Genomic DNA, 72089 nt, shown 5'->3' on the forward strand with positions numbered 1-72089 from the left:
GGGTTTTCCCATGTTGGTGAAGTTGGTCTTAAACTTTCCTGACCTCAAGTGATCCACCCACCTTGGCCTCCCAAAGTTTTGTGATTACAGGTGTGAGCCACTGTGCCCAGCACAAATGTTTCTTATATAGGTCATGCCCATATGGTTTCCAGGAACAATTTCTTTTCTTTTTTTCTTTTTTTTTTCTTTTGCAGTAGTAAGCTTTATTTTTGAAATTATTGAAAGCAAATATATGAGATGTAATTCACTTTACAGCTTCAGCATGTTACAACTCAGAATTGATAATGAATGTTCAATTTGAATATAGGCTTTGTACAGCAAATCAGAGTTTTCCCAAATGTGTTCTGTGGAACATTAATTCTGTGAGGTGTTTCTGGAAAAGAGATCTGTGTTCAAAAAAGTGCAGTATACACTTTTTTTTTTTTGGTGATTAGGTTCTTAAAATAATTGTGGAAGGTAAAAATTATGTATACACAAAATTGCCCTTGAAAATTCCTTTGCTGTCCAAGAAAAATTTATTTGCTTCCCATTGGCCAGACAAGAAGCAAATGCCATACGTTGTCAGATTTCCCTTATGGCAGCTTTGCCCTACTCTTAGTACCAATTTCTGTGTTAGTCGGCTTAAACTAGGTTACAATATAGTAAAAACCTCAAAATTTTAATTGCTTAAAACAAAAAAGTTTCATGTCTTGCATATATATTTTAAACAAAATTCATCACATCTATTGATGGACTTTTAGATTACTTTCAATCTTCACATATTAGAAATCTGCATTGTATACATGTCATTTTGCAAATATACAAGCATGTGTGTAGCTTATATTTCTAGAACTAGAATTGCTAAGTCAAGTGATATATAAATTTAAACATTTGGTACAGATTTACTGATTTATATTTTCACTAGCTGTCTATGACACTGCCTATTTCCTCCTACCTGCAGCAATAGTGTCATTAACCCTTTTGATCTTTGTCTACCTGAGAAGTAAAAGTAGTATCCCATCATTGCTTTAGTCTTAATTTTTCAAGTTATATTAGATGTTTCCTTGCTTTTCATATGCTTTAGAACTATTTGTATGCTTTTCTGGGTTTATTTACATCCTTTTGTCTATTTGTCTGGTTAATTATGTCTTTTCTCATCCATTTCAAAGAACTATTTGCATATTAGGAAAAAATATTAAGTAAATTGGAAATAACTTTTTTTTTTTCTAGATCATTATTTCTATTTGGATGCTGTTTACTGCATTGCTGGCCAGGCAGAATTTTTTTTTCCTTTTTATGTAAATACAAATTTTTTCTTTTTGTGACATCTGGGTTTTGTTCTTACTGTAAAAATACCATTGCCATTAAAGCAACAGCTTATTTAAAGAATGTGTCAGCAAAAACTGTTTTCTTCTACTATCTTTATAGTTCCATATTATGCGCTTACAGTTTAAATCCAGATAAAATGAACTTCAGTGTAGACTGTGAGAGAAGGATATGCACTTGTACAATTTCTAACTGATAAAGTGGGTGCTTTTGTAAATAAGGATCGGTTAGCTGTAGAATAAGAATAGTTTGCTGAATATGCTTTTATAATTTTGAGTTTTCTATCCTGTTCATGTAAAATTTACCCAAATTTTATTAAAGTAAATAAATTATTGACTGTTACGCAAAAACCTCCAGAAAGCAGCTCCAGTTGAATGTGACTGCAGGAATACAAACCAGTGTTGTCAGATCTTCTCATTTTCCAAAGGAAGCTGAAATTTGGATTTCCATGTGAAATCCCCTGATGTTTAAATGTTGGCAACTAATTCAGAGTTACAAAAACAATGCATGCTCCAAACGAAACACATCTGCAGGCCAGATGGGGCCCACTGGGTGCCAGTTTGAGACCTGGGTTTTAAACCCTTCTTATCCTCAAAGATTCATTTAAGTGCCTCTTCTATAGCCTTCTGTTGCACAGTGTGTTCAGCCCCCATCGTGATGTTTTTTACCTGATTGTTGCTGGCTTATCCATTATAGATGCTCTAAGAGTGTATTTATGGATTTTGAAGTCCTGGGGCTTAAAACAGTGTCTTACACCTAGTAGACATTTAATATAAATGCTTGTTGAATGAATAAATAGATGAATGAATGAATGAACTCTGCTCCAAGCAGAATCTATGTCCTGAAAAACTGGACAAGGCAACTCAGGTCACAGAGATTACCTGGTTTGGACCGCTCCTTCTCCCGCTTCCTCCATTAAGTCCCTCAGTCGCATTCATGGTAAATTGAAAATGATTGTACCCCATAGTGATTTTGCAAATACGTGGCCTATACAACATTGTGAATATTGGCCACTAGATGTCTCTCTTTGCCTAGAGGACATTTGGAAATGCTGGCGTCAATCTGGGGTTTGTTGAAAAAATACTTATGTGGAAAATAATGTTCTAATCTCAGGTCACATCTTTAGATATTTGTCCTCACGAGGAAGTTGAGCATGACCACGACGTCAAAGTGCCCAGGGACGGAATCAGCTTAACTTTGTTCTAGGAGAGATTCTCATCCACAGGAATGGACTCTTCACACTCTGAGTCTGGTGGGTGTTAGCCTCTAATCCAGCAGACTCATGAGTGTTTTCCAGAAGCCTTGCTTTTGTTATTTTTCTCTGATGCTTTAGGCTGGTGGAGAAATGCAACTTACTGTAAGGGGTCTGGAACTCTGAAACCTGCATGGTAAAAAGGAGGATTCTTGTAATATGTAGCAGATTCTCCATTGAGGCTTCCCTGACCCTGTAGAATTCCTGTGAATCCTGTGATTGCAGGGCGTGTGTTCTTGTGCCTGCAGCTGTACATTTCCTGTGGCCTCAGGAGGATCTTTTGAGCTTGGAGAGGTGAACTTCTTGGTACTGTATAATTCTCATTTTAAACACAGAGTGGGGGGGAAAAAGCTTATCATTTATTATATAGGTTATAGCTTTCTCTTCTCGGTGCTATCTCTGGCATCCAAATACTGTACATTCTGAACTGATTAAAGGCCACAGATAGTGTTTTGACTGACTCTGCCAAATTTACCAAGGACCTTGAATTTAGTGACACTTTAAGCTTATTTCTTGAATAAAATGAAGTGTGGACTCTGCAGGACTTTGGTGGCTCTCTAATTTATTATGGAAGATTCAGATGATAAGAATGTTCTGTCTCACCAGTACCTGTGTTTGCCTTTGCTTTTTCTTTGGTTATTTAGCAAGGGTAGGACACGTCTATTTGTATTTTCCATCTGTCTTTAGGAAGCAGTAGAGAATTGGGTAACAGAACAGACTTTGAAGTCAGGTTGTGTGGATTTTCTGGCTCACCATTCACTTAACAGCTCTATGCCTTGACTCCCTTATCTATAAAATAGGGTTGCAGGGAGTATAAAACCACATGAAAGCTGATCACAACAGTACTTGGCACATAGAAAATATTCAGTAAATGTTGGCTGATCCATCACACAAAAAAAGAATGACATCCTGTCATTTGCAAAGAGGATGGAACTGGAGGACATTTAGTGAAAGGTGCCAGATATAGACAGACAAACTTCACATGCTCTCACTGTTTGTGAGAGCTAAAAATTAAAACAATTAAACTGATGGAGATAGAGAAAAGAGTAATGATTTCCAGAGGCTGGGAAGGATAGTGGGCAGTGGGGGAGTGGAGATGGTTAATGGGTACAAAAATATCATTAGAAGAAATATGATCTAGTATTTGATAGCACAACAGAGTGACCATAGTCAACAGCAGTTTATCAAACATTTTAAAATACCTTAAAGTGTATAATTGGAATGTTTGTAATACAAAGAAATGATATTGCATAACCTCAAAGGTTTGAGGTGATGATTACACACTGTATGCCTATATCAAAATATCTCATATACCCCATATAAATATACACCCACTATGTGCCCACACAAATCAAAAAAATAATTAAAAAATAGGATGTTGGCTGAGCCGGGCATGTGGCTTGCACCTGTAATCCTAGCACTTTGGGAAGCTGAGGCAGGCAGATTGCTTTGAGCTTAGGAGTTCGAGACCAGCCTGGGCAACATGGTGAAACCCTGTCTCTCAAAAAATACAAAAATTAGCTGGGCATTGGTGGCTCACGCCTGTGGCTCCAGCTACTTGGGAGGCTGAAGCTGGAGAATCACTTGAGCCCGGGAAGTGGAGGTTGCAGTGAGCTGAGATCATGCTATCTGTTACACTATTCTCTACTGCTTCCTAAAGACAGATGGAAAATACAAATAGAATGGAAAATACAAATAGACACTCCAGCCTGGGCAACAGAGTGAGACCCTGTCTCAATGAAAACAACAAAATGTTGGTTGATACTAAGTGCTTGATAGTTCTTTTCTTCCTTTAATTAGCTGGCCAGATCTCAATTATAACACAATGACACCCTACCCATCCAATAAAAGCAATTTCTCTTAAGTCACATTGTCCAACACGTGTCCTTAAATAGCTTCATAATTTCAAATCCCACCTCTCTTTATTTTAGGCCCGAATTCCAAATGTGAAGAGCCTGTATCAGCTTTTATAAGACTTTTACCATGGTAGTCAGAAAAACTTTCTTGCTGATGTTTACAGTTTATACTCAACTCTTCTCTTTTTTGCTCCTCCTTTTAGTTAAAAAGTTATACTTGCAACATATACATATACATATACATATATATTGCTTTCAAACATTTTGCAACTATGAAATAAAGCCACCTGAAACAGTCCAGGACCTTTTACACCCTTGCATCACCACATCACTCAAGTCTGCCATTTATGTTTGCAGCCCCTGGGGTAAAACTTCTCTATGACCAGGCTCAAAGAATGCCCAGCACTTTTGATGGATGGACATGGCCATCAGGGTCCTTCTCCTCTAATTGAATTCCTGTCCTTTCCTGGTCCACTTGCTGATCTGTCTAATTTAGATATTGTCTCACACCCGGTAGTCACTCAGGGAAAGTTTATTGATATATGAATTTAGATAACTGGTTCCAGTAGCATGATTCTGTTTGCCGTTTTTCTTCCTCCCAGGACTCAGGTTTGTTGCTCTTCATTTGTGTGACTCTGCTCTTTTGCTGGGAAACCAAGCCATTGAACTCCTCACTAAACCAACACAAACAGATGAAGTTAGAAGGCTCGAAGCTCTTCCTCAGCTCCAGGCCTTTCTTCTTGTTTTCCTTCAGCATTTGTGGAATGTAAAGTTGATCGGATGAACCAAAATACATTTGTTTACCTGTCTTCCTATGCTCAAGTGAACACCTTGTTCATGCCTGTGAAACATTACAATCAAACTAGAGGGGAAACAAAGCTCCACAGCTCTGCACTCAGAAGGTTAGCTTTAACCTGAGCTCTTAAGGTAATGAGATGTCTGAATGGGACCACAGTGCTTAAACTCATGCTGCTTCCTTTTGCACTGTGTCCTTTGCAAGGACCAGAGAGCTCCTTAAACTTACCAGGAAGTATGGAGGAATTTAGCATTGCACGCACTAACAGATGCTTAGGAGGAAATTAGAAGGGGTGAGTAAATTGCTTACTGGTGAGTCATCAGTTTCAAAAACACACCTTATTTATGAAACTTATTGGACATACTATAACTTCCTTCTATTAAACACAGAATTAAAAGACCATTAAATGCATTCATTTGTTTGGATTCAGATTTTCTCCAAAATCAATACACTCATGGAATCATTGAGGTCTACTGGTTGCCTTACCTACTAGTGTCTGCGAAATCGTTTTTGGTCTAATGAGACACTGTAGGGTTTCCTTTGGTTCTCAGGGCCATATTTTGGCCCCTAAGAAGGTATTGGGCTTCAATGACACAATGAACCGAAGGTGGGTAACAAAACTTCCATCTCAGCTTCAAGCCTTCACCAACTTAAACTCCACACTAGTCATTTTGTCTGACCTTTAGCTGCTTCCACCCAATTCCATGGCCACATTCTTGTCCAAGTGATTAGCAGATTATTAATTCCATTTTATAAACACATTTCTACTAAGATGCCAGTGAATTACTTCAAACACTTGCAATTTAATATAGATAATAGGAAAGCGATTATATTGAACTGAAAAGATGGCATCTCTTATTTTAAAACTTAAGACATTGAACCTGCTGAGTAAGAGTATATATTTCTGGAAGTCCTTGACCTTTTGGAATGGAAATTTGGTTTACAGTTATAATTGGTGGACTGTGAAACAGGCAAAACTCTGCAGAAAACAAGCAGAAGGAGAATGGAATTAACTTGACTAAATTATGAGATTAGTTTTTTTCCACCCAGGTTGATGGGGGACAAAGGAAAAATGGCTGAAATTTGAGTTTATCTGACAGTTGAGATTTGTCAGGTAAGCTCCATTCTCTTGATAACTTTTTCAATGGGCTAGACCCAGCTCCAATCATGATGAGTACGATATGGATCAGTGGTCCAGCTGGTGTGGAAGACAAGAGGGTCATACTGGGTTTAGGCTCGCATGGCACTAAATGTCTTCAACATGCAATTAGAAGCTCAAATGTTGAAGGGGAATATTATTCACTCTAAAAAATATGTTTCTATTAGAATTTACCTACTCTTTCATGAAAACATAGACGCTTCCTCTTTTCTTATTGTGAGAACAGTGTACTTGACTAGCTTCCCCTTTTATTTAACTGTTAGGAAGTTCTGTCCCTAAAGATAAGTTTCAAATTTATGAAACAATAATCTCAGGGATTACTATTTGCATTACTTTTCTTAATTGACTCTTTAGTTTTATAGTTTCCCTTTTCATAATGATTTTTACATTTTTGTTCTCATACTGTATTGTTTTGTGCATTTGCATTGTAAGCCAGCTCAAATCATTTGTAAAATATGGAGTGCTTAAAGGAAACAAAAGAAAATTAATAAATTGATTGAATTCAGAGATACCCTTTGCTTTCCTTTTGGTGGGATTTTTGAGAATTAACATAATATTATCCCCTTTATTATTCCATAACAGAATGACAAATTGCTAATTTAGACATGGTTGTTAGTATCTCATTACATTGACCAAAAATAATTTATGATCCAATGTGGCTAAAGATATAGCATGTAATAATCTTGACCTTTCATAGTTTTTAAACTGGATGACTCTTTGGAAAGAAAACAAATCTTTACTGAAGAAGTTAATCAGGTTTCACTCTAGGTTTTCTAAGGACAAAGAACATACCAAAAGCATTCACTCCAGCATCCACCTGTTGCTGTCTTTTGCCACAGACCCTGCTGTACTACCCCACCAAGAAGTCTGGCATTGTTTTATCTGGGAAAGTAGCTAGTTGATTCTTCAGCCTTAAATGAAAAAGTTGGAAAAGGAAAAAGAACATCTACCCCTAATTCTACCCCACAGGAATTGCCTATCTCTCCTCATTGGAATTATACATGAAGGGCTACATTCCTTCAGCTTTATAGGGTATGACCCAGTGTGTTAAGAAGCTGCACAGGAAGACTTGATGGAGTAACATTTTGCAGTAAACTAATCGAGGGCAAAAGTGTTCCATGTTCCCCCAGAGCTTTTCTCTCCCATTTCCCTTCTGTGATTTCAGACACTCATCTACATCTGCTGGGAGAATCATTAAGTCTTGAGCTCTGCACTCCTTCCTCTTACCAGACCTGATAGTGACTTTAAGGGGGAGGGGGAGCTAGCAGAAAGTATTTTGTTTCCTTCTTGAAGGGGGTGTGTCCCGGGCTTGTCTACCTGCACAGGCAGTAATGCCTGCCAGGAACTGCTGATGGATCAGTGAGCCTGTGTTCATGCCAGTGAGCTGCTTGGCTCAGATACTAATACTTTCTTTCCAAACATCATAAGAAGTGATTGAGCCACGAGTATACTGAAGGAAGGGCTCCTGGAGTTGTGGTGTGAAGAGACGGATCACCAGGTAAGCCCAATAACCATAGTTTGATTGCTAAGAATGTGTATTACTGTAACCAATACTACCTGTTAATCTGAGATTATTTTTTCTCTCCCTGAAAAAAACTTCTGATATTAATATCTCATTTCCCGAAGATGGTTAAATAAGGGAACAGAGTTGGATTTCAATCCTTTTACTAACTGTAATGAGGTGATTGGCTGAGGCTCAAGCTCCAGGTTTTCTGAATCAAAGCGTACTCTTCCCTCTGTGATAATGCAGGACCCCCATTCTTCTGATGTGCCAGGGAGGTAGATTGACTAGGATAAAAAGGGCTCCACCAAAGATACTTGTTAAAATATCAGTCGTATGGTTTTCACCAATCCTTAATATGTTAACCATAGCAATCTCTTAAAATAAAACTATACTTGAGAGAATTAAGCCTGTTTTTACGTTTGGGTGAATTAGTTTAAGCTTTGCCTGAATCCGTATATACTCAGGAAGTACTTCTCAATTTAACTCCTTCCCAGGACTTGAAAAAACCCTAGAATTGACCCTCTTAACCATTTCTTCTGCTGTTTCCCCAAATAAATATAAAATGATACATTATATTTTCTTAGTGCAGGCCTTGAAAATTTATGATTTTCCTTTTTTCTTCTTTTTCTTCATAAATCCATTTACATAAACCTGATAGCCTATGTAATCAGAGATTACGTGGTGAAAAGATACTGAAGGAGGTATAGAAAGAAGGTCAAGGTGGGAGAGGCATGGAGAAGTGATGACTTTTGCTTTTTCATGGTGATATCCATTAAGCTCAGCTTGATAATAGCATTCAAGGGCTGGAGATTAAAAGCAGAGAGAGAGGCCGGGCGTGGTGGCTCACGCCTGTAATCCCAGCACTTTGGGAGGCCGAGGCGGGTGGATCACGAGGTCAAGAGATCGAGACCATCCTGGTCAACATGGTGAAACCCCGTCTCTACTAAAAATACAAAAAATTAGCTGGGCATGGTGGCGCGTGCCTGTAATCCCAGCTACTCAGGAGGCTGAGGCAGGAGAATTGCCTGAACCCAGGAGGCAGAGGTTGCGGTGAGCCGAGATCACGCCATTGCACGCACTCCAGCCTGGGTAACAAGAGTGAAACTCCGTCTCAAAAAAAAAAAAAAAAAAAAAAACAGAGAGAGAATAAAAATAAATAAATGAAAGTACATCCTTTAATATGTTGGAATATTAACACAAACCTTTTATTATGTTGTTTTTTTTCATTAAGAAAACACCACTCATTATCCAACAATAACCAAAATTGAAAACAATTTTCTAATAATGGCCCATCATATTTCATTCAACCATTGACAGATAGTAAAACATTGAGCAAATTATTTAGTTGTCTTGTCTTGGCTATTTCATTTGTAAAATGGTGCCAATAGCGTCAAGATTGGAAAGAGTGTATGCCTGTGGATTCTGACAAGCTCAACTTGCTTTGTTTTTTTTTTTGTTTTGTTTTTTGAGACAGAGTTTCACTCTTGTTACCCAGGCTGGAGTACAATGGCGCTATCTCGGCTCACCGCAACCTCCGCCTCCTGGGTTCAAGCAATTCTCCTGCCTCGGCCTCCCTAGTAGTTGGGACTACAGGCGTGCGCCACCATGCCCAGCTAATTTTTGTATTTTTTAGTAGAGACGGGGTTTCACCTTCTTGATCAGGATGGTCTCGATCTCTTGACCTTGTGATCCACCCGCCTCGGCCTCCCAAAGTGCTGGGATTATAGGCATGAGCCACCGCGCCCGGCCCCAAGCTCAACTTGCAAACTCACCTTTGGTGCACAATCCCAAGCTGACGTGAATTATTGTTGGATGCCTCATATATTTTGCTTCTCCAAAAGGATAGTAAATTTCTTAAAAAACAGGGACAGTGTCCCTATGACAGGGTCTGTCTGTTGCTGAGCTGAGGGTAAGGAAAGCACCATACTTTCACAACAATGTGCCTTCTGATGTCTTTCATTACACAACTAAAGGAATACAAACATCTTCCTAGAAAAAGTAAATGAACATATTCATTCAAATTAGGATATCAATAAGTGATTTTAGTGCTTTGGCTGAGAGTAAGTAAAAACTGGAGCAAGCAAGACATACTGGGTATCTGAGAGTATTAGCAGGGGTAGGGGTGTGTGCCACAAGGGTGCATGACTCAGAAAGTGGGACAGTGGCATCCCCAGAACAAGTGTCACTGAATTCATCATTTTGCTTAAGGTCATCCTTATGAAACTGTGACTTGTGTAACCCACCCAATCTAAATGTTTATATTTGCAACTTTCAAAATATTTTGTCTGGTTCTCTTTTTAATATTCTTTGGCAGGGATCACCCATAGCTATAGAGAAGGGGAAATGCTGTTCCCAAATACGTATGTCTTGGGATTTTCTTAGCTTGTGTTTATCTTAGCAGAGTAGTGCTCACAACATTTCAAGGCCTTCAGAGTTTTTGACTGGATAGATACTGGTTTTATTTTATTTATTTATTTATTTTTGAGACAGAGTCTCACTTTGTCACTCAGGCTGGAGTGCAGTGGTATAATCCCTGCTCACCTCAACCTCCACCTCCTAGGTTCTAGCAATTCTCCTGTCTCAGCTTCCTGAGTAGCTGGGATTACAGGTACCTGCCACCATGCCCAGCTACTTTTTGTATTTTTAGTAGAAACGGAGTTTCACCATGTTGGCCAGGCTGGTCTGAAACTACTGACCTCAAATGATCCGCCCACCTTGGCCTCCTAAAGTGCTAGGATTATAGGCATGAGCCACGGTGCCCAGAGATACATGGTTTAAACAGATGTGAAAACAATTTAGAATCTTGGAGGAACAGTACTAAAGTTCTATAGCATCGTGATCTGAAACATACCCTCTTCCATTCACAGCTGGGTTCAAGCCTTGGTAAAGTCACACCGTAGTACACAAAACCACTAAGAAGCGGAAGCCTTCTTATTACATCCCCTCCCTAGTAAGCCACAGATAATCTCATAGAGGCTCTTGGTCAGTGGCTGATGGAAACTGGACTCTCACATGTTTAGAATGAAAATCCATAGGAATTAGTAATAGAAGTGGAAAATTCCCTAGCATTTCATAGAATTATAATAAATTTCCTATGTATAGTCAGTTAAATAAATAAAATGCAAAGAGTTTAACAGCAATGAGGTATGCAGTCCTAAAACTGCAAACTATAGTTAAATTTTACTGATGAGTTTTATCAAATCCTCATGGTGTCTTCTTGGTCTCAGTGCAAATGTCAGTTTTTAATCTCCAGAGGTTCACAAATCTGAAGACTAAAGTTTTCAAGAAAATTTCCTTATTCTTTGCTTCTTTCTCATAAGACAAAACTTTAAAACCTGGTAAGTTTCTTAATTGTTTTGGGATAAGCAGATGTTTATTATACATTTGTGATGTTAGGACAGCCTGTTATAATAGAACAGATTCACACCTGCAAAGCTTTGGGTAAAGAGAGTTTGTGTTAAGCAGATTATATTTTCCATGAAAACCGTTTACACTGTTTGTACTACATGCAGCCTGACTCTACTTGGAAATTTTCCTACACTTAATCTCTTAGAGAGTCAAGCTAATTATTTCTGATAAGACAATGATATATTTCTTAGGCATATCACACTCTTTTATGTTGTTGACCACAGTATCAATTAAGCAGGCAATTGGTAAAAGATGAAGATAGCAGTAGAATTTAAAAAATATATTTAGGTCAGAATTTTATAGGAAAAGGTGGGCCTCATTAAACAAGCTTACAGCTAGATAGAGGGAATAAATTCTAGTGTTCTATACCACTGCAAAATGATTATAGTTAACAGTAATATGTAGTTTCAAATAGCTAGAAGGAGAATACTGAATGTTCCCAACATAAAGAAATGATAAACATTTGAGATGATGGATATGCTGATTACCCTTATCTGATCACTGTATATTACATATTAAAATATCACTAGGTACCCTATAAAGGTGTGCAATTATTATTTGTCAATTAAAAATAAAATTTAAAATAAATAGATAAAATTGATAAAGAATTATTAAAGTGGTCTAGATAAAAAGTGGTTTAGTTGGGAAATATAGTTGGTAAAATTAGCTATTTACTTGGAGGAAATGAAAGGAAATCTGAAAACCTAAATAAGTTCCAGAAAGATTGAAGATTTACTTATTTCATCTCCAAGCCGAAATTAACTTAAGAAAGGTTGAAGGTGTAAATGTATTAAAAATAATTTAAAGAACTAAACAAGTGTTAGAAGAAAATGTAGAAGAATGTTTTGCAATCTTTTTATAGAAAACACATTCATTGGCTGGGCTCAGTGGCTCACACCTGTAATCCCAGAAATTTGGGAAGCTGAGACTGGCCGATCACTGAGGTCAGGAGTTTGAGACCAACCTGGCCAACACAGTGACACCCCGTCTCTACTAAAATTATAAAAAGTAGCTGGGCATGATGGCAGGTGCCTGTAATCCCAGTGACTCAGGAGGCTGAGGCAGGAAAATGGCTTGAACTTGGGAGGTGGAGGTTACAGTGAGCTGAGATAGTGCCATTTTACTCCAGCCTGGGCAACGGAATGATACTTTAAAAAAAAAAAAAAAACTACAAACACACACATTCTTCACATAACCCCAAGTTCAAAATTCATAATGCGGCTGGGTGTGGTGGCTCATTCCTGAAATCTCAGCACTTCGAGAGGCTGAGGAAGAAGCATCATTTGAGCCCAGGAATTCAAGACCAGTGTGAGCAACATATCGAGACCTCATCTCTGCAAAAAATAAATTAAAAAAAATAATTAGCTGGGTGTGGTGGTGTGTGCCTATAGTCCCAGCCACTCAGGTGGCTGCACTCCAGCCTGGGCAGCAGAGCAAGACCCTGTCTCTAAATAAAACTAAAAGTAAAAACTGAGTAAGTAAAATCCATAATGGAAAAGATCGACAGATGTGATTTTATGAACATTTTAATCTTTTGTACAGAAGAAAATAAAGCAAAAGGTTAAAAGATGAACTACAAACCATAAGCAAATATCTATAACAGGAGTGTCAAAGACAAAAGAGCTCCTAAAACACAATTTTTTTTTCTGAGATGGAGTCTTGCTCTGTTGCCAGGCTGGAGTGCAGCAGTGCAATCTCGGCTAACTGCAACCTCCACCTCCCAGGTTCAAGCAATTCTCCTGTCTCAGCCTCCCAAGTAGCTGAGACTACAGGTGCGTGCTACCAGGCCCACCTAATTTTTGTAGTTTTAGTAGAGATGGGATTTCACCATGTTGGGCCAGGATGGTCTCCATTTCTTGACCTCATGATCCACCCGCCTCGGCCTCTAAAACACAATTCGTAAGAAAAAGATGAACATTCCAACAGAAAAACTTAGGAAAATGACTTAAATAGGCTGGAAAAAAATACAAATGGTCAGTAAATCTCTGAAAAATGCTTAAATTACTGATACTTAAACTCAGGAAAATTAAAACGATAAGGCAAAATTTTTGCCTGTTTGGCAACATTAGAAAGATCTTGTGGACAGAGTGATGAAACAGGTATTTCTGCACCTTACCAGCGAGTGTAAATGGATACAAGTTCAGAGGGTAACTTGGCCATATCTATAAAAACTCAAAATATATAAACCTTTTGAAGCAGGATTTTCCTTTTAACTTAGAAAAAGTTAAAAGTTAAATCCTGGCTTGCCTGGAGTTCAGATGTGTGAAAGGAAGCTTAATAGAAGGGAAGTTTGAGGGCAAATTGTGGGAGTTCAAAAATGCCATGATCTTGAATTTGCTTTTCATTCTGTATGGTGTGGAAACTTGATGGCTTCTGAGGATGAATTGATGTGATATTTTCAGGATAGGTGAAATGTTAGTCAACTGGTTCTATTTCTGGAAGATTCATTTGGGGAATATGATTTAAAAACTTACTTTTACTTTTTTAGAAAATTATGATGAAAATACTATTCATATGTAAAGAGAAACAAAGAGTTAGTGGGTTTTGGTAGGTTTGAAACAATGAAAATTTATCAGTGTAAGCATTGAATGAAAAGTCAGAGAAGTGTGTTTTACTCTTATTTAAAATAGATTACCAAGAAGAGTTTCTAACATCTTTAATCTGACCCCTGCCTGTTCTGCAGGGGTGTTCCAGCAGGCCTGATCATTTGTGTTTCCATCTTTAGACACCTGACTCTCCTTAGACACTGAGGACAATCAAATTTGTCAGGAATATGGCTTTTGTTTTTCTTTTATAATTTCAACTTTTATTTTAGAGTCAGGGGTACACGTGCAGTTTTGTTATATGGGTATATTGTGTAATGCTGAGGTTTGGGGTATACATGATACTGTCACCAGGTAGTGAGCATAGTACCCAGTAGATAGCTGTTTTTTTTATTTGTTTGTTTGTTTTGTTTTGTTTTTGAGACAGGATCTCACTCTGTCACCCCGGCTAGAATGCAGTGGCTTGATCTTGACTCACTGCAACCTCCGCCTCCAGGGCTCAATTGATCTTCCCGCCTCAGCCTTCCAAGTAGTTGGGATCACAGGCACCTTACCACCATGCCCAGCTAAGTTTTGTATTTTTAGTAGAGATGAGGTTTTACCATGTTGCTCAGGCTGGTCTCAAACTCCTGAGCCCAAGCAATTCACCTGCTTCAGCCTCCCAAAATGTTGGGATTATAAGTGTGGGCCATCGCACTAGGACCAATAGGTAGTTTTTCATCCCTTTCCCCTTCTCCCTCTCTCTCTGCTCTAGATTTGATTGTTTCCATCTTTATGTCCATGTGTACCCATTGTTTAGCTGCCACTTATAAGTGAGAATATCCAAATTAACGCAGGAACAGGAAGATAGCTTTGAAATGTATGTTCTTCTTTTTTTCTGAAAAAAAGAGAGTTGTTTGTAAGGAACTCAGGTGGAGATCAAATTAACAATCACGATTTTATTAAAATCATGCCCCAAGCAATAAAAACTAACTGGCTCATGGTCTAAGGGAAATACTTGATTAGAAATTTAGGGAAATAGTTAACAAATTCTTTTTATTTAGAATTTAAATGTTACCTTTTTAATTTTCTGCAAATGTGAAATGGAAATAAATTCCACTTAACTTACACAATTGCCAAAATAATCAAATCAAAACATACTAAAAGCGTTTCGTAAATTAGAAGGAATTACTTTATTTCTTTTTATTAGGTAACTATCACCTCTCTGGAGTTCTGTTCAGGTACTTTTTTATTTTTAAAAGCAAAGAAACAATTCAAGAAGCTCAAATTATCTGGACTTTACCTACATTAAGTGAAGTCCAATAAAGGTGATGAGAAGTAAGCCCAACCTAGGAATTCCAGGAAGACTGGGTCCTGTTACTAAGCTGATGTCTTGGCTAGAAGAAAGAGCTTGGCACCTTTCGTGGAATACTATTAATCATCTTTTAAGGGCTCCATGGTCACTCCTGCTATACCAAACCACAAGCAGCTGGTGAGCAGCTTCAGTTACAAGGGATTGGAATAGATCCAACCCATGAGGCTTGCAGCTAAGCCTTTTACAGTGGAAATGAGCTGGACTGGTCTTCTTTGGGAAATGAATCCTGCTAGGATACCAAAAGCATATTGAGCAATGAGTTAAAAACAACAAATCATCCTGAGTGAAGCTCTTCTCAGACGCAAAGTGAAGACTAAATAGAAAAACAGAATCCTTGTTAGGAAAGAGCAGAGAACTGTGCTAGGCTGAAGGTCCTAGCAGCAGGAGAAATACTCTTGAGCTCAATGAAGTTTTGATGAGTGGCAAAGGAAACACAAACTTAGAAGCACATATCTTAATTCTGAGATGTAAAAGGATCAGATTCAGAGGTAAGGTCACAAACTGGACTCTGAAGGCACATCCAATCAATGAAACAGGAGAGTTAAAATATGAACAGATACTTTACAAAAGAAGACATACATGAGGCCAACAAACATATGAAAAAATGCTCATCATCACTGGTCATTAGAGAAATGCAAATCAAAACTACATTGAGATACCATCTCACGCCAGTTAGAATGGCGATCATTAAAAAATCTGGAGACAACAGATGCTGGAGAGGATGTGGAGAAATAGGAACACTTTTACACTGTTGGTGGGAGTGTAAATTAGTTCAACCACTGTGGAAAACAGTGTGGCGATTCCTCAAGGACCTAGAAATAGAAATTCCATTTGACCCAGCAATCCCATTACTGGGCATATATCCAAAGGATTATAAATCGTTCTACTATAAGGACACATGCACACGAATGTTCATTGCAGCACAGTTTACAATAGCAAAGACCTGGAACCAGCCCAAATGCCCATCGATGATAGACTGGACAGGAAAAATGTGGCACATATACACCATGGAATATTATGCAGCCATTAAAAAGGAGGAGTTCACATCCTTCGTAGGGACATGGATGAACCTGGAAAACATCATTCTCAGCAAACTGACACAAGAACACAAAATCAAACACCACATGTTCTCACTCATAGGCGGGTGTTGAACAAGGAGAACACATGGACACAGGGAGGGGAGCACTATACACGGGGGTCTGTTGGGGGGAGGGGGGATAGTGGGGGGGGTGGGGAGTTGGGGAGGGATAGCATGGGGAGAAATGCCAGATATAGGTGAAGGGGAGGGAGGCAGCAAATCATACTGCCAGGAGTGCACCTGTGCAACAACCTTGCATGTTCTTCACATGTACCCCAAAATCTAAAATGCAATAAAAAAAAAAAAAAAAAAATAGGGATCCTGGAACAGAGATTCTTGGTAACCCAGAAGTTTGCAAAAGTGGGTCTGGATTGTGGCTTTTGGAGTTTCTCTTGAGTCATGGAGTTACCATGCATTATATCCCTGCGTGACTATATTGTTAATTGCCAGCTCATGGCACAATGCCTGGGAAATTGGAAGCTGTCAATATACGGTAGTTGAACAAATGCAAATTTAGCAGATTGGTAAAGTGTCCTGCGGGAGGAGTGACTGAGCCAAGTAATTATTTTTGTTCCTTCCAGACTTATAATTCCAGAATTCTTAAAAATTATACCTCTGTTCTGAACCCAAGAACTAAATTCTTAGTAGGTTCTTAGCTCATCTCGAAAGATGTTCAAGAATGTCGTAACCAGTTTGAGGAGAAAACAAGAATAAATATGAGTAGAAATCAGTAATCTTTGCAGGCTTAGGTTTGGTGACTGCCAGACATTGATAAAAGAACAATTAAATAAGCAATCTACAAATAGAAGGTGGGGAATGGGCATGTAATAATAAAACCTGAATGTGAATAGCTCTAAGCTCACCTTATTTTTCCCCTTACTGTATAAAGGAGGAGACCTAGTCCACAGAGCTTTAACTTTCACACATCCTCACAGAAGACGTACAAACCTGAGGTTAGGGTGTAATTCATCCAGACCTCTTCCTGCTGTGTTTATAAACACAAATGTGCTAAAACATGTTAAAATATAAAATATGTGTTTAAAATTATACTATGCACACATGTATATAGACTTGCCCTGAGATTTTAAGTGACTTTAATTATTGTCTTTCCACAGGAAGTTTGTCTCGCTCATATAACTTACCAAACCTCCAAGTATTTTTCCCAAGATAGAAGTGGCTATCTTTTCTGTCCTCCCACCGATTTTCTCAGCTGTCTTCTCCTCTCTCTCAGCCCACTTACAGAAATACAAAGGAGCTTTTCTCAAAGGCAAGTGGCCCAACAGTTTCTATCCAAAGATAGATGCCAATGAAAATGTTATCAAAAACATAAAATGAGAGGTAAAATAAAACCAAGGTTTTACAGGTCATCCGCCTAATTCTTTTTGAGTCATGATTTCTTTTAGATCCTATGTGGAGACCTGCTCTTTCCATCAATGTCTGTGTACACATGTGCCCATGTGAGGCCAAGATGGACAGGAAAGAGACAATTCTACTGGGAATTCTATTTATAGAGAAAGAAACATAATCCCATAAATATTGATGCCAGAGAAACAGCGCAGAGTTCAACTGTGCCTAAGATTAGATTGTTGCCAAGAATGCTGGAAAGTGTAGGTGTGGGCAGTTTCAAGTAAGCCCACTGTTGATAAGGAGACAGCTGTTGGCATAAATAAATGATATTTGGAGTCTGTCAGTATATAACTGAAAGAATAGGGAGACGACAGCCAGCCCTTTCCAGAGGCATAATAGCAAGTTCTAATGATTGTTCCCTGTAAACTGAAAGACAGGGAATGAATTCACTGAATGAATTCAAGGAAGTGCAGAGGGAGGGTCCCACCATAGCTGAGCCTTCCCACGGAAGCTGGTGCCCACACAGCTGAGGGTCAGGCATCACTGGCCCCAGCAGCCACAGTGCAAGGTGTGATGGAAACATGTCACGCTCTAATGACAACAACGGCTCCTCATCTGTGGCAAGGACACAAGGATTCTGAGAATTTCTAAATAATCAGGACCATTCCGGCTTGGAAAGGAAGCAATGAAAATACCATGGGGTTTATGTTTACTAAAGGCGAAGTTCAGTGGGATTTATGATGACCCCGCACACACATGCAAAGTAATCCCTGATATCCTTGCTGCTGTGGACCCTCCTTTGAGTCAGATAATTCAATTACTGTAAAATGTACTTTTATTGCTTTGAAGCTGAGATCCCTCCATTTCCAGGGCAGTGGTTGTCAGTTAACCCAACTGCACTTTTTCTTTTCTGATAAGTTAATTTGACTCAGAATTAAAGTCAAATTCTGACACAATCCAGCAAGTGACTATAAAAAATGGCAGTAAGATTGAAATACTAGGCACCACTCTGGGTACTTTACTTGCAAATTACTCATTCAATTCTCCTAAGAGCCAGCAAATTCAATACTATTTTCCCCATATTCTTGATGAGTAAACCAAAGTATAGAAAACATAAGACGATTCCAAAGGGCATCCAGTTGATTAATGTCAAAGCTGGGAATGGAACCCTGCCTAGTGCAGCTGCAGAGCCCATTTTGACCCATGTGCCTTGAGATTTCATATTTTCCTACCTTTGACTAGTTATCAAATACAGGATGTCCAGTTACATTTGAATTTCAGATAAGAGACAAATAATTTTAGACAACAAGTAATGTTGCAAATATTGCACAGGGCATACTTAACTAGAAAAAAATCCATTGTTTATTTGAAATTCAGAAGTTTGGGGGTATCTTGTATTTTTACATCCTAAATCTTCCAACGGTATCCCAGAGGTAGCTATATGCACCAAGGAAGCAAAGAACAAAATTTTTATTTGTTTGAGCTTCGGTTTCAAATCCCAGAGTAGAACTCCTATCATAGGACTAGGCTAGGTGGAGAAATTTTTAATTTTTAATTTTTTTAAGGAGGAGGGGTGGAGTGGAAGCCACAGGAGCCACAACCTCTCCCTCAGCCTCTTCCCCCTGGAGAAAATTACCTGCCTGGATGTGAGCATTGCTTGTTTACTTTAATAATACATATGGGCTGGCCTGGCATGGTGGCTCATGCCTGTAATCCCACTTTGGAAGCTGATGTGGGAGAACTGCTTAAGCCCAGGAGTTTAAGATCAGCTTGGGCAATATAGTGAAACCTTGTCTCCACAAAAAATTTAAAAGAATTAGCCAGGCATGGTTGTGTGTACCTCTAGTCTCAGCCACTTGGGAGGCTGAGGTTCAGGGATCACTTGTGCGCAGGAGGTCAAGGCTGCAGTGAGCCATGATTACACCACTGCACTACCAGCCTGGGTGACAGAGCAAGAACCTGTCTCAATAATACTAATAATTATTATTATAATAAAATATGTAGCTCAGTCTGACCTGTCCAAGATTTAGTTAGGTTTAGGGTGAGATGAGGAAACCCACATTTTCTAATGAGCTCCTAAATGTTTTCTCCTTTCCTTCTCTTCCTTCCTTTCCTCATTGGTTTGAAACTGACTGTAAGTTAGAGTTTACCAATTGTAGCAAGTCCAAGGATGCCAGAATATACCTCTAGGGTGGGAGAGAAGGAATAAAGAGGTGGGGTCTATGAGAGAGGGCTTTCCCACAATGCCCAGAGCTATCCTCAGGCCTTCTCGAGCTGGCTTTGCAGCCTCAGGCCTGGACTACATGTACAAGAAAGATTTTTCAGAGTGACAGAGGGGGTGAAAGAGAGAAACAGAGAGCTAGCGTGCAAGAGAGCTGTATGTGGGCCAGGTCTCCCATTTTGGGCCAGGCTCTGGTACAAAGAGGGAGAATGGATCACACCACAGGCACCAAGACTGTCTTCCATTTGAAAGCTCCAGCAGTATAAACTGTGGCCTAAGTAGTTCCTGGGAATTCTAATTTAAAAAGTCTTCCCTAGAAGTGAAGAAGAAGTGGCTGGGCACAGTGGCTCATGCCTGTAATCCCAGCACTTTGAGAGGCCGAGGCAGGTGGACCATTTGAGGTAAAAAGTTTGAGACCAGCCTGACCAATATGACTAAACCCTATCTCAACTAAAAATACAAAAATTAGCCAGGTGTTGTGATAGGCACCTGTAATCCCAGCTACTCAGGAGGCTGAGGCAGGAGAATAGCTTGAATCTGGAAGGTGGAGTTTGCAGTGAGCCGAGATTGTGCCACTGCACTCCAGCCTGGGCAACAGAGTGAGACTCCATCTCAAAAAAAAAAAAAAATGACTGTGCTTCATGAGGGTATTGCAAAATCAGTTTAATAGGATATAACAATTTACTAATAAAAGTAAAATAAATACAATAAAAACAAGTAGAAAATATCCAAGGTACACACACACAGACACACACACAGACACATATATATTATTCATGTTATAACATATCTTTATTTCTATGGGATCCTGTCAAGAAAGTTTGGAAAACATTGCTCTAGAGACAAATATTCATCACTTTTAGAAAGCAGAAAGCTCAGGCAGGAAGGAATAGAACTCAGAGCAGATAAACTGTGGGAAACAACACCCTAAAGAATAATCTGGAGCCCAGGCTGCTGCCAAAGAAGTTTAAAGCAGTAGATTTACAAGCAGTCTTTGGCAAATAGGAAGGTGGGGCATAAGAAGACCATTCATCCAAGAGGAGAAGGTAAATTCAAAAGCTGTAACGTGTCACATTGCCTGTTTTTCATGCTGCCCTAGAAAGCCCTAGAAAAGGTCTCTGCTGAATCATAGGCCACCTCTATGGTAGTTCTTCCCTGTCTCTAATGGCTTTTCTCTGCTTTTAGATCAGAGGGCAGTGTGGGGCAGCAGTGGAGAGATGGCAGCATTTGTATGAAGTTTAAGCACACCCAGGAAGCAAGGTAAGGGCTGGATGGAGAGCCCAACTCTGTGTACTCTGGATTGCTAAGCAAGGACACTTATTCCAATGGAGGACTTTTGAGTTCAAATATCAAACTTTTTCATCTTTTCCTGTGAGATATAAAAGAAACATTGAGAGGTCAGAAGGAAGCATTCCTTTAAGTTCTATCAATGCTGTGCAGTAAAACTTAGCAATGATGTGAGCATTCTGTATTGAACTACCCAATATGGTAGCCGCTAGCCACATGTGGCTTCTGAGCACTGAAAATGTGATCAATGAGACTGAGCAGCTAATTTTTAAATTTAATTCTAACTAAAATTAAAATTTAGATAGCCACACATGGCTAGTGGCTACTGTATTAGACAGAACAATTCTAACATTTTGTGATTTTTGATGCAAAATAACCTGGGTATAAGTGATTAGCCTTGTGACCAGGTCTATGTACTGAGTTTTGTCTAAATTATTTGAGATAACCATAAACGTGAGGATAACATTTTGATAATTATATCTACTATAAAAAAAGGAAATTTGCTGGATTGATTCATTATTATTTTTATGCTTAAACATTCAAATTATATCCTGGTGTTAATGGTTTCAAGAGTCTTTGATTATTGTAATGTTTTTCTTTCCTGAAATGAAAAGGGAAGCTCAGTGAAATATAAAAGACTGGTATTAAATGCACCTAGTCGCAATGTTAAGCAAGCGAAGATTTTTAAAAAACCTGTGTTTAGTCAGATATTATCACCCAGCAGAGAGCTCTAGAGCAATTTTCTAGTAAGTTTGTAAAGATGGAGATTTACTACATCTACAATGGGAGCAGAAGTCATGGCGTCACAGATTCCATGAAGTGGAGACATCATCAAACACCCAGGAGGGTTCGGATCAGCTCAGTGAGGCCCTACCACTGCGTGTGTTTTTACATTTTGGCTTGAATTTCTTGTTTTTTTGCCTCTACCTTACCTGGTACCGTGCTCGTTTAGTCACAGACTATGCACCCAACTGCTGCTGTTCAGTCCAGGGAAAATGAGAGGTGGCGTGCTGTGGCTCATTTCTTTCTTCACCTTCACTGATGGCCACGGTGGCTTCCTGGGGGTGAGTTGGTGCTGTGTCTCATATCTCTTCCCAGCTATCTGTCTCCTTCTGGCACTTTTAGAACCCCTCACTCTCTAGGGGACTGCAATTGCATAATTTAATGGACTTGAGATCAGAAGTCCTGAGTTCTTGTTTCAACGTTGCCACCATTCACTGTGTGGCCTTGGATAAGTAAGTCATTTCATCTCTTCAGAGCTTAGATGATCAAACTGCAAAAGGGGGATGTTTGATTCAACTATCTTAGAGACCTTTTCCAGTTCAATACATGCATTTTCTGCTATGGCTTCTTGGATGTAGAGAAACCACATGGATGGACATTAGCAATCCTTAGACACTCTCTTCCCTATCTATACTTGCTTTCTTGATGCTTTCATCTAGGACCATGCTTTTAATATTCTCTACATGCTGATGACTCCCAGCTGTATAGCTCCATCTCGGACCTCTCCCCTGTACTCCATACTCACATATCCATTACCTATATGTTATTTCCAGCCAGGCACCCAACGGGTCTCTGAACTTCATTTATCCAAAATCAAACCCACTCTTTCTTGCCTATCTCAGTAAGTGGTATCACCATATTTCCAGCTACTTAGGCAAAACTAAACAAACAAACAAAAAAACCCTTAAGAATCATGCTTGACTCTTCTCACCTTCCATATCTAAACCATAGCATTACTTTTTAAGCTTTACCTTTAAAACATATCCAGAATTCAAAAATGTCTCACTACTTCCGTGGCTGCTACCTTGATTCACACCTTCCTCGTCTCTTGCCTGCATTATTTCAACAACCTCTGAAATGCACTCCTTGCTTCTGTGCTTGTCTGTTCTCAGCAGGGCTTCTGGACTGAGCCTTCTACAAAGGAAGTTACAGCATGTCTTTCCTCATTCAAAGTTTTCCAGCAGTTTCTCATCTCACTCAAGGAAGACATAAAACCCTTTCCATAGCCTGTAAAGGTCTGCACAACCTGCCTCCCCAGAGACCCTCTGCCCTCACCTCCTGTGACTCTCCTCTTACTCTCCTCTCTCGGGGGCTCTGGTGTCCTCATTCTGCCTTCACCTGCCAGGCATATTCTTACCCTTCAGATGTTTGCTCAAAAAGTTACTACAGTGAGGCCTCCCCTGGCTGCCTTTCCACCATCCCTGGCTTGGATTCTAGATTCATGATTTTAATTCTTTTGGGAAACTCAGCAAGGCCTTATGAAGCACAACTCTTCAAAGCCTCACCATAATTAATTTTTTTTTCTTTTAAACAGAGAAATGATGGCATCAAATCAAAAAGAGAACTCCTTGTGAATAAGAAAAACCATCTAGGTGAGGCTCCGTTAGACAGCATGGTGCAGTGGATTTTGGTGTCAAGGGACCAGGGTTCTAATCCCAGCAGTGCCTCTGACTGGTTATATGATCTTAGTCACATTATTAAACATCCAAATATGTACAAGGAGAATGACAGTAATTCCTACGAGCAAAACATTTGTGAAGATTAGATAATATCATCAGAGCATAGTGTCTTACATCAGACCTGGCAAGTAGCTGTTCACATAGGTCCTTTTCTTCTGTGCCTTGATTCTAACAATGTAATTAATGGCCATAGCCCCAGTCTAATAACGAGTTGCATTCTGAAATTTAATTTGTGGATCTGATGTTTCTAGTGCTGAACACATTTCCTCATAGGAACAGTGATGTACATGTGGTTGTTAGGTTCCTGGGTCAGTCTACAGTAGTTTTTCTACCACGCATTAAATCCGCCATACAGCAATGTGCTAATAGTACCGTAGCACCTATCACCGTGCAAGGCGACACTTCTTTAGGAAAATGAAATCAAAATTTCAACTTGCAATAACATGAATTCAATTTCCCTGACAGTAAAAATAACAATAAAAATATAGCAAGTATTATTGGGCTGTTACTATGTGCCAGGACTATTTGAAGTGCATTAGATGAATTAAAACCTCGCACTGACCCTCTGAGTTAGGTACAGTGGTCATCTTTATTTTGCAGATAGTAAAACTAAGGCACAGAGCTAGGGGCAGGAGCCAGGATCCAAATCCAGTCAATCTGGCTCGAGGACCAGTGCCATTAACCCCCGACGGTGTGAGCAGGGCCACGCTTTTCCCTGTTTCTCATTGCTCACTTGCTTAGACAGTAGGAATGGGCTTCACCTCAGCTCCCACCACTCAGAGGGGACTTCCAACGCCTGGGGAAGGGGCTCCAGTCCAAAAGGAGATGGGAAGAGTAAGAGATGGGACTGGGGTGCAAAGGTGTGAGACGTTGGGTCTTTCATAGATGAGCTCCGGGGGACTTTGAAGCCCATGGTAATTTTGTGCCAAGTTTTATGTGAATGGGCTTAAATGAACTTTGTGTGGGAGAAGACTCATAGGATTCCTCTCCTTTCTATGTCAAAACCAGTTAATGGCTTCTCTATGGGGAAAGAAAAGGTGTTGTCCAGAAATGATGAGCTGGAGGTGAAGGTGCATAAAGCCTCAAGGGAAAGTTTAGTTTTGCTTTTGGATTTCATATAAATACCCAAACTCAGCTAATGAATGGAATATTTTCACAGGAGGAGAAAGGGCTCTTCGTAAGTGTGAGATTGGGGGTCTTATATTGAAGGTACTTCAAGGAGATCAGAGCTAGGGGCAGAAGAGGGAAGGTTGACTCGGACTTCCTCACCTCTTTCCCCTTCAGTCTTGACACCTGAAGCTTGACTCTGGGTGTGCCCAGAGGAAGTGTGTAATATTGACAGAGTGATTCTGGGGAAGGAGAGACAGCACTAGAGCAGCCGGCCTGGCAGAAGTGAGAGGACAGACGTATATTTGGCATGTGTGGGAATCGTCTGCTTGTGTTAATTCTGGGTGTTCATTTTTCGTCCATGTTTGGATGAGAGGAGCTCAATAACAGCAGCATGGTAGAGTCCCTGACCTCCAGGCTGAATTTGGTGATTGTTTCTCAGTCAATTCCCGAGCAATATTTTCCCCACTGACAGAAAATAGGTTTCTGACTCTCTTTCTCTCTTTAGGCCCAGTCCAAGAATATGAGCTGCTGCTTCAGGTGACCTATAGAGATTCCGAGGAGAAGAGAGATTTGAGGAATTTTCTGAAGCTCTTGAAACCTCCATTATTATGGTCACATGGGCAAGTGAAGATTATCAGAGCAAAGGCTACCACCTGTAAGGCGGCTCTCTGGTAACTGGATATGTAAATGGGGAAGGCGAGTGTATCAGTCAGGCTAGGTTGAGGTATGCTGTGGAAACAGTCATCCCTACAATCTCTGTGACTTAAAAGAATAAATGTTTTATTTCTTTTTCATGCTACCTGTCCATTGCAGGTTGTCAGAGGGCTGTATCTGTTGTCACCAGTATCCAGAGTGACGTATCGGACCCTATCATCTTATATGCACCCATGCTGAGTCAAAAATAAGTGGAACACTGGAGAGTTTATAGGCAATTAAATTCTTTAACTCAGAAGTGACCACAGTAATTCTGCCCACAACTTATAGGCTAGAACTGGTTCCATGGCCCATTCAACTTCAGGGGGTCAGAATATGCAATCCTGTGTACCTGGAAGAGAGCAAGAAATATTTGGCAAACAGCACTAATAAGCACAAAGATGGGGTTCAGAGAAGTTGAATTATTGGTCTAAAGCAACGATTCTTAAAGTATGGTGGCCAGGCCAGCAGCAGCAGCATTAGGGAACTTAGCAGAAATGCAAATTCTTCATCCATCTTGACTTACAAGATCAAAAACTCCAGGGTGAGACCTTCCAGGTGATTCTGTTGCACAGCAAAGCTTGAGAACAATACACTACACACCATGCACATTTTCACAAAGAAATCTGGTGATTTTACCCTGTTTTTTTACCTACTGAAAAAAAAAAAAGACTTTGGTGGGAATTTCACGTGTGATAGAAGGGGGCAGGCATACAGGATTGCTAGCTGATGAAACTTTTCATCATGACTCTCCCCAAAAATGTTTCTCTGCCTTTGTCATCTCGCTTAGGAGGCCTATCTGGGAGTGGTGGCAGATGGGTAGAAAGGAGCCTCCAATGAGATGGTTGTTAAATACTCTCTAGACTCCTTTAAATAACTTTCCTTTTACAAATGTCCTCTTCTGCTTCTCTCTTCCATTGCAGTGGATATGTATGGGGCATACATCCTTCTTTCGCATGCTAATATCAGCCATTTTAGCTTTATGTTTATTAGCTTTCTGAGGCCAACATCAGAATTTACCGAGTTGGACATTTTCTAACCTTAAATATATTGTTTCTGGCTTTTGGTGAGGAATATTACCATCATTTTACTTTTAATGGCAAAAACCACAATTACTTTTATAGCAACCAAATACTTGGTCCAGATTCCATGTCAGAGCCAAGGATCAGAAATCACTACTCAGGGTCAGGTGCGGTGGCTCATGCCTATAATCCCAGCATTTTGGGAGGCCGAGGTGGGTGGATCACTTGAGCTCAGGAGTTCAAGACCAGCCTGGCCAACATAGCAAAACACTGTCTTTGCTAAAAATACAAAAATTATCTAAGGTGGTGGTGCGCACCTGTAATCCCAGCTGTGCTTCAGATGGCTGAGGCACAAGAATTACTTGAACCCTGGAAGCAGAGGTTGCAGTGAGCTGAGATTATGCCACTGCGCTCTAGCCTGGGCAACAAAACAAAATGAAACAAAACAAGATAAAACCTACAGAAGATGTGGGAAGTTAATCTGAAAAATAAACATATATAAAATGAAATCACTACTCAGAAGCAGTCATTTTACAAACCAGAATTCGCGAGACTGCGTTCTATTTTTTGTGCAGACTGCAACAGCCTGAATGGGGTCCTGCAGTGTACCTGTGAAGACAGCTACACCTGGTTTCCTCCCTCATGCCTCGATCCCCAGAACTGCTACCTTCACACGGCTGGAACATTCCCAAGCTGTGAATGTTATCTCAACAACCTTAGCCAGAGTGTCAATTTCTGTGAGAGAACAAGTAAGCAACTAAGAATGTTCTGGGCTGGGGCTTCTCCCATCCCAACATGGAACAGAGAAGGGACTCTAGCTCACTGCCTTGCTAGTCAATGTTTGTTTACAGGGAGATTGAAGGACAGCGATGATATGTGATGTTAGGCCTGGCTGGACACAGTGAGAGCTTTCATAGTACAGAAGATCCAGAAACACATGTGATATGGGAAGGTCACTTCAACCTTTAGATCCATCCAGCTCAGCTCTGCAATCATATGATTCTATTGAGATTGAGGGAGAGTTGCTAAAAACCCAAAAAGAGGGAATGCTTGAGTAAGCAACATTGTACCCTCTTCACCTCTTTTGACAACATCACTTTCAAGAAAAGGGAAGTCCAGATATGTGAACACAGGGAGGAACACACAGCGAGTGATTCCACTGAATGAAATGCTTTCACTGTCAACAAATATGTGTACTGAATGCCTTGTTTAAACAAAAGCTGAAAGTCTAGCTTAGGAAACCAGCGGAAGCTGAGGGAGCTATGGTTAACTAAGGTTTGTGTTCAATGAATGATGAGAAGAGCCAAATGACACAGACTCCAGGGCATGAAGGACTTTAAGAAGCTCCTGCAATGATTACTCTAGTTAACTGGAAGCCCCAGATATTGGTGTAACTGAGCAAAGAGTGTTGGAGGAGCTTGAAATAGCCCAGCATAATTGGGGATGCTGGCTCCTCTTCCTGGGACTTCAGCAATTCAGGTTATGGCAACACATACTTATTAAGCACCATCTTTATATCCAGATCAGGGGTAAATTCTAGGAGGACACAAAGGCATTTATCTTGCTGCCTATGAATTAGGAGACTACCAGGCTGTAATACAAGAAAGAAAATAATGTAATTTCTTCAACAAATGTTGATGAAAGCCTACCTTTTGAAAGATGGGCACAGTGGCTTACATCTCACCTGTAATCCTAGCACTTTGGAAGGCTACGACGGGCTGATTGCTTGAGCTCAGAAGGAGTTCTAGTCCAGTCAGGCAAGATGGCAAAAACACATATTTACAAAACAGAAATTAGCTGGGTGTGGTGATACACCTATAGTACCAGCTACTTGGGGGGCTGAGGCAAGAGGATTGCTTGAACCCAAGAGGTTGAGGCTGCAGTAAGCCAAGATTGTGCCACTGCACTTCAGCCTGGGTGACAAAAGTGAGACCCTGTCTCAAAAAAAAGAAAAAAAAAAGAAAAGTAAAGAAAAAGATGGTCCATGTCTAATCCATCTTTGAAAGATTCAAAGCTGGATCAGACAAGGATGACACTTACAAGGGGCTTCCCACAGTACTGTGGAGACATGTATAGATGAGATGTACACAAATCTATGTTTAGGTATGTGTAAGAGGCTGGGAGGGAGATAGGGCTAAAGTACCATAGGAATTTAGAGGAGAGAAAGACTCTGCATGTGAGGGTCAGGGAAGACCTTGTGGAAGAGATGACATTTGATTAGGTCCTGAATGAAGGATGAACAGGATTTGTTCATACAGAGAACTGTTGCAGTGCAGAGAAGCACCAGCAGTGGGTAAGTAAGGAATGTGGAGTTAGCAAGTAGTGTTGCTGTTTTTGTCATCGTTTAATTTTTAATAGGTACAGTGCTTAAGCTTATTGCCTACATTTCAGTGTTCAGTGAATGCTTTCGTTGGTGACACATGAGAGGCCACACATTTACCTACTTTTAAGGTTGTCTTAATTACCAGCACTTCCTTATTACCGTTCCAAATCTGCAAGTGAAAACTCTGGTTTTATGTATGCTTCCTGTATTATGTTAGGTGAACATTTCTTATGAAAAAAGTTTGAAACATTACTGTTGATGACTCTGAATTGTACTTCTAAAATTGTATGCTACCAATAAAATCCAGTTAGAAATTGATTGTATCTACACACTTCTTTTTATTTCCTACAGAGATTTGGGGCACTTTCAAAATTAATGAAAGGTTTACAAATGACCTTTTGAATTCATCTTCTGCTGTATACTCCAAATATGCAACTGGAATTGAAATTCAAGTAAGCACTTTCTACTTATTATATAAAGAATTGTTTGCTACACTCAAGTTCAAATGTTTTCAAATCTGCATGTATATTTAATACATATTCTTAATTATTCATTTTCAGTGAGCAACTACAGAGCAGTCATTTGCTCTGCCCACAATTGAAATTCCCTGAGCATCTTCTTTCTAAGAAAGTTTAGCAGCTGACTTCTTTGCACTTCTCTTGTGTTCAGTTTTGCTCACTTATTTAAGTAATATACTAAGTCTTTTTGATTAATTTCTGTTTTTATTTTTATTTTTTTTTTTGTTTTTGAGACAAAGTCTTAGTCTGTCTCCCAGGCTGGAGTGCAGTGGCATGATCTCGGCTCATTGCACCCTCTGCTTTCTCTGCCTCCTGAATTCAAGTGATTCTCCTGCCTCAGCCTCCCAAGTAGCTGGGATTATAGGCAAGCACTACAAAGCCTGGCTAATTTTTGTATTTTGGTAGAGATGGGGTTTCACCATCTTGGCTAGGCTGGTCTCTAACTCCTGACCTCAGGTGATCCGCCTACCTTGGCCTCCCAAAGTGCTGGGATTACAGGCATGAGCCACTGCACCCAGCCCTGTTTTTATTTTTTATAAAAAATTTTTATGGACCTGGCATGGTGGGTCACATCTGTAATCCCAGTACTTTGGGGGCCAAGGCAGGAAGATCATTTGAGGTCAGGAGTTTGAGACCAGCCTGGCCAGCATGACGAAACCCCATCTCTACCAAAAAAATACAAAAAGTAGCAGGGCATGGTGACATACACCTGTAATCCCGGATACTGGGGTGATGAAGTGCAAGAATTGCTTGAACCTAGTGGGCGGAATTTATAGTTAGCTGAGATCATGCCACTGCACTCCAGCCTGGGGGCCAGAGTAAGATTCCACCTCAGAAAATAGAAATAAATAAAATAAATAAATATTCATGGTCTAAGCTCAATTGTCAGCACATGGGATTTGTTCTATCAAGAAAACTGTTGTTAGAGGCTGAAGAGACTTACTGTGCAAAACTCTCGACTTTATAATAATAAAGTCACATGAAAACTAGTTCAGTGTCCCTTCACCTAGAATTATGGCTCAGGTGTAGTTCTAACTGAAGACCCAAGCAAATACTTTACAGGTGGATTCAGTCTAAGTACATGTAAAAATTAACGGCTTGTTTTTGATAAGGAAAAAAATGTATTTTGGGTAAATTTATTCTATGATCTGGCACCAAATTTATCCCCTATTTTAAGCAGTTGGTTATTCACAATTTATTAGCAATTGCAAAGATATATTTTATAGACGCATACGTACAGATATGTGTGTGTGTATGTATACATTCACAACTGTTATTTTAACTGTATTTGTATGATATACAATTACTTTCCACTGGATCTCTTTTCTTTGCCCGTTTGCTATTGTTGGTTTATTTATTGTCTGTATTCATTTTTTGCTCGAATGTCTTTCTGAAATATGGGAATAATGATTAATACATTGCTCTTTGTTCTCTTTCTAAGCTTAAAAAAGCATACAAAAGAATTCAAGGTTTTGAATCGGTTCAGGTCACCCAATTTCGGTAAGTAACACAATGGCCTTAGAAGGGCATCCCCAGAATTGGGTGCCAGTTCTGCAGAAGGCAGAGTGCTGTTTTTAGATGACCCTGACAGAAAACAGGGCAGAATTCATCTTTATAGTAGGATTTTTACTAAGCGAACAAGGATCTGTGATGCTTTAAAAAATCTGAAGAGGAAAACCTAGATTCTCACTTAAATGAGTTTAGGACCTTTTTTTTTGAGATGGAGTTTTGCTCTTGTTGCCCAGACTGGAGTGCAATGGCACAATCTAGGCTTGCTGCAATCTCTGCCTACTAGTTTCAAGAGATTCTCCTGCCTCAGCCTCCTGAGTGGCCGGGATTACAGGTGCCCACCACCACACCCAGCTAATTTTTTTTTTTGTATTTTTAGTAGAGACAGAGTTTTACAGTGTTGGCAAAGGCCTGTCTCAAACTCCTGACCTCAGGTGATCCACCTGCCTCGGTCCGCAAAGTGCTGAGATTACAGGCGTGAGCCACCACGCCTGGCCTAGAACCTTAAATATTGAAAAGCCTTCTCAGAACTGTGGCTCAGTGAGTAGAATTACAAAACAACCGTAGTAGGGCAGAAACTTGGAAGGAAGCAGGAGATCATGGTGCTTGTGCATTGGAAAAAGTGAGGGGTGGGGATAAGAGTTGTGGGTTGTCGAAGGGTGGATTTTCTCCTTCAACAACCACGGGAGACACGATGCCTCATAATTCGGAGCCAGAAGTGGGGCCTTGGGTGAAATACCTTTGCATAGATATCATGTATATATCACAGTTCAAAACCCCATAGTCATTGTCTACAGCAAATAAAGAAATATTTAGTAAATTATCCTTTTGTTTATTCTTTAACTCCAAAACTCGTTTGGTTAGTTAGCCATGTGAACATTCATTACTGACTATTAATAGTCTGTTTGTTAGAGGAAGTGGCTTAGAGTTCAGAGAACTTGACTTGTTATATTTCTTTTCACAGTTAACTTAAAAACACCCATAGGAAATTTTCAGCAGTATATGCTTTAAACATATTGTCCTAGGCATTGTCCTTTAAGTCATACATGAATAGCTTTTAAAATTCAGTACTAGCAAAAACACTACTTCTTCTTCTTCTTTTTTTTTTTTGGAGACAGAGTCTCACTCTGTCACCAAGCTGGAGCACAGTGATGCTGTCTCGGCTCACCGCAGCCTCCGCCTCCCGGGTTCAAGCAATTCTCCTGCCTCAGCCTCCCAAGTAGCTGGGACTACAGGCACACACCACCATGCCCAGCTAATTTTTGTGTTTTTAGTAGAGACAGGGTTTCACCAGGTTGGCCAGGATGGTCTCGATCTCTTGACCTCATGATTTGCCCATCTAGGCCTCCCAAAGTGCTGGGATTACAGGCATGAGCCACTGTGCCTGGCCTGCTTCCTTTTTTATATTGAGGTTTATGTAGTTAATCATACATTCAATATTCATATTTTTATTTTCTGTGATCCTGGTTTTCTATTTATACTTGTAATTTATATTCTATCATGTGTATCTTATAAGCTGTCTCCAATAATTTGTAGACAAAATCACAGTAAAAGTAGGCACAAGTCTATAAACTACAACTTTCAAGGTTTTACTTTTGTTTGGTTTTGTTCTGTTTTGATATGGGGTCTCACTTTGTTGCCTATGATGGAGTGCAGTAGTGCGATCTCAGCTCACTGCCGCCTTGACCACCTGGGCTCAAGCAATCTCACCTATGCCTTCCTGGTACAGGTAGGCAGCTAGGACCACAGGCACGCCATCATGCTTGGCTAATTAGTTGATATCTTGTTATGTTTCTCAGGCTTGTCTTAAACTCCTGTGCTTAAGCAGTCTTCCCAACTTGGCCTCCTATAATGCTGGGATTACAGGCATGAGCCACCATGCCCAGCCTGAAGTTTTATTTTTTGCATATATGATTTAAAATAAATCTCTTTTAAAAAATTGATTTAAAAAAATAAAGAAGGGTTTCACCATGTTGGCCAGGCTGGTCTTGAACTCCTGGCCTCAAGTGATCCTCTCACCTTGGCCTCCCAAAGTGCTGGAATTACAGGCATGCACCACAGCACCTAGACTAAAATAAATCTTAATCTCTCACTGTATTTACTTATCTGTCAGACAGGACAGTTATACACCTGTGGAACCTGATTTCATTTCATTAAATCAAATGCAATAATAGGTAGGAAAATCGTTTGTAAACAATAGAAGGAGCATATCAATGCAAAGGTATTGTGACCATCATGACACAAAAGGGTATTTGCACTTATTTACATCTTGTGAGCAGAAGTTCAATGTGTAAGAATTTGAGCTGCAGAACTTCTGATCAATTAGGAATTAATAATTTTCTGATTCAACTTCTCATCCAGCCTCAGTTCTTTTATCTATAAAATGGGAATGATACATTGCTTATCTCATGGGTTATTGCAGGATTAACTTAATATATGTGATCTTATGTGCTTTCATGGCTTCAAACACATCTGTGTGCTCATGGATTCTAAGTTTATTACTCGAGCTTGGGCACTCCCCTGAACTCCAGACCCAAATATCCAACTGCCTACTTGACAACTCCACTTGGTTTTCCAGCTGGCATGTCAAATGTCACATGTCCAAACTGAGAGTCCTCCAACTCTCCCCTTCCTAACCTGTTCTTCCCACTGTCTTCCCTATTTCCGTTACGGCGATGCTGTTCTTCCATTTGCAAAGACTCAATCCTTGGAGCCATCCTGTGCTTTAATTTCTTTTATTGAGGTATAACTTGCACACAGTTATGTGCACAAACTTTGTGCTCAAAACTCAATCAGCTTTGAAAAATGCTTGTACAGGTCCCTTCCTATCAAGATGGAACATTCCCATCACCCCAGAAGTTCCCTTGGGTGGCTTTCCAGCCTCTTTCCGTGCCGTCCCCTCATACCAGAAGCAATCACTTGTCTGATTTCTATCACCACAGGTTAGTTTAGTCTATTCCAGAACTTCATATAAATGGAATAATCCAGCATGTAGTTTTTTCGAGTTTGGCTTTTTTCACTTAGTATAATATCATTGAGATTCATCCTCATTTTTCTATCAGTGGTTCCTTCCTTCTTGTAGTCTAGTAGTACTCCATTGTAAGAATATACAAAACTTGTTTTTCCATTCCTTGGAGTTATTATTGGTGGGTTTCTTTCTCTCACACCCCAATTTCTTCTCCATTAGTAAGCCCTATGGCTCTGCCTTCAAATAAAACCTAAATCTGACCACATGCACAGCCACCCAACTAGTTCAAGCCACCACCAGCTGTTTCCTATCTGGGTTCCCTGTTTCTTGCTGTCCTCCTTTCCATCTGTTTTCTACACAGCAGCCCTTGATGGTCTTAAAAAGATAGATCTTTTGATGCTACTGCCTTTCAATAAAGAAGTAAACTTTTTAATACAGAATGAAATCCCAACTCTAATGTCCTATGAGATCTGGCTCCTGGTACCACTCCAATATCATCTCCTACTATTGTTCCCTTGCTGTTGAATTTCAATCATTGTAGTATTTAAGTTTGTGAGAATCACAGGCATTTTCCTGCCTGAGGATATTTACATGTGCTCTATATAAATATATACATATGTATATAAATGTACATATAAATATATCTGTATATATACATATACTTATATTTAATATACAAATATATAATATATAAATATATTTATATATACAGGTAGCCACCAAAAATATATATTTATAATATATATAATAAGCTACAATATATAAAATAATATATAATATATTAATATATAATATATAAATACATATAAAATAAACATAAATATAAATATTATATATTATATAATAAATATTATATAATGCCTTATATAACATATATTATATATCTGTATATATTATACATATATATAGGCTAATTATACTAATTAGCCAATAAGAAACAAGGAACCACCAAAAATATATACATTTATAATATATATATATATCTGTATATATTATAAAAAGCTCAGGAGTTTAAGACAAGCCTGAGCAGCATAACAAGACCTCAACTAGTTAGCCAACAAGAAACAAGGAACCACCAAAAATATTGTCTTAAACTCCTGGGCTTAAGCAATCTTCCCACTTTGACCTCCTATAATGCTGGGATTACAGGCATGAGCCACCATGCCCAGCCTAAAGTTTATATATATATATATAAAATATGCATTATTTATACATATTATAAATATATATATTTTTTGGTAGTTACTTGTTTCTTATTTGCCTTGCCTTATCCACTAGAATGTAAACCCTGTTTGGTTTATTCCTATGGACCCAATGCCATGTACACGTGGTGTAGGCCCTGAGTGAATGAATGAATAAGTAGTGAACCTCATTTCTCTTTCCCCATAATCACTGCAGAAATGGAAGCATCATTGCTGGATATGAAGTTGTTGGTTCCAGAAGTGCATCTGAACTGCTGTCAGCCATTGAAGAGGTTGCCGAGAAGGCTAAGGCAGCCCTTCACAAGCTGTTCCCGTTAGAAGACAGCTCTTTCAGAGTGTTCAGAAAAGGTAATGCTGGATTCCCATTCTCTGCTTAGGTTAAGGGAGACCTTTACTGTGTTCATTTGTGTCCTCAGGAAGTAGATTTGAGACATTTCAATAAAGACTTGTTCTCTAACTGACTTTCAGTACAAACAGGCAGCTGTCTTTCCCCCACCACACTGAAACTTAACTTCAACCGACTATTTCAAATTCTTGCTAATCGAAGAGCTGATCTCTACCTTTTAATGTAAACACTGTGGAGGACTGACTTCACTGTAGGCTGTGATGGAAAGAACTCAGCAATAGTTGACTGGTAAACATGTTGAAAGAGCCCTGAGGCTGACGATATTCCTAAGTCACAATCTAAGAAATCATGTCTTTAACACATGTAAAGACAGACAGACAGAAAGACACACACACACACACACACACACACACACACACACACACTGTTTTTCTTCAGATATTTATCTTTTCCTTTTACATTCAATCTTGTCTTTCCTACCAAAATCTGTACCACTCTCTTTCAACAGTATTTATTCAATTAATATTTACTGAGAGTCCAAAGTGTCTATACACTTAAAATGCAGCAATAGTGAAAACAAACAAAAATCTTAGCCCTGGCTGGGTGTGGTGGCTCATGTCTGTAATCCCAGCATTTTGGGAGTCCGAGGTGGGCAAATCACTTGAGGTCAGGAGTTCAAGATCAGCCTGGCCAATGTGGTAAAACCCCGTCTCTACTAAAAATACAAACATTAGCCAGACCTGGGTGCAGTGGCTTATGCCGTAATCCCGGAACTTTGAGAGGCCAAGGTGGGCAGATTGCCTGAGATCAGAAGTTTGAGACCAGCCTGACCAACATGGTGAAACCCCATATCTACTAAAAATACAAAAAAATTAGCTAGGCATGGTGGCACACACCTGTAATCCCAACTACTCAGGAGGCTGATGCAGGGGAATAACTTGAACCCAGAAGGTGGAGGTTGCAGTGAGCTGAGATCACGCCACTGCACTCCAGCCTGGGTGACAGAGCAAGACCCGGTCTCAAAAATAAAATTAGCCAGGCATGGTGGTAGGCACTTGTAATCCCAGATATTCAGGAGGCTGAGGCAGGAGAATTGCTTGAACCCGAGAGGCAGAGGTTGCAGTGAGCCAAGATTGCACCACTACAGTCTAGCCTGGGTGACGAGCAAAACTCCACCTTGGAAAAAAACAAAAACAAACAAACAAACAAAAAACCAGAAAGAAAAATCATAGCCCTTGTGGATCTTCCAGTTAATGTCTCCGTCTCCTAGTTCCAGTTGTGGTAAGAATGCATTACTAAAGGCCAGCTGCAAGAGTAGCAACTGGTTGCAATGTGAGAAATGCCTAAAGGGGTGCAGGTAGGACGTGCTATCCATCCACAAATAGCGACTACCCATCTTTTACCCATCTTTTAACTATGGTTACTGCTTTATTCTGTAGTGTCTTGAAAATTGTCTGGTTTTCTAATATTCCTTTGAAGAGTAAAAATATTTCCTGAGAGTAATAACATCTTTCTTTATTATCACCTAATGCTCACTAGTTGATAGCCCATTAAAAGTGATATTGTTGGCACAGATCAGACACCTGGAGGGAGGAGTCAGCCTCAGGGAGGGCATGGCATCAAGAATGAGTAAGGAGTGTTGAGAGGGATGCAGCTGGGCATCAAAGACAAATTTCTCTTACTTCTGAATTTTGCCTGGATTTTGTCTCCAAAAATAAGAGTTTTAAAATGTTTAAACATGACTACATGGTTTACATAGAGTGACAGGATATTCTAGGGTCATTTTTCTTCGTTGTTTTCTTTCGTTTCCAGCCCAGTGTAACGACATTGTCTTTGGATTTGGGTCCAAGGATGATGAATATACCCTGCCCTGCAGCAGTGGCTACAGGGGAAACATCACAGGCAGGTGTCAGTCCTCTGGGTGGCAGGTCATCAGGGAGACTTGTGTGCTTCCTCAGCTTGAAGAACTGAAGAAGGTAAGGCATTTTCACTCTGTAGACTTGCCTGGACTTGAGTTTCAGAGTGGTTATCTCTCAGTGAGCATGGCAAGGTGGGGGTAAGTATATCTACGTGCATCCTTGGCCAGTATGCAAAGAGCAAGGATGACATTAGACCCTGGCGAACCTGTGACAGAGTCAGGGCAGCAGAGTCTAGGTTGCAGCTCAGAAGTCAGAGTTGATAGTTTTGTCAGGCAGCGGTGTTGTGGAGGAGTGTATCAATGCTGAGGAGGTCTATGATGGATGGTAGAGCAGCAACTAAGCTGCCCTTAGAAGTCCAGAAGACATGGGAATTAAAGAGAAAAGTGAAGGTGTGAGTCATAAGCCAGCAGGTTTAGTATAAGTAAGGGTATATCTATATCAGAAATTAGGGCAAGGAGTGGGTCAGACAAAGGTGAACCATATAAAATGACTGAACCACAATGGACCTTAAGGAGTATCTGGCTAACCAACCTTATTTTGCAGATCAGAAAACAAAATACCAAGGGGCCAATCGTTCCTCTGGTAGCAGTAGTTTTGAATTAGAAGCATAGTTGCTTGATTCCCAGTCCAGTGCTGTATTACTCTGTTCTCACATTGTTGTAAAGAACTACCTGAGACTGAGTAGTTTGTACAAAAAAAAAGAGGTTTGACTCACAGTTATGCAGGATGTACAGAAGACATATCTGGGGAGGCCTCAGGAAACTTACAATAATGGTGGAAGGCAAAAGGGATGCAAGCACATCCTCATATGGTGACAGGAAAGAGAGAGAGAGAGGATGGGGAAAGTGCTACATACTTTTAAACAACAAGATCTTGTGAGAACTGTATCATGAGACAGCACTTGGGGGATGGTGCTAAGCCATTAAAAACCACCTCCATGATCCAATCACCTCCCACCAGGCCCCACCTCTAACAAAGGAAATTGTAACTTGACCTAAGATTTGAGTGGGGAACAGAGCCAAACCATATCAGGTGCTACGCCCTCCACATGATGCTGTCTTAGGAAGTTTCAAGTATTAAGACAAGGTAGATATAAAGGATCCAGAGTAACTCAAGTCACTGAAAAGAAGGACCCAAGACCAGTTCACAGATACTGTTCAGCAAGTAGATCTCCATGTTGAGCAGAACTTCTATCCCAGCCAGAGACCTTGCTGCTGCAGTAGGAAACCCTAGAATGGTATTCACTGGAGGACTGTGGAACATTTACTTCTCCCTTTCTGGATCTCGGTTTCCTCATCTGCAAACTGGGGAAGGGGATTGGATTAGCTGGCTTCTGGGGTCTCTTCTTGCTCTTGCCTTCTTTGCCTCAATTCTGGACATGAGCAATAGTTGAGACTCGTTTGCTCCAGGCAGATCCCAGGTGCCTTGAACAGAAAACAGCATTGTGAGTTGATAAGAACAAGAAGGAAAACAGGGGGCACCTGGGCTCCGGGATTGACTTATGTTGAGTGGAAGGGGTCAGTCCTCCTTTGCTGCTTTCCAAGTTAGTCTAGTGTAGTAGAAGCAGATGTGAGACAAAGAAGAAGTAAAACTCCAAATCTAGGGCTGGGCAGTGGCTCACGCCTGTAATCCTAGCACTTTGGGAGGCCAAGGCAGGCAGATCATGAGGTCAAGCGTTCGAGACAGCCTGCCAACATGGTGAAACCCTGTTACTACTAAGAATACAAAAAAAAAAAAAAAATTAGCCAGGCGTGGTGACTTGTGCCTGTAATGCCAGCTACTCAGGAGGCTGAGGCAGGAGAATCACTTGAACCAGAGAGGTGGAGGTTGCAGTGAGCTGAGATCATGCCACTGCACTCCAGCCCCTAGAGCAAGATTCCACCTCAAAACAACAAACAAACAAACAAACAAAAACTCCCCAAAACTCCAAATCTAGTGACAAAATGGTCCTGGCACAAGTCCAGTGGTCAATCTCCGTGTATGTTCTCTATCTTCCCATCTTACAAGGAATTCTCAGTGTAGCATGGTGAATACAACATAGGATTAGTACCAATAGACCTATCCTAACATTTCCAGATGACTGCTCTTTGGAAGGTCATTAAATCTTATTGAACATGAGTTTCAGTATAATTAGAATAATAATTTATATGAAAATATTTTTTAGTACATCTTTTCAAGTTTCGGTTTCCTTAGCTATAACATGAAAATGATAATAGTACCTCTCTCAAAGGATGTTGAAATAATTCAATCAATGAATCCCTGGTAAAGCATTTAGTACAATGTCAGAAAATACAGAAATCACTGAATAACAGCCATTATGTAATTATCCTATATTAGAACACGCCATACAAATGTTAGTTCTATGTGGCCAAGACATCTGATTTAAATTTGATGAAAAATGGCATGTCATTTTTTTCTAGAACTTAACCATTTTTGTTTCTAGAATTTCAGTATGATTGTAGGCAATGCCACTGAGGCAGCTGTGTCGTCCTTGGTGCGAAATCTTTCTGTCATCATTCAGCAAAGTCCATCAACCACAGTGGGGAATCTGGCTTCAGTGGTGTCGATTCTGGGCAATATTTCATCTCTGTCACTGGCCAGCCATTTCAAGGTGTCCAATTCAACAATGGAGGTATGGTCTGCCAATGCTTGAAGGGCTCACTTTAAATGCTTGATCTTGTAGGAAGAATGACAGAAGTCTTAAATATGGGGAACTGCTGGAAAAGAGAGAAAGCCATGTAACAGTCCTTATATGAACTTTACTGCTTTCACTGCAGTATACAGGGAACTCGTGGGATCAATAGTGTGAGTTCAAAGGAAGAAAGAGCTGCCCTTACGCAGGTTGCCTGGGCAGCACCTGGCTTAGAGGAGGGGATGAGCTGTTGCGCTATGTGGCACAGGCACTGACTTTGCAACATGTTCGTAGTCTATAATTTTTCTTACCTGTGGCCACAAGTTCAGACTTGAACAGTGTATATTTTAAGAACCCCCTAGCCAGGCGCGGTGGCTTCTGCCTGTAATCCCAGCACTTTGGGAGGCCGAGGTGGGCGGATCATCTGAGGTCAGGGGTTCAAGACCAGCCTGGCCAACATGGAGAAACCCTGTCTCTACTAAAAATACAAATTAACCAGTCATTGTGGCGGTCGACTGTAATCCCAGCTACTCAGGAGGCTGAGGCAGGAGAATCTCTTGAACCAGGGAGTGGGAGGTTGTAGTGAGTCAAGATTGTGCCACTGCACTCCAGCCTGGGTGACAGAGTGGGACTCTGTCTCAAAAACAAAACAAAACAAAACAATACAACAACAACAACAAAATAGAACCCCCTTTGTAACACTTTCTCTCAACTGAGGGATTTATGGTTTAGTTTGTATATTTAAAGATTAACTTAAAAATTACATAAATGATACTTGGTCACTATAAGAAATGCTAATAAGCAAAAAGAAAAATAAATTATCTGTAGCCTGGTCACTTTAAAATAGACACTGCTTATATTTTAGGTATTGCCTCAGTACCTAGAATAATGAAAGTGATGTATAGCATATGCTCAATAAGCATTTGTTCAATGAATATCCTTCCAAACATTTTGGGTGTATAGAGTTTATATATTAAAGGATATAATGTTTTACAAAATTGGGTTATATAGTGTATGTTAAATAAGCACACAATAATACTTAACTATATATGATGAAAATTGTTTCAGAAGTGACACTAAATATCAATAAGTTAAACTCCCTGAGTTAAAGAAAAGATACTCCAATTTTTTTTTTTTAGAAACCTTGACTACATGTTGTTTACAAGAGACCAACGAAAATAAAATGACACAAAAAGGCTAAAAATAACATGAAGGGTGAAAACAAAGCAGGCAAACACAAAGCAAAAGAAAACAGGTTTCTAGGGACAGTAGAAGTAGAACATCATGGGATTCTGGGGCTAGAAGGCAGAGAGGGTTGGGTCAGGGTAAAACTCAGTTGGAGTGACAGATGCTGACAGCAGAATGTCTGGGAGCCAGACCCATAAGCAAGAGAAGGGGTTCTGTGGGAAGAAGTAACAACTTTCAAGGAGTTGCTTGGAAAAGGAATCTCTCAAGCTAAGACTGACCCTTAAAGCCATGACAATTCAATGCCTGGGTCCAGGCTTCAAAGTTTTTTTTTTTTTTTTTTTTTTTTTTGCTTTATATAGTAGGAAACAAGAAACGTAAATACTTTAGTAAACAAGAAACCTAAAAATGTGAGCATCTCTTATGTGAGTTTTGAACTTCTGATGTTAGTAAAACAAACATAATATGGGAAAGCAGTACAAAGTAGTGTCTGATCTTTGAGCCTCAGCCTGAATAGCAGTGCAGTCATTTTTGCCATCTCAGGGAAGAGGAAATGCACATGTGCAGCCCAGATTGCAGGATGCTTTCTCATTTGTTCTGAAGTCCCAGTGTGCTTACACGTGCTCTGGGGTGATCACCCTGGGACTTACTTGATTCTGCTGACCCAAGATTTTTGTCCAAAGCTTCTACTGTACAGAGGAACTGAGCTAAATTTAACGGATGAGTTTTAATGTTGTTCGTGACTGAGCCAATTCTCTGGGCATTTTTCCTATGCTTGATGCTAATTACAATCCACTCCTAGTCCTCTTTATCTGTTCACTCAAAAACACAAACTGACTTTCATCCTTGTATTTCAGGATGTCATCAACATAGCTGACCATATCCTTAGTTCAGCCTCAGTAACCAGCTGGACAGTGTTACTGCAGGAAGAAAAGCATGCCAGCTCACGGTTACTAGAGACACTGGAAAACATCAGCACTCTGGTGCCTCCAACAGCTCTTCCTCTGAATCTTTCTCGGAAATCCATTAACTGGAGAGGGATTCCAGTGACCAAAAGCCAACTCGAAAGGGGTTACAACTATCAGATTGAAATGTTTCCCCCAAATACATCTATTCCCATCAGAGGCCACGTGTTAATTGGGTCAGACCAATTCCAGAGATCCCTTCCAGAAACCATTATCAGCATGGCCTCGTTGACTCTGGGGAACGTTCTACCTATTTCCAAAAATGGAAATGCTCAGGTCAATGGACCTGTGATATCCACGGTTATTCAAAACTATTCCATAAATGAAGTTTTCCTGATTTTTTCCAAGATAGAGTCAAACCTGAGCCAGCCTCATTGTGTGTTTTGGGATTTCAGTCATTTGCAGTGGAACGATGCAGGCTGCCACCTAGTGAATGAAACTCCAGACACTGTGATGTGCCGATGTACTCACTTGACCTCCTTCTCCATGCTGATGTCACCTTTTGTCCCCACTACGATCCTCCCCGTTGTGAAATGCATCACCTACGTGGGACTGGGTATCTCCATTGGAAGTCTCATCTTATGCCTGATCATCGAGGCTCTGTTTTGGAAGCAGATTAAAAAAAGCCAAACCTCACACACACGTCACATTTGCATGGTGAACATAGCCCTGTCCCTGTTGATTGCCGATGTCTGGTTTATTGTTGGTGCCACAGTGGACACCACAGTGAACCCTTCTGGAGTCTGCACAGCTGCTGTGTTCTTTACACACTTCTTCTACCTCTCTTTGTTCTTCTGGATGCTCATGCTTGGCATCCTGCTGGCTTACCGGATCATCCTCGTGTTCCATCACATGGCCCGGCCTTTGATGATGGCTGTCGGATTCTGCCTGGGCTATGGGTGCCCTCTCATTATATCTGTCATCACCATTGCCGTCACACAACCTAGCAATACCTACAAAAGGAAAGATGTGTGTTGGCTTAACTGGTCCAGTGGAAGCAAACCACTCCTGGCTTTTGTTATCCCTGCACTGGCTATTGTGGCTGTGAACTTCCTTGTGGTGCTGCTAGTTCTCACAAAGCTCTGGAGGCCGGCTGTTGGGGAAAGACTGAGTCGGGATGACAAGGCCACCATCGTCCACATGGGAAAAAGCCTCCTCATTCTGACTCCTCTGCTAGGGCTCACCTGGGGCTTTGGAATAGGAACAATAGTGGACAGCCAGAATCCGGCTTGGCATATTATTTTTGCTTTACTCAATGCATTCCAGGTGAGAACAATAACAATAACCGATTGTACTGTCAAGTAATTGGAATAAGTAGAGAACTCAGGTTGGTAAAACCACTCAAGAGATTATCTCATCTCCCTGCCTCCAGCAAGACCATCACAAAAACTGCATGGAAAGCATGAATAGAAAAAAATCTTTTTCTTACTTAGTTACTGTCATATTGAAGCAGAATATGGGATTTCCTCATTAACTCATTACAGGGCTTTAAATCTATTAGAGTTCTTACAGCAAACAATCCCTCTTGCTGCTGACTCAGTTCTCTTTCTCTTATTTAGACCTCTGGGAAAAATAAGCAGAGAAAGGGAAATATATGATAAGTACTTGTTGACTCTGAATGGTGCAAAGAAATTTTCTAGGGTTCAATAGAGAAGGGGCTAGCAAAATACAACCAGTACCCTGTTTTTGTAAATAAAGTTTTATTGGACTACAGCCATGCTTATTCATGTACAGATGGTCTATGGCTGCTTTCACACCAATGGCAGAGTTGAGTAGTTGCAACAGAAACCATATAGCCTGCAAAGCCTAAAGTACTTACCACCTGGCTCATCACAGAAAAGATTTGCTAACCTCCGCTACAAAGAATGAGTTTTTACTTGCCACAGTTAGGATGTGTTCAAAGAGGAGGTGGACAAAGTGATCATTAGGTTTTGATAAATCTGGAAGAGGCTTCAATCCCAGTTCAGTGAAGGTTTTGCTGGACCACCTCAGACAATGAGTCAGGGAAGTGGTGGTTAAACGTTTGAGCTCTGGAGTTAAATAGCTCTGGGCTCAAATACATCACTTTACGAACCGTGTGACCTCTAGCACATTGCTTAATCTCTCTGTCCCTCAATTCTCTCATCTTTTAAATAGAGATAATAATGCTTATATCATTGAATAAATGTGAGGGTTAAATGAGATAATTTAGCACCTGTCACATTGTCTGGCAATTTTCATATAACAAATACTTAATAGGTGTTTCCCAAAAGTAATTGGTTCTCCATCTATTCAGCAACCAGTGAACAGTCAGGTGCTAGTATGGATGGCAATCATAGAGCATGCCCCCTAGTGGTGACAAGTTTAGGAAGCTCCTGTTGGGGAGCAGGAGTACAGTCTCACTGTGATACACTGAACACGCACCAACCAAAGGAGCTATGGCTGGGAGGAGGATTCAAGGTGCACCAAAACATTTACCAAGGGTTCCCCAAGACCTGCACTGGAAGGAAAGGATGCTGAAATAGGTCAAATCCCTCCACTGGGCCATATGATTGGATCTCTGTGCCTGCTGCTGTCATAGATGCTTAGTAGACATTAAATGTCTGGTCTAAAGAAAGACTAAGATGCAGACACAACAGAATGCTATTTGTTTTGGGTTGGGTTGGTACAATAGGGGAGAATGTAGCTCCACATGCAAAACTTCATTCACTTGGTCATTTGCTTATGTATACATCAACACAAAAAATTTTCTTTGAGTACTTTGCATTGTGCCATGCACTTGTGGAGACCACACAGTGTTCTTGCTTTCAAGGAGCTTACAGTCTCTTAGGGAGACAGACAAGAAAACAGTTTCAACGTGGGGTGATTGAATAGTGTTACAGATAAATGCTTTCTCTTCCGGAAAAGAAAAATACAATACATGTGATTCATTCCTTTTTTTTTTAAAGGGATTTTTTATCTTATGCTTTGGAATACTCTTGGATAGTAAGGTATGTACATTTATTTCTCTCTTTAACTCCTATCCCAGACATCTTAAAGCTCATTCCCTTTGTTCTGAGGACTTTATTCATGTAATAAGAGGTTGGACTATGGGTACTTTTGTAATAAAATTCTGTGCTTTTAGAGAAGTCAGGCTCAGTCAGAAGACAAAGGAACTAAACAGTCACTGTTGATAAAACTGTACAGAACTAATCAAACGCATAATGTAAACATTGTCAGAAAAAAAGAGCAATTCTTTTTACCTTTAATTTTTCAAATTTAAATTATGATATGGCAGTAATTTCATAGCAAAATTACTTTCCTAAGAGGTGAATTCTCTTTTGTTCTTTTAATTAGTCTGTCCACTTATTTAGAATATGCTGAAAGAGATATCAATGTCTGTATTTGTAGAGTTTTAAACAGTAAATATTAAATAGCCTCTCACAGACTATTTTTTTATTTTTTATTTTTTTGAGATGGTGTCTTGCTCTGTCACCAGACCAGAGTGCAGTGGCACAATCTTGGCTTACTGCAATCTCCGCCTCCTTGGTTCAAGCGATTCTTCCGCCTCAGCCTCCCGAGTAGCTGGGACCACAGGCTCGTGCCATCATGCCTGGCTAATTTTTTTTGTATTTTTAGTAGAGACGGGGTTTCACCGTGTTAGCTAGGATGGTCTCGATCTCTTGACCTTGTGATTCGCCCGCCTCAGCCTCCCAAAGTGCTGGGATTACAGGTGTGAGCCACCGCACCCGGCCTAGACTATTATTCTAACTGAAGTAACTCAGGAATGGAAAACCAAACATCGTGTATTTTCATTTATAAGTGGGAGCTAAGCTTTGACGATATAAAGACATAAAAATGACACAATGGACCTTGGGGACTCAGTGGGAAAGGGTGGGAAAGGGGTGAGGAATAAAAGACTACAAATTGGGTGCAGTATATACGGCTCAGGTGATGGGTGCATCAAAATCTCACAAATCACACTAAAGAACTTACTCATGTAACCAAATACCATCTGTTCCCCAATAACCTATGGAAATAAAAAAATTTTAAAAATAAGGTAGATTGTGGAAGAAAAATAAATAAATAGCCTCTCACATTAAATAAAATTCCCAGTGAAGAAGAATGAGTTTAGGTAAAAGATAATAGAAAAAAAATTTAAATATGCTTGTTTCATAAACCCAAGTATTAAACAATTCTGTTGGGTGGGGTGAAGGCAGTAAGCTAAGAGACATACAGTCTTTGTTTTAATAAGAAAATAAAGGTATTTTATAATTAGCAGAATTGTTGCTAATTACAGGAACAATTCTGCACATGAACAAACTTCTATCTACAAAGAAGCAATTTGCTCTTCTTAATTGTACTAAATAATTAATAATTTCCTTGTCTGTACCATTCATGTGATTAGGAGACCCTTCACTTCAAAGATACACCTCGATTTAGTAGTTATTGCCAACTACTAATGTCTAAAATCTGAATGAGTATGGCATTCGGTACTGTCGTTCTTTGTTTAATTCTAGTTTTGTTTATGGGTAAAGAGACAAAGAAAATAATCTTTCTACCAGATACCCAGTTAGTCTACTAAATGCTTCTAGGAAATAATACTATTAAATAACCATTTCAACCTGCAGTCGTTCTTGTCTGTGTACGATTGTATGTGTATCTCCTCAATATTTCTTTGTTGCCCTTATAGCTGAGACAACTTCTGTTCAACAAGTTGTCTGCCTTAAGTTCTTGGAAGCAAACAGCAAAGGTAATTATCTCCTACTGCCATGAATGCAATGCATGAAGTTCCAGTTTTGCATTTTTCTTTTTATACAGTCTTGCTGCAAGCCAACTTCTGTGTAAACCCCTTGAATTTCTTTTCCTGTTATATTCCTGGTATCTGACATGCAGCCTGACACATGAGTGACAGTCAAGAGTTGTTGAGTGAATGGGTGATTAAATGAATGACTATGAAGTCATGGCAACTTACAAGGATGCTCAAGCATGGAGATCTGTGGGCGCTTGTGAGTGAATACCTTTGAACAAAGGCATTTACTTTAGTCTGACTTGTTTGTCAGCATTTAGAACTAGCAGGGCCCTTTTCTTCATCTGACTTGCTGAACCTTCTGTAAACCATTTTTTCCTTCTCTAGAAAGATAAAGGGGGAGATCTTGGTTAAATTCTTGTCTTTAAATTTGCTTAACTTCTAATATATAAAATTATTAGGTGTTAATAATTTTCTTTTTTAAGCTATTATCACTGACTCTGTTCCTTGCAATCTTAGCTCTTAAGTCTACAAAAATGACAAGTTTTTAAGGAAATGGGGGATTTTTCTTTTATTCTTTGCCATAAAAGTATAATCCATATGAGGACAGTATATTTAGAAACAAAAGTACTTGAACACATATTTTGTGTTTTCAATGTAATTTAGACTTTTGTTTTTCAGCAATGCACTGAGGGCCTTTCAGAAAGAGTTCTAAGGCAGAGGATTTCTGTATTTTATAAAAGTCAACTGGCTTAACTGCATCCAAACCTATATGGGTGTTTAGAGATTTTTACAAGTGATAATATAGACTTTTGAAATAAAAATCAATAAGAAAATGATCCTCTGGCATTAAAAAGTCTTCCTTGGTCTGCATTTTATAGCAGACAGCACTGCTGTGAATTAGGGAGCACTGGCCCATAAGCAGGTGAACCGGACCTGCCCTTATATTTCTGACTCTGTAACCAGTTGGCTTTGTGATCTTAGGAAATTCACTTCATCTCTAAGTTTCGATTTTCTCAACTGTAGAAATTAAATGTTGGACTAGTTATTCAAAGCAGAAGTTCTCACATTCTGGGATTTAGATTTTATGTCTGGAAGAACTAAAAATCCCTCAAACCAGAAGTTGTGAAACCAATGAGTCACTATCTACACTTAAGAAAAGGAGAAAACTACGGCACATGTGATATATCAAAGAAAAACCTTTAGTGAATATGATGAGACAGGACACTCCCCACCCTGTAAAGCAGAAAGTCAACATTTTTCTCTTTTGAAAACAAAAGAAAGAAAAATACCCCCAAGTAAAATAAAACAAAAGCAAAAGCAAGAATGCCTGAAGGTTTCTCTCTGTTTCTAACATCAGGTGCTGACACTTCTCAGAAGGCAGCACTGGCCAGTGAGGGCTTTGCTGTGTCCGTATCTGTACCTTCTCCTGAATTTCATTTCCAAATTTGGTGATAAAAATAAGATTTTGTTTCTCGTTAGGTGGTTCATTTGCTTTAAAATAAATATACATTTTTCCAGAAGAAAAGATGTGCATTTATAATTTTCTTACAGAGTTTGAATGAAAAAGCAGAACCCCAAGGACCCCAGATGATAGATGATGAACAGGTGAGAAAGAGATAACACTTGATGAGTATTACTGCCAAGAAACTCACTTGTGAGCAAAATCAGCAAGGGTGGTAACCAGATGTAGACTCAGGACAGTAGTGACAGGCTAGAGTTGAAGTTGCCAGGATGTGACAACTTCATATGTTGGGAGGGGTGATACAGTGAAGAGAGAGTCTGAAAACAAATGAGAGAGAGAGGATAATGGGCAGAAGATGACTCCTGGGAAGACAGAGGGAGTGGCTAGACTGAAGATGGAGGGGTTAGCTCTTTAGCTTGGCACAGGAAGTACCACACTGATGCAGGAGGAACAACATGGAGAGATTGGGGTTGCAAATGAAAAAGTATCTGAGACAGGTTTCAATCAATTTAGAAGTTTATTTGCCAAGCTTTGGGATCATGAGCCATGACAGAACCTCAGGAGGTCCTGAGAATGTGTGCCCAAGATGGTTGGATTACAGCTTGAATGTACACATTTTAGGGAGACATAAGACATCAGTCAGTACATGTGAGGTATCTATGGATTTGGTCTGGAAAGATGGGACAACTCCAAGTGGGGGCAGGAGGGCTTCTAGGTCATAGGTGGATTCAAAGATTTTCTCATTGGCAATTGGCTGAAAAAGTTAAGTTATTATCTAAAGACCTGGAATCAACAGAAAAGAGTTCCTGGGTTAAGCTGAAGGGTTGTGTAGACCAAGATTCTTTTTATGTAGATGAAGTCTTATAGGTAGGTACCCTTTGATGCAAGAGATGTTTTCTATTCAGACCTTTTAAAGGATGCTAGACCCTCAGCTAATCTCTTCAGGATCAGAAAAAGATCTGGAAAGAGAAGGGAATGTTCTTCAGAATATAAATTTCTCCCACAAGAGACAGCTTTACAGAGCCATTTAAAAATATGTCAAATAAATATATTTTGCAGTAAAATATTTTGATTTCTTTCAGGGCCTACTATCTGTCATATGATGCTATACTAGAGTTTGGATGGAATTTGGTATCTTATTGCTACAGAGTCTGTTCAATCAGTCTTAAGATCTCAGTTTTGTGCCTGAGCTCCAAAGGGAGGAGAGTATAATGAAACATGTCTGACCCCCGCTTCCCGTCATGACCTCAACTAGTTTTTCAGGTTTCTTTGAAATCTCCTTGGCTGAGAGGAGGATCCATTCAGTTGGTTGTGGGGCTTAGAATTTTATTTTTGGTTTACAGGGTCATGATGTTGACAGTTCGAACCTTGATACTTTTTTGTTTTCTTAAGTAAGGGACAAGGCTATCCACTGAGAGATAGCTAAAGGCAGGATAAAATAGGGATCTTGAACAGAGCAGCAAGACTATGACAGCTGGCTGAAGGGAATGAAAGAGGAGCCAGCAACAGTCTCAGCAAGGACCATCCTTCAAGCCACAGCACATTGTGTGGACCCCAAAGCCTCTCCATGCTCAGGCCCCTGTCTTGACCCTCCATTGTCCCTATCCATGTTTTCTGTAACTCTTCTCTAAGACACAGACTCTGGTGGCCTCGACAGATGCCCCCTCCACAAAGAATAGATTTACAGACCTACATCTGAGTTCTAGTAACTCAGGGTCTATTATTTGGCCAACTGCTTAGACCCATTTAACTTCACACACCAGAGGAGGCTGCTTCTTCCCAGACCACAGGGAAGTATGTTGAGTATGTTACAACCTGAGATTTCTATCTCCAAATGGTACAGGATACAGTTTTAAGTGCCATGATCCCTGACCTTAGGATTATTTTTTTTGGGGGGTTATAGCATTATATGTTTGCTGAGCCCTGAATTCTAGAAAATTAATTATTTGCTTTGAAAATTTCAAATCTTTTTTATTCTTATTTTTGTAACTTTTTTTTCCCCAAAGCTCAGTATGCCTTAATACTAGCGAAAATTGAGAACCATCACTGGTCTACCTACTGCATATAATAAGAACATGTTTCTCTCACCTTGGTTTGGTTTATTTGTGGCATACACTGTAGCAGGGAATGGAACTTATTCCTTCCAATATTCCCAGTGCCTAGAACAGTATCTGGCACACAAAGGCATTCAATATAAGATGGTAAATTAATGGAAAAATGAGTGATGAACTAATGAATGGAAAAATATATGATGTATGTAAACACTTTTATCTCTCCCAATAAGTACATGTTTTTGCTTCAAATATTTTATTTAATTTGATAATTCAGCTTTTAAATTATTAAACTCTATATAGCCTCTGTGGCAGTGACCAAAGTGTCATTCACAAATAGGTTTGAGAGCTAAGATGAGCAAAGGTAAAGCAAAGCTTTATTGGGAACCATTTTTAGTAGGAACACTATTTTTCCTCCTTTTTCCTCCAATGGGTTTCTCTTCTAGTAACAAATGTGAACCAAAGAAATGTAAGCATAGACATGAAAAGGGATAATGGTACATTTAAAATTGTTTTCTAGTTTGTTGTTAGAAGTTGTAAAAATATACGGGAATACAAAATTCAGTTGGAAATAAATTTTTAGGCATTTCAAATAGATTAAAATAGAAGAAAGAGTGAGAAAGTAGCCACTCTACATTCTTGAAAAAAGAATAACACCTATGAAAATGGAATAAAGAATTGCTAATGACATCAGGAAGTCAGGAAATGCAGACCAACAGTAAAAGAATACTGCTCATGTCCAAATGATGCATTTTTCTTTTGTGCAGCAAAATTCATCAGACTTATCTGCCAAAATCAAATTCTCAAAGCCTTTCAACCCATTGCAAAACAAAGGTGAGTTACAATAAAACCAAAGGTTATAAAAGGTGTGAAAAGAGAATATAAGTATATCATATGAAGAAAATTCAATGGCAACATCTAAGAAACTCATGTGAGACGTGTGGGATTATCAGCCAGCCATGTGTTCAGAGTTCATCCAGACTGTGCACAGCGCTGACCAAACAACGTAGGCAACTTGATGCTCATGGAGAACCAGAGTTTTTTCAATGTAATTTCATCACAAATTATCTCTATCTCCCCAGTCAGGTGTTATATAAACCTGTGGCATTGATCATTGAGGCCATGAGGTGAAGAAGTGTGGTGAGACTAACACCAAAAAAATTTCTCTTTCAAACTTTCCAGTTGAATTTTATGTTTGCTTTTTAGGCTTCATCACTTAACATTGGAAGTTAATCAGAAATAAAATAAAAACTTCCATTTCAGATAGCTTCATACCAATATCAGAAAGTATAATAATGTGTCCTTACTGGAGAATCACCCGTCTCGTGCCAGCTGCTGAGCAGTGGGCATGCAGCCAGGTGCTTGTGCCCTGATGTTGCACATGTCCTCCTCCCTAAAATGCCCCTGGGCAGGAAGGGGCCACACCTGCTAAGAGTGAAAGAGCACTATCTCCTCCACCTGTGACATGCATTGGTCCTATGTTCATTGATTGGTGGTTACTAAAGTCTATACTATTCAGCAGTTGCAAGACCAGTATTTAAGCATTGTAAATAGTCACAGTATTCTTGGAGAAGAGAGGAGGATGGAGCATGGAAGTAGAGGAGGAGACATTACCTTACAAGTTAAGTTGAAGTTGTACGTAAGATCAAGTCCCATTTCACATTCAGTTATGCTAATGTCATAGTTAATGTAGGAAAATGGGAAACTCATTTTATATTGCCATTAAAATTTTTTTAATTCCAGATAAAGTTCAAGTGTCTGGAGAATGTGCTCGTCCAGGATGCTTGGGTTCCGTTGTCATTGTCACCAGTCAACTTGAGTGCTTTTTATACATCTCTATGTTTGGGGGGCATTTGTTCCTCACATATAAAAAAAAAGCTAAGATATTACTAAGATTCTTCCAGCAATAACATACTGTGATCTCAATCTACTTTGTGTCATTTCCTAGCAATATTTGAAAAACATGGTATTTCTTAAATAAGAGATACTTGACAAATGCAAGCTTCTAGGGTGTCAGCGAAATGCTATTCCTCTCCACCAACGTTTTTTTGTCTTTCCCTAGACAAACTTCTAAAACTGCTCCTAGTTTTAAAAAAAAAATCCACATGCTAATTTTCATTTTGGTCTCATGCTTGGTTCCAACAGAGTAGCAATAATTATTATCCTTTTTTTCCTCTTCAGGCCATTATGCATTTTCTCATACTGGAGATTCTTCCAATGACATCATGCTAACTCAGTTTTTCTCAACTGAATAAGCAAGGAACCATAAAATCAAGAAAAACATTTCAAAACAACTTGACATTTAGATATAAATGCCAATGAAGAAATTATGCTCAGTATTAGATTTGATTTTCTGATTTAGGAATCTCGGAATAAAACAAGAATGTCTCAGTAGCTTAATTACTGTTCCCTTTTGTCTTCAATTAAATGAAAAGAAGATTTATTTCCATGTGATTCGATTCAAAGAAAGTGCTCCATAAATGCGGAAGAGTAGGTTTTGTTGGAAATTGTGTCAGTTGTACCTTGACCACAAAATATGGTTTCTATTTCATAAAACAGCATTATTCACTTGGCATCTCCAATCATCTGGGTTGGAGTAAGAAAATTTTATGAAACAGCTTTAGATAAATTAATAGGCCATGTTCATTTTCTTGTTAAAAAGTTATTTGTGGGGGGAGGTGGGAAAAAGTTATTAGTGCAAATTTCCAAGAGAAAAAAACATTTTCAAATTTTTCAGTTGAATTTTATGTTTACTTTTGCTTTTTAGGTTTCATCACAACATTGAAAGTTAATCAGAAATAAAATAAAAGCTTCCATTTCAGATAGCTTTGTAACAATATCAGAAAGTATAATAACGTGATGATATGTAATGTGGCATTTTTCAGTTTACAAGTCACTTTCATCTGGTCCCCAGCCCTGCAAAGTGCAGTGTCAAGGCAGACCTAGTGTAGAGATGAGGGCATGGGGGCTCGGAGAGGTAAAGTGACTTGCCCAAGATTTTGAAGTCAGTTAAGGGGAATTGGGGATTTTTAGGACTTTTGTCTTCCAGACCATTTCTATAGCCCATAAAAGCCTTGACAATTACCTACAGCCCAATAAATCTTTATGAGGTCAGTTATACAGTTCACCACTCACAGAATTCTATGTAATAGAGAAATTAAGGGAGATTTTGACTGTGAGCTTCCAGGGAGATACCTTAAAACATCCTTATTTTCTTTAATAATACACTGTAGGCACTTTGTGGAAGTTATTTTCTTATATAGCCAGTGCCACTTTTGGATGGCATACAGAGCAGCATGTGAGTCGATACTATGTGAAGCAACACTTCTCTTCCATATTTCCATCACATTTGGCTCACTTACCTGAGTTTCAGCCCTGACGACAGTGCCCAGAGGAACCCAAACCTTTGATTCATCTTTGCAGTTTTGAGAGGCTTAAGGAGTGTCTTAGTCTCCTGACATGGAAAGGCTTCATGCTATGCGAATAAAGACAGCTGGGAGAATTTCTAGTTAAATGGTGGTGGATTAAACAAGCATGCCGAACAGAAATTCAAAGTTAGATTTCCACGAGGCACCAAGGTGCAGCACACATGAAATACAAAAGTGAGATGTTCAAAGGAAATGATTGAAGACCAGTTAGATGGTTTTATACCCCACAAATATACATGAAAGTCAAAAGAGATTTTTATGAGAAAGATTTCCTTGTAGAAAACTGCTCTATGAGCCTTTTCTCTCTACTCCCAAAAGTGAGAGGAGGAATGTCTGCTCCTTGACCTCAAATATAGTGAGAGAGGATTTTTCAGGTAGCTTACTATGGAATCACAACAATTAAGACGGCATGGCTGATGGAAGTCTGATTCTTGCCTAGAATTGTGGCCGCAGCTCTGGTAATAGAGCCCTGAATGGGTTCTGTGTTGAGACTAGCCTGCAAGTCTCCTGTTTGTCAAGGCAATGGATGTGTGTGTTTCCCATGAACCATGGTGAAACATGCAAGAGTGAAGGTCAGCATTGGGCTCTTTTAGGTCCTGTCTGATAGGGTTGTCCAAAGAGGTGGAGGGAACCCAGCATCAAGAAGTGGGAAGTGAAGCCAGATTGTGGGATGAGGAAGGAGTCACAAATAACCACCTAGAATACAAAAGAATTTGCACAGGCTAAAGATGAGAAGTCAGGACTATGAGAATTTCCATGGGAATTCTTAAATGCTCCCCCCTCTCATTATACACGATTACTCTCCACAGAACCCTGACACCATGTGAAGGCGTCCCTATCTTATAAGATACATTTTTTTTTTCTGGGACCTTGGTGAAGGGGAGGCCAGAAATGTCAGTGCCCAAAGTGGGGTGGAAGGAGAGGTAGAAAAGCTTAGCAAAAATGTCAACCAGCAAAGGGAGATGTGCTAGTGCAAGTAGGCAACCCAACACAAGACTCAGTTGGAGAGGGAAAAAAATCTAGTACTAAATTATCGTAGCTTCTTATTATTATTGAAAACTAGGCATCATAATTACAAAACTACTTAAAATGACCAAAATGTTGCTATTACTTGAGTATGTTGGAGTATAACTGGAGTGTATCTGATGGAAGGAAAATCTATTTCCACTGAATAAATTTTATGAGGATGATGAGAAACAAAAAAAGTATGTTTGATCAAATATCATGTATGTGCATGCTTATCTAATTCACCGATTACAGATACATTCACCTCAAAGTGCTACTAAAACAATAATAAAACCATCAAAAATGTGAATGGCATTGTAATGATTTTCTATTGCTGTGTTTTCTATTATAATAGTTTATTCCATTTCTATTATCGTAGTTTTCTATTGCTGCATGTAAAATTGCTGCAAACTCAGCAGCTTAAAGCAACACACATTTATTATCTCAAAGTGGTTGTAGGCAGATTCCATGCACAGCTAAGCTTGTCTTTTGCTCAGGGTTACACAAGGCTATCATCAAGGTGCTGGCTGGGCTGTCATGTCATGTGGAGGCTCAGGTGGGGAAGAATTCACTTCCAACTCATTCGAGTTGTTGGCAAAATTCATTCCCTTGTGGTTGTGGGAATGAGAATGGTGGCTTTTTGCTGACTACTGGCTAGAGTCCATCTTCAGACCCTAGAGGCCACCTATATTTTTTTGCCACATGGGCTTCTCCAGCTTGGCCACTTACAACGTTAAGCCTGCAAGGAGAGTCTCTGACTCCAGTCTGCTTTTAAGACAGAGTCTTGTATAATGTAAGATAATTAGGAGAGTGACAACTCATAACTTTTGCCATATTTCACAGGTTAGAAGCAAGTCATAGGTCCTGTCCACAGTCGAGGGGAGGGCATTTCAAAAGGTGTGAACACTGGGAGGGAGGAATCACTGGAGGTTATGGACATGAAATTCCAAAGATAGGGAGTGAGAGAGGAGATAATGGCAACACAACTTTGGAAAGCAGGTGGGGTGGTGTGAACTGATTTGGAAGACCTGAAAAAGTTAAATTTTAAGCCAGTAGTGAGGAAAAACAAGAAGCAACCTACTTTACACTGCAGAATACCCCCAAAGACTCAACACTTGGCAGCACCAGGTACCTTAAGAAGTGGGTGAATATGGGACTGAATAGTGAAGTTGGTTCAACTTCAATTTAGGAAGGAGCTGGGCTCCCAGGCACCTCTCTAATCCCAAGTAGCCAAGCAAATGTCCTTTCCTCCATCCTACTAATAGGTTATATGGAGATGTGGGACAAGATGGGATATTGGAACTGAGAGACACCAGAATCAGATGGGAGAAGATTTCCCATACTGAAAACAAAAGGTTTAGTGAAAGTTAACACATAACGCTGGCAGCAAGTCTTACGTTTTTAAGGCAAGAGTCTTGTATTAGTCCATTCTCATGCTGTTGATAAACACAGACCTAAGACTGGGTAATTTATTTTAAAAAAAGGTTTAATGGGCTCACAGTTTCATATGACTTGGAAGTCCTCACAATCATTTTGGAAGACAAAAGAGGAGTAAAGGAACTTCTTACATGGCAGTGGGCAAGAGAGGGAATGAAAATGAAGTGAAAGAGGGTTCCCCTTGTAAAACCATCAAGTCTCATTAGACCTATTCACTACCACGAGAACAGTATGGAGGAAACTGCCCCCGTCATTCAGTTATCTCCCACTGGGTTCCTCCCACAGCATGTGGGAATTATGGGAGCTTCAATTTAGGATGAGATTTGGGTGGGGACACAGCCAAACCATGTCAAGTCTGAGCAGGCATCTCTGGAGAATCTGATTATAACAGGAGGAAACACTGAAGATACTGACTTTGAATATTTGATAAGAAATTATTTTTCCAGATAATCACCCTACAGGAAGGCCAAGAATCATCATACCTCACCTCATACAGAGACCATCCAACCATCAGATCAGCTTTTTAGTATCTCAGTCTGAAATATAAGCAAACAGTCTAGGATCATTAGGTACTCTACAAAAGCTTCCAGTATTAAATGCAGAGGCCAAAAAGAAAAAAAAGGAAAAGAGAGGCAATGTGGTCTCACCTTGAGTCCTGTGGTATAAGCTCACCTAGAACAATGAAGAAACAAACAGAGAAATACAAATTAGGAGAAAAAACCATACTAGAAGAGGAGACTTAAGAGACAATCGATTTTATCCTCAAGTAGGACATTGCCTCTATAAATAGAGTATTATAACAAGGAATACGCGGACAACAAAAAGCTATCTTTGAAATTTAAAACATTATAAATAAAATGCTTCAATAGAAGGATTGGAAGATAAAGTTGAGGAAATGATCCAGAAACTAGTATTAAAGAAAAATAGATGTAAATTAGAAAAGAGATTAGAAGACAAGGCCAAGAGTTTCAAAATTTGAGTAGATTTCGCAGAAAATAAGAGAAAAGAGGCAGAAGGAAGGGCATTAAAGAAATGGAGAAAAAATATTGATCACTAAGAAACATGAGTTTCTCTATTGAAATTGTCCATCAAATTCTCAGTAGGATGGATGAAAGTAGAACCATAGTTAGACACATCATTACAAAATTTCGGATCACAGGAGACAAAAAGCAGATCTGAACACTTTCAGAGAGGAGAAAAAACCCAACGGGTTTTATACAAAGGGTCAAACACCAGGATATTATAGAATTCTCTACAGCAATATTATAACCTAGAAAATAATGAGGAATACCTTCAAAATGTTGAGGAGAAATGATTGCAACCTAGAAGGAACTAAATGTGAGGAAGGATAAATATATTTTTATGTATGGAAGTTTTCAATAGATTTCCTTCCAATGCTTCCTTTCCTCAGAACTGTTGAGGAATGTGCCATGCCATAGGTGGGAGTAAATCCAGAGGGATGAAGACATGGCCCCATGAAAACAAAGGATGCAATAGAAGAGGAAGCAGAGGAAACAGAACCTTCCTGATGAGGATAAAGGGAACTTCCCAGTCAGCAGCTACAGGACAGATCGAGGCTAGATCTTCAGAAAAGATTGCTCAGAAAAAGAAAAACAATTGGGTACCTAATGCATCTGAGTGTTATTTAGAAGTTTACTGGGGAAGGAGAGTTTGGGGATGAATTTTGATTAGAACAGATATATTCAAGCAAATTAAAAGAAAAGAATATAACATCTAACAGAAACAAAAAGCCATACAAAAAATAAAAATAAAAAACCAAGTATACTACCTAGCTCAGCTATGAGTAGAATATAAACAATCTTAATAATGTGAAATACTTTTGATATAGCCAAACTAATAACAATATAACTCTATTGAGAAGGTGGAGACTAGGACGTGTTTTGGTTGGAGAGGGGATGGCAAAAGAGATCTAAATCAAGCTTGTTCAACCCTGTCCCTGCAGGATGCATGTGGCCAAGGATGGCTTTGAAAGTAGTCCAACATAAATTCATAAAGTTTCTTAAAACATTGCTTTTTTGTTTTGTTTTGTTTTGTTTTTTTAGCTCATCAGCTATCATTAGTGTTAGTGTATTTTATGTAAGGCCCAAGACAATTCTCCTTATTCCAGTGTGGCCCAGGGAAGCCGAAAGATTGGACACCTGTGATAAATCATCATTTTTTGTTTTTGTAAATCAATAAAAGTGAGAAACCAAGAAAGTAATATTATAATCATATCATTCAGAAATATGTGAAAAATGCCCATAGAATCAGCTAAATCAGTTAAAAATATCTCTGAGAAGCAGGGAATCATAGAGTTATTTGACTTTTAAAACCATATCCATATAACTTGATTAAACATAAATAAAGTGTGTGTGTCGGAGTGTGTGTGGTGTCAATTGAAGAAAACATTCAGGACACCCTAAAATTAGAAGTCATTTTGAATCATTTGCTTGCACTTGGAGGCCACAGTGCTCTCCACGCTTATGTGGCATTGGTCAGCAGCTTCAAGTCTTTGAGCTGCCTGTGAGATATCAATTTGTGATGTCAAGTGGGTCACTGGGTATATTAACCCATTGTTCAAGGGAAGGTCTGGCTGGAGATGCATTCCTGGGGTCATCAGCATAGAGATGGTGCTTAAAGCCATGAGACCAGATGAGATCACCTAGCAGGGACTGGTGGAGAAGTGAAGAGGTCCTTGGAGTATCCCATCATTTAGAGAAAGGGAGAGGAGAGGAGGAGAATTCAGTAAGGGGTGTGAGAAGGAACACCCTCGTGAGGTAGAAGGAAAACCAGGAGAATGTTGTGTCCCAGAAGCTCAGAGAAACATTTCAAGAAGGTTTCTAAGACAGCAATTGCTAAATACTACGGAGAGAATCAGGGAAGATGAGGGCCCTGACTTGACTATTCGAGTTTGAAACATGAAAATCATTGGTGTATTGATATAATAGGTCCTCAGAGTAAGAAATTCCACTGTCAGGAAGTTTCATGTAGGACTCATGTTTAGACTTTGCATTGCCCTATATTGAATAAGCTCTTCCAGATCTGTAAATAACTATTTTAGAAAGATTAATTTTCTCCATTTCTCTTACGCTTGCGGAATGAATGAAGGGTCTGACAGATGGTCACTCTGTAGTGCAGTGTTTATCAGACTAATGCAGATGTCAAGAAAAGTCCCATTCTGTTTCCTTCCAAGTGGTTCTTATATGGAAAGACAATTTGCATTTTTTGTAAGAAGGCAGCAGGCCTATACTGTATTTACCCTTATAAAACTTCAGGGGGCAGGCTCTGACCAAGAAATAAATCCTCAACAACTTCTTTAAAACTTAGACATCTGAAATTCACTCTCAAATTTGAGAGTGCAAAAAGCGTTTTAATCTCACCTGTCTAATTAGGAGCAATCTGCATTGTTGCTGCTTTGGTTTGTAGAATAAAAGAGATTAGGGATCTATGACTGGAATAGCTCTGTTTTCTGATGGCAAACAATGCCTCCATTTCCTGGGTTTATGCCCAAGTGCGCTGGTAAACACTGAAGCCTGCTTTAAACAAAGCGGGAATTAGCCACGGGTGGCATGGGACTTTCACCTGCTAGGAAAACAGTGTTATTTATTTTTAAAATATTTGAGTCATATCAATGGGTACCTTGAGCAAAACAGAGTTAACTCAGATATATGGTTTGAAAAATAGATTAGAAGTATTCTTTGCTTTTTGGATTTATTTCTTACTTTGAGAAGAAATAGTTTGGAAAATTTTATATAGTTTTGTCAGCCTAGAGCCACACTTCCGTGGATGGATTACACAAAACTGCCTACGGACTCCACTTTGTAACCAAGGTCTTAGGGTGGAGGGAGCAAAATCAAACAAACAAACGTAGAACAGTGACTTGAATGCAGTGCAGAGATTGGTGAGGTCCCCAGGGGTTGGCCTGGAAAGCTCAGAGCTGTTTTGCAGTTAACTGCTCAGCCTTCACCACTGTGGCCGGGGCTCACTTTAGCAAGCTCCTCTCCCTTGTTGAGAAAGCCTCTCAAATGACCTCACCTCAGGAAGCAGCAACAGATCATATTTTATCCATAGATATGTATTCCTTTTGGAGAAAAATTGTACACCGGGGCTGTCTTTTAACAGGATAACATTCTTAATATCATGCCATGAGATAATTTTTTCATATCCTTTATACGAGAGTCTCTTGCTAACCTTGGCAAGGTGGAGGAGGGGTGAAATTGGAGAAAAGAACTAAAAGAAGTGATAGGCAAAGAGTCCCCTAGTTCACTGATTACATTGAATTCTTCCATAGGGGGTCTACATTTCACCTGGCTTGGTCTTAACCAAATGTGAAGTTGCATTTCCTTGATTAGCTCCCGTGGGGGAATAGGGAGATTTTTCTGTGGGACAGGGAGTCCTTGTGAGGCTTGGGCTCTAGCTTTTTCTTGTTGTCTCCCTGTATTTCAGTTTCCCATCTGTAAAACCACAGATCTGCATTTATTAGATAAGTTTAAAGGTCCCCTCTATCTCTGACTATCTATAATTCTGGGTCTTTTCATGGGTATCAGGCTGGAAGAAGAAAAATTTATCACTGAAGAATGCCAGCCCAAAGGCGCTTGGCAAGACCTTATCTTGCTGGGTAGAAATCTTAGATAAAGCATTGCCAACAGCCATATTACACCAGGCAAATGGGAGGCAACACCCCTTTGGAATTCTGACCTGATGCTTGAAACCAGAGCAAAGGAGTTCCTCAGTGTGATGTGCTGCCAAGGGACACATTGGATTTGTGGATAAGGTTTCCTGGTTCTTAGATTTCAGCCATATCCCTGAACAGGGCATGGGCAAGGCAGCTGTGAATTCCATGACAACATGCTGCTGGGCACTGCCAAGGATAATTCTCTGCAACATGAAAGCATTGCCTGGTGCTAGTGATAATGTGACTCTGTCTTCCTGAGGTAGGCTGGGTGGGAGAACCAGCCCCATCTGTCTTCTATTTCACATCATTGTGGGAAATGTTATATGGCCACCCCATCCCCAACAACTAATTTGAAAAGGCTTAAATTAAAAAGTCACATTCGTGGAATCACTTCCAGCATTTATGCTGACAATTGTTTTCATAGGAAAATCTGCAGCAATATGAATTGCTCATGGCCTGCTTTCTCTTAGACCAGAGAATGGTTCTCAGGGAGTATTCCCCAGCCAGCAACATCATCATCACCCAGAACTAATGGGAAATGCCCACTCTTGGACTTCTCCCCAGACTTCTGAATCAGAAACTCCAGACTAGGGCCCAAGTACCTCTGTTTTAGCAAGCCCTTTGATGACTCTGGTGCCTGCTCCAATTTGGGAACCACTGATTGAAAGAATTCAGACAGGGAATGTTAGAGACTAAGGGCTAGAGGCTAGGATCAGCAGGGCTGTGAAGCCTCCCTTATGCTGGAGAGTAGGGGGTGGGGGTGAGGACTTGTTTCCATTTTATTCTTTATTGACAACACATCTATGAGCAACAGTAAACAAGAAAGCCTTGGTAATGGCGTAAGCAGAGAAGTGATTAATGCTGGGTGGTAGTATTCTGGAAAATGTAATAGAACTGTTAAGAAAGAAATGGGTTTGAGGCTTGCCTCCAACACTTACTAATCATATTAACTTGGTTACATTACGAAAGTTTGGTTAATTCATCTGTAAAGTTATCGTTGAGAATACATGAGAGAAGCCTGAAAATTCTTAGAATACTGATATTCAGTTATCAATCAACAAATGGTGGCTGTTATTTGCCTAATCACACTAATGTTAATAAAGCATGAATTCTATAAAACATCGTTACAACTGAAAAGCAAAGTGCATAGAGGAAAACACAGTTTTTGGGGACGATAGACAGAGCTGAAACCTCAGTTATGACTACCATGGACAGACCATCTTATTCCTTTTTATTTGTACAATGAGAAAGATGGCATTTACCTTGCAGGGTTTTTTGGAAACTTAAATGGAGATAAAGGTAAAGCAGCTTGTTTGGTGCCTGCAATATAATAGGTGTTTGATAATTTTCTTCTTACTTCCTCTTTTTGAGAAGGAAAAATAAGCCCAAATTTGTAAAAATATGATCAGTGCGACATGGATTTAATCAGGCAAAACATTCCCATAAGGGCATTCTACCCAGATGGCTTAGGAAATGCCTGTTCAGCCTTACAGAAGAAGACTTAAAAATGGCTAACAGGTATATGAAAGACCACTCTTATCAGCAATCATCAGGAAAATGCAAATCAATACTGCAATGAGATACCATCAGACTGTAGTTAAAATGGCTATTATCAAAAAGACAAAAAGTAACAAAGACTGGTGTGGATGCTGAGAGAGGAGAATGTTAGTGCCTTGTTGGTAGGAATGCAAATTGGTAGAGCCACTATGGAAAATAGTGTGGAAATTTCTAAAAATATTTCAAATAAATCTGCTATATGATCCAGCAATCCCACTACTGGGAATATACCTAAAAGAAAGGAAATCAATATATTGCAGCACTATTCACAGTAGCCATGCTATGCTATCACCCTAAGTGTTTGTTAAGGGGTGAATGGATAAAGAAAATGTAAAATATATATTAGATTTCTATATATTAAATGTAATATATATATTAATTGTAATATATATTAAATTAAATATATATATTAATTGTAATATATATTAAATTATATTTTGTAATGTAATATATGTATTATATATATAATATATTATATGTGTGTATATATATATATATTACGTTACAAAAAAACATTATTTCAAACAAAATATGCCAGGCAGAGGAAGAAAAAGATTGCATGTTCTCACTCATATGTAGGAGCCAAAAAAGTTGATCTCATGGAGGTGGAGAGGGATGATGTTTGCCAGAGATTGGGAAGGAGGAAGAGGAATGAAGAAAGGTTAGGTAATGTGTACAAAAATATAGTCAGATAGAAGGAATGAAAGTTCTAGTGTTGGATAGCACAGTAAGGTGGTTGTTAACAATAACTCACTGTATATTTCAAAATAGCTAGGAGATTTGAAATGTTCCCAGCAAACAGAAATTATAAATGACCAAGGTGATGAATATCCCAATTACCCTGAAGGAATCATTACACATTATATACATGTATAAAAAGACCAGAAGTACCTCATAAATATGTAAAAGTATTATGTACCAACAAAAAAAGAAAATGCCATTTAAAGGTAAAGGGAAGGGCTACAGGGGCCTATGAAGAAGAAAGAGACCCTTGACAAGTAGAAAGAAAAATAGCTCAGGGAAAATAAGGCTTTTTAATGGAATGATACTGAAGAACTATAAACCCAAATACATTTCTAACTATTGTTTTCTTTTTAAATATAAAACAGACTTTTAAAATATTTCAAAAGACTATTAGTATTACTTCTCCTTAGGACATTTCCAAGTCTACAGCACTTTGAGGTTCCTAAATTGCAATCTCATTCTAGCCCATGTGTCCCTCTGCCTTTTAGTTTTTACTTTAGGGAAGACCTCACCAGCCTCAGTTGTCTTTTTTGTGTCCACTCTTCTTTTATCCACTCTGCTTCTGACAACTGCATATGCACTTTCCTTATCCTGGTGTTGCAGGTACTGAGAGGGGCTGTGTATTACAAAAACGTACATTCAATTATTTAAATGAACCAAAGTTTACATTTGAGTGTAAGCATAAGATGTGTAAGAGGTGTGACTATGAGGTAGTGAGATTGACTCCTTGCTTTCCAAAGAGGAATTTTTACTTTGTTTATTTATTTATTTACTTGAGGAGGTTCAGTAGTGTGACCAGAATTACAGAATCACGGCTCTATATTTAGATTATAGTTCTCACACTTAGCTGTGCATCCTCTGGTAAGTGATTTAGTCTCTCCAAAACCTCAGTTCCCAAACTGTAAAACTGAAACAGTAATGGTACCTGCCTACAGGATTGTTATGAGAATTAAATGAAATAGTGTATTTAGCAAAATTCTGGGAACATAGTATGTGCCTAGTACATGTTAGCTCTTATTATTAGCTTTTATTTTACCAGAAATGTAAAAATTTATATAAGACAGAGAGTATAGATTTCTTTCCTCATTATACTTATACTTGCCTTCTTAGTTCCCTATGCACCCTCTCACATCCCCCTCCACCCACCAAGAAATAATCACTGTTAAAAGTTTGGAATATGTTGTTTAAGACTTCATCCTTCCACATAAATAGGATCCCACTTTCCACATGTATGTATTATGCCTTCTAGACATATTTAATATTTATTTCAAAAGCTCACAAAAGAAACTTGGCAATTTCCTGTGAGAACTGAGCCAGATTTGAAATGCAGAAGGAAATAGATCTCACAACTTAATTTTTTATTTTTATAATTATCCGGTATAAAATGTCATTTTGTTTTTGTTTTGAGATAGGGTCTCATCTGTCATCCAGGCTGGAGTGCAGTGGCACAATAATGGTTCACTGAAACCTCTGCCTCCCAGGCTCAAGCGATCCTCCCTCTTCAGCCTCCTGAGTAGAGTGTGAGCCACCACACCTGGCTAAATTAAATTTTTTTTTTTTTTTTTTTTGTAGAGACAGGGTCTCACTATATTTCCTAGGCTGGTCCCAAACTCCTGGGCTCAAGTGATCCTCCCGTGTTGGCCTCCCAAAGTGTTGGGATTACAGGTATGCGCCACCACAGTTGGCTGACTTCATGACTTTAGATCTATCTCTAAAGCTCTATTCAGAGCTTTTGAGTTACTTTTCAAAATAAAAACTACCTTGCTCTACATGGTTATTTATACCCATGGGTGTGGATAAATTTTATTTTCTCAAAAAATTTACACTCTTCTCAAAGATGCAGATGTTGTTACCGTAATAGATATTTAGAAGATTGTGATGTAAGTCCCGAGGGTACCTCCAAGAGGAGTACCCACTAAGGCCCCACTGCAACCCCAACCCCCGCCCACAAGCTCTGGCCACTCCATCCACCCCCATGCTCCCTGCCAGCCCACAAGTACACTGTCAAGCCCCAAATCAAAGCATGACTCTGGGCCTATCCCTCCACGGCAGCCAATAAACCCCAACTTCATGTGCAACAATGTACAGTGGACACAGATATGGGCAAGGAGGAACTTTGTTCAAGATCAGATATTGCCAGCAACTTCCATGACCAACAGATGAGATTTTTTGACCAAATTCTAGCTTTTCCCTTCTGAATGTTTCTTCTGGTTACATGTAAGTACATTACAGCCTGTGGGTCCTACATATGCTCCATAACCATACAACTTTCCCAGGAGAAGGAGTGGCAGCAAGGAGTCCAGGAGTTGGGGTCCATGTGTGTCATTTTTAGACACAACTCTGGCTCCTGTTTGAATATTTGCCTGGGTAAACTACACTTTTCCCATGCTACCGCTGGTGCAGGGGCTTGTCCTTTGTACTTCTCCATGGGTGGGAGAAGGAATAGTCTGGAAGGCTGGCTTCCTGAGGATGGGTCCTTGGTCTCTCCAGAAGTTATTCATTCTTGGCATGCTTGCCTATCCATAGATTGTGAAAATGAGGCTGGGGAAGGAAGGATTGAAGCTTCTGATCCCTCAAAAGAATGCACAACCTGCAAAACGTGGGTACGTCCATACTTATCATGGATATGTGAATGCCTATACTTACCAACTCTACATTGTCCAGGAGGAGTCCACTCAAGGCACATCATGTTAAAGGTTAACACCTTTAAGACTCAACAAACCCTCGATTACAGATCTTCTGTATTCTTCGGTACTAGATTCTTCTCCTTCAGTACTAGATTCTTTTTACACAGCATGTCACTTAGTCCTTATCATACCCTCTCAGTTCTCCAGATGAGGAAACAGACATTAAGTTCACCTAGAAAATGACAAAAGTAGGATTCGAACTCAGGATCTTCTCACTTCAAAGCCCATGTTCTTCCGCTTTAAAGCTAAGAGCTACTGACAGGCTGGTGAGGGAAGGATTACCAAGATGCTTTCTGATCTCTTTCACATTCTACCTTGGTGAATGTTTTCTGATCAACCTGCTAATTTAGCCCTAGCAAGCAATGCCATTCCTTAGCCACTAAAATATCGGCCATGGAGTTCATGGCTGAGGGTTCAACTGCTGGGCCTCCTACATTCTTCACAGGCTGTGCAGCCTTTTGAGGGGTCAGAAGCTCCAACCTTAACTCCCACAAGCCTGCCACAGGCAAACCTGCGAAGATGGATGAATAACTTACCCAGAGCACATGGACATACCCGCAGGAAGCCAGGCTTCCAGGCTGCATTTCTTGATGGGAAGAAAGCCTGTTCCTTCTCTCTGCAGTGGAAATATACAAAGGGCAGGTCACTTGAGAAGCTCCAAGGAAATTCTCCACTTTCACTCTCGGCTCATCTCTAGGAGAGATTGGGGGCAGAGGAGATTTGTCCAACAGACAAAAAGAAACAAAAAACCCTTCATTGTCCTGCACGTGGTGGCTCATGCCAGCACTTTCGGCGGCTGAGGTGGGCAGATCACCTGAGTTCAGGGTTTTGAGACCAGCCTGGTCAACATGATGAAATTCTGGCTCTACTAAAAATACAAAAATTAGTCAGGCATGGTGACACACACCTGTAATCCCAGCTACTTGGGAGGCTGAGACAAGAGAAGTGCTTGAACCCCAGAGGCAGAGTTTGCAATGAGCCAAGATCTACCGCTGTGCTCTAGCCTGGGTGACAGGGCAATACTCCGTCTCAATAACAACAACAGCAACAACAACAACAAAATCCCTTCGTTGAATGTTGGAAAGCATGAGGGCAAGTGGAGGAGAAACAACATAAAGAGAAGCAGATATCATTTCTATTCCTGCTGCCACTATGAGCAGGCTGTGGGGAGACTACAAAGGTCTTATATTCCTAGAAGGAAAGCAAAATGCAGACACTAAGGATTGCCGTCTGTAAGACACTGGCATTCATCTTTCCCTGAAGGACTTATGAGATCACACAGGAAAAAGAGGTGCATATTGGAAAGAGTCTCTTTAATTCCTTCTATTTGTCAAAAGTAAAAGCTTAAGGTGGAAGAGGTGAAAAGCGTGAGAAAAACATGCCATTTTCAGAAAAAATGGAAATATCACAGTTGACATATAACCATGAATTTCATGCCCAGTGTTTTAGCGACTGAGCACTGACATTTCTTGGTAGGGTGAAACTAACAGCATAATAGAAAATATTAACCAAGGTAGAATGTGATCAATACTAAGGCATCCCTTAGTTCTAGGATAAGAAACAAAACAAGATCTTTTTATTTTTATCCTGTGAAATTACATCTCAAGTCCTTATTTTCTTAGTTGGGAATCTCCTCCTTTCAAACATAATCTATTAATCTTGGGACAGATCCATTCTCTGCATTTAGTTGAAACTAAATCAGGGGATTTGACTAGATTTGAAGCCATTTCTCACAAAATGCTCTACCACACATACTCAGTTATCAGAGTGCACAGATGACACAGGCAAAATAAATAATGGGTTTGTTTGTAAAGGGCTAAGCACTTTTATGAGCTTTATTAACATTGGTAGTCATGCATACTTTGGAATGAGCAATCAAATTTCATGCTTCTAGGCTTGGGCAGGGAGCAGACTAGCTTAGAAAAAAACATTTACCTTCACACACTTCTGAAGGGAAGAGAGCATTCCTTGAGTCTTTCCCCTTTAATGGGGAAATGGGCTTGTATTTTCAGCAAACACACTGGAGGCCAATCCATTCAAGAAAACAAACAGCACTCACTCTGTTGGTCTCTGCAATGGTTCTGCTTCGGTGTGTATAAACTGGGTCTCAAACTAAGCCTTAAAAACAAGATTTCAAGGTTCGTTCTTGTATTTCACAAAAATCATTTAGGTGCCTACCAAGGGTCGGGCACTGTTCTAGGCATTGGAGATACAGTGGTGAACAAAATGAACAAGGCAGACCAGGTTCCTGCCTTAGGGAACCTAGGTGTCTATCACCCACTGTGTATTCCCACCTGGCCACAAACCCATCAGAGGCCTTAAGCTTGTCTGGCCTGTCTCCTTGCTTTCTCCTAACCTCAGCTACTTTGAAAGGTGTTATTTTTTTTTATTGATTTAGGGTATGTAGGGTCCAAGAACAAATGACTTGATACTCATCTGCTTTTTATGCTCTAGTCCCAAAAGGAAAAGTTATCACTCACCATGTTATTTTACTCACCTAGCAAAACTACCCAGTCTTTCTTTCACCTTTGCAAATCTCACTGCCCTTCCACGTTCAGGCGGCACCCAGTGTCTGCATGAAGACAACCCTGTCTTCTCCTGCCTCCATCAACTCTCCACTCCTCTGCACTTTGTAGTACTCAGATAGCCATCAAGATGTTACAGTGGGGTATTTATTGCATACTCTTTGTATCTTTTGATGTTTTTCACCTCTATTAATCTTGTTTCACCAACTAGATTATGCACTATTTGCCATTGAAGACTACTTTTTTCTTCATGGCAGTTAACTCATTGAAACGAGACTCTTATGTGAACTGCCTGCATTTGAAATTTTTTAAAAAATTTATCTTTTATTTTAGGTTTAGGGGTACATGCGAAGGTTTGTTACACATATAAGCTCATGTCACGGGGGTTTGTTGTACAGATTATTTCATCACCCAGGAATTAAGCGCAGTAACCAATAGTTATTGAGGAAGGAGACCCCCTTTCCCTCAGCTTGTGCTTAGGGGAAAAGGAAGAAATAAAGGTTAAAAGCCAGCCAGATGAGGCCAATGAAAGAACCGGCTAAGCACAGCTGACCAGGACTGGAAGTTTAAAATGAAACCCCCTACTCCTAACCACAATCCTATGTATAGATCACAGGCATGGTATGGAGGAACCTTATCCCAGAAAGGCATTGTTTTTTACTTAGCCACTCAAGACCCCTATCCTGTCACATCCCCCAGGCTTGCTAAATCAATCATGACCCTCTCACATGTGCACCTCTTAGATCTCTTTGGATTGTGAGCCTTTAAAAGTCCAGGATTTTCTGTCAGGGAGCTCGGTTGTTGAGGCATCTATGCCTGCCACAGCTCCTGGCCGAATAAAATTATCACTTCCTTCCCTGTTCGATATTTGAGAGGTTTGTTTGCGGTCACTCCTGCTTCAGTTATCTTTTCTGAAATTTTCTAATTAAAGAGCTTTAATCATTGAGTTGTGTTCTGAGTCATTCATATATGTAGTCTTTTAACATATTCTGAGTTCCTATTATGTCCAAAATGGTGTGTTGCCACGGGGAATAGGAAGGAAGTGGAAAACATAATATATGCCCCTGAGGGACTCACGTTTTCCTGAATGAGCTGAGAGAGGCCAAAAAACAATTCAAGAAATTTGAAATAAAAAATAGCTCCATGTTGTAATTCTTGATTTCCATGACCAGAAATTGCTTGTGTGTGTATATATGTGTGTATATGCATTCATGACTGTGTGTGAGATATGTATTATATTTGTTTATAAGAGAAAAGTTCAACCTTAACCTATTTTAGAGAACTTTTATATTATGCTAAAATTGTTTACAGGAAAGCTAGGTGATGGGATAAAAGCGAAGATTCAGTTAAGTCATCCAGATTTTCAAAATGCAAAGAAGAAGCCACTGGAAGATGGACCTGTGTTTTTCTCAATACTAACCAACTAACAAGTGAACTAGACCCAATGAATAAGTTGTTCAGATTTTCCCTCTTTATGCAACCTGAAACACAAGCATTCCCTTGGTCAAACCTTTTTGCCTTCAATATTATTCATTTATAAATCTGGTGTAGGAAAAAAGTAGCTCTGGATGTAGTAGGGAAAATACAGTCAGAGGAAGTGAGGACAGTAAGGCTCATTCATTTACCATGACTCTATATATTCACTTCAACACACCCTAATAGAGAGCCACTCACATCTGCCTGTTATTTTTTAAACACACAAATGGGGACTTTCAAGTAGTTTTTCAGAATTTTTCCACCTCAGTCCTGTCTATTGTTTACGAAGCCCTCTAGACAGGCTAAAATCAGATGCATTTCCTCTTTGGTGGTTGTTTGGTTTGTAAATATGTACGTGTGTGTGTTCTTGTGTGTTCCCTGCCTAGTTGCAAGCAGGCAGATTTCTCTCACACCCCTGGGCTTTGAATGGAGCAGAAAAGGTGGGCCTTATTTTTTAAGTTGGTAATAACAATACTGACCTAAGAACATATCAAACATAGAATCAAAAACAGCTGATTTAGATGCATGGCATGAGGCTCTCATTAGATATGGAGCTAAAGACAAGTTTTAGGGGTCCTAGGACCAACTAACATTGGGTGTTGAGGCAGATTCTGTGCGTGAGAAGAGGAGGAGTGATCTTATTTCTCTAGGTAGATATGGTGATTTTATGTCTATACTTCTACAGTCTTTGTTCTGAGTTACCGTGGTAATTTTCACTTTGTATGCATGTGTGTATACTTGTTATTAAACAATATGTATAACAAACTTTATTCAATTAACCATTTATTTTTATGTATAAACTGGTGATTCATATTTTATTGTCATTTTCTTTGTTTTGCTGTACAACAGTTGGTAAAATCAGAAATGGTGCCAATTACTGTGAAATCATTAAAGTGTAGAAACCTTGGAATCATTCAGGGCACTTCATATTGACACCTGGTCTGCCATTTTAATGTCTTGAATTGCAATGTGGTGTATCTTTTGAGTTTGAGGATTAAAAGGAAAACAAACAGTCAAATTCCAAAATAAAGACAAGAAAAGAAAAATGATTGGACTTCTGGATCCATAAGGTAGCAGATGTCTAAGCCTCTATCCTAACACTACATTCTAAGATCTGTTTGTAGCATGGATGGTACAGGACCTACAGAGGAAGGAAGGTGTACTACAAATGCTTCCATCCTCTATGGCTTCAGCCATAGAGTGACCTCACTGAATTTCTCAGTTTCCAGATTGGAATATGCTGGACCACTTTAGGTTTCTATGGAAGAGGACACTTTTGCCATATATGGCAGCTTATCCTTTATGTGTTTCTTTCTGTTACCAGGTTACAAGCCCTTTAAGTGGAAGACCCTATAGCTCTACTCATCTGAATAGTCCCAGTCTTAGCACAAATACTGTAAAGTTTGTTCAGTAAATGAATGAATGAATTAATAAAAGTAATAGGCAGAGAAAAAGAAAAATCCTTGCTGAGAAACTGTCTTGTCTCTACAACTGACTTTCCAAGGAGGATTTTCTAAGGAAGGCTTCCCTGTTCTTTGACTTTAAATATTGTCAAAGCCTGGCAATATTTAGTGGGACTAAAGGTAATAGGAAGAAAGGAAAAGTCTCTGTTATTCTTTAAAAACAGATACAGAACCTGAATGGGGAGGAGAAAAAACCCCACATCACACGGAAACTAAAATGTGGGCAACTGAAAAAAATCACTAAAGCAGAAGAATATAAATATGTTACTGGTTAGTTTAAAGACATCATATACATGCACACACGCACACACACACACACTTCAAATTAAATATACACAAGACTATGCTCTACAAATTTCCCCATGTCATAAGTATGTTTCAAAACAAAATTTTAATGAGCTGCATGTTGTCCCATAATATTATGGTACTATATTTAATTTAACCAATCCCTCATTTGGAGGCTATACAGTAAATAATTAATCTTACCCAAAGAGAGATCTGACCATTGCCCTTGGCTACTGGGACATGATTTCTAGGTCCTTGGACTGTCCTTCTGACAAAACTATCTTTGTTTTCCTGCGGTTTTGAGTCACGCTGAACAGCCTAACACTGTGATTTGTGGTGGGGGCTATGGACCATGTGGTATCCATTCTACCCCAAGAGGGGCTGGAGACAAAAAATTATCAGTTCAGTCTCTGGAGGGGCTGGAGACTAGAGGTCAGCCTCATGGACAATCACTTATGTTTACGTGATCAAAACCCAATAAAAAATCTGGACTCCCAAGGATCAAGTAGTCTCCTCTGGTTGACAATAATCTGTGCATATTTTCACACATCATTGCCAGAGGAGCCACATTCCTCACTCTACTGGGAGAAGACCCATGGGAATTCCATGCTGGGAACAT

At 39.6% G+C, this 72089-nt stretch overlaps 1 protein-coding gene across 1 annotated transcript; it reads left to right on the plus strand.

Annotated features, from left to right (window-relative positions):
* Nucleotides 1-7639: 7639 nt before the first annotated feature.
* ADGRF1 (adhesion G protein-coupled receptor F1) lies at nt 7640-53473 on the plus strand. The gene is made up of 17 exons (XM_021676093.2): nt 7640-7866; nt 21009-21083; nt 22063-22174; nt 23428-23485; nt 25188-25337; nt 26973-27146; nt 29072-29172; nt 30680-30738; nt 35114-35265; nt 37076-37239; nt 39626-39814; nt 41857-43230; nt 44892-44933; nt 46616-46675; nt 48227-48280; nt 50956-51022; nt 52370-53473. Exons 2-17 carry the CDS (start codon nt 21055-21057, stop codon nt 52441-52443), a joined length of 2859 nt encoding a protein of 952 aa, XP_021531768.2. The 5' UTR covers nt 7640-7866; nt 21009-21054; the 3' UTR covers nt 52444-53473.
* The last annotated feature ends 18616 nt before the right edge of the window (nt 53474-72089 follow it).

This window comes from Aotus nancymaae, unplaced genomic scaffold (assembly GCF_030222135.1).
Source record: "Aotus nancymaae isolate 86718 unplaced genomic scaffold, 86718_ANA_hifiasm-v0.15.2.pri h1tg000040l, whole genome shotgun sequence".
Taxonomy (NCBI): Eukaryota; Metazoa; Chordata; class Mammalia; order Primates; family Aotidae; genus Aotus; species Aotus nancymaae.

Coding starts and splice junctions, on each gene's coding strand:
- ADGRF1 (XM_021676093.2), top strand. CDS start 21,055: ATGAAGTTTAAGCACACCCAGGAAGCAAG. Junction 21,084..22,062: donor AAGCACACCCAGGAAGCAAG/GTAAGGGCTGGA, acceptor GTGCTCGTTTAG/TCACAGACTATGCACCCAAC. Junction 29,173..30,679: donor CAACTGGAATTGAAATTCAA/GTAAGCACTTTC, acceptor TCTCTTTCTAAG/CTTAAAAAAGCATACAAAAG.